The sequence below is a fragment of the Peromyscus maniculatus genome, chromosome X (genome assembly GCF_049852395.1).
Source record: "Peromyscus maniculatus bairdii isolate BWxNUB_F1_BW_parent chromosome X, HU_Pman_BW_mat_3.1, whole genome shotgun sequence".
Taxonomy (NCBI): domain Eukaryota; kingdom Metazoa; phylum Chordata; class Mammalia; order Rodentia; family Cricetidae; genus Peromyscus; species Peromyscus maniculatus.
Window position 1 is genome coordinate 102,651,797 of NC_134875.1, and position 72,089 is coordinate 102,723,885.

General features: G+C 38.3%; 1 pseudogene; it reads left to right on the top strand.

Annotated features, from left to right (window-relative positions):
* Nucleotides 1–9,542: 9,542 nt before the first annotated feature.
* On the top strand, nt 9,543–32,285 carry LOC102907526 (polynucleotide 5'-hydroxyl-kinase NOL9 pseudogene; annotated as a pseudogene).
* The last annotated feature ends 39,804 nt before the right edge of the window (nt 32,286–72,089 follow it).

Here is a 72,089-nt window from a genome sequence, read left to right on the forward strand (position 1 = left end):
CAGGTCACTTTTCCAGCTGTGCACTCTGCAGTACACACAGTCTTCTATGCTCTGACTGGGTCCACTCAACTGCTGCTACTGTTCTTGGTGGTCATCCCATGGTACTGGCATTTCCAAAACCCTGAGGTATTCTGCTGAAACTGTGCTGCAGTTTCACCAATAGCGTCTCAAGCTCTCCTCAGAGTGCCAAGCCTCAAATTCTTTGCAAGACTCTTTCAGTCCTGGGCCTTCAACTGTCACTGAGACTTCACCTTCACCAATATCCTTTCCTGGCCTCTCACAGTGCCAAGTCTTAGCTGCTCTCCATGACCTCCTTATGCTTTCCAAACCAGTATCACCTGGGTGATGTTTACATATTACCATGCCTGGCTGCCAACATCAGGTACAAACTTGGTTCTCTCTGGAACACAGTTTCTCTGTGCTCTCAGGATACACTTACCAGAAGATTCCACCTCAGTGATGCTGGTCTCTCTTTTTTTTTTTTTTTTTGGTTTTTTTTTTTTTTTCGAGACAGGGTTTCTCTGTGTAACTTTGCGCCTTTTCCTGGAACTCACTTGGTAGCCCAGGCTGGCCTCGAAATCACAGAGATCCGCCTGGCTCTGCCTCCCAAGTGCTGGGATTAAAGGCGTGCGCCACCACCGCCCGGCTTAGATGCTGGTCTCTTTTTAATCACTGCTAATTTCTTAGCTCCAGCTGACCAGCATCAAGTATCCCAACAAAGGAAAATTTTGTTTCAGTAGTTCTGGTATCTTGTTAATCACAGCTAATTCTTAAGCCAAAGCTAACCAGAACCACAGGATCTTATCTCCTTTCTTCTATCATTTTTTTTCTTTTTGGTTTTCTTTAGACAGGCAAGAAAACCTGTGTAGCTTTGGGGCCTGTCCTGAATCTCGCTCTTTATAACAGGCTGGCCTCAAATTAGCAAAGTCCCTGAGATCCACTTGGCTCTGCCTCCCAAGTGCTGGGATTAAAAGCATGTGCCACCACTGTCTGGCATTCCAACCTTAACTCTAAAGCCAGAACCACTTGACCAATGCTGCCATGTTTTGCAGCTTTCTGGAGCTGGAACGTGGGCACTTTGTTTAGTTACATCTTTATGATCTTTCTGTCTTTCACTGCCTATGCTTGGCTGTCCTGCAACTTACTCTGCAGATCAGGCTGGCCTTGAACTAAGAGAGATGTGTTTAACTCTGCTTTCCTCTGCATCTGGAGTGCTAAGACTGATTAAAGACATGTGCTACCATCACCTGAGGTCACCATTCCTTTGATTCCATTTCTTAATCCATTTATCTCCTTGAACAGATGATTTAACTTGATTCCACTTTCTGGTGCCATTTTTCTCCTCAAATGTTTTTTTTTTCTTTACTACCTCCTCTTTCCTCCCTGCTTCCATGAAAGCACCACTCCTCTCTTTCTATTCAGAAAAGGGCAGGCCTCCCATGGATATAAAAAATGGCATGATAAGTTGTAGTAAGACTAAGCACTTCCCCTTGTATCACAGCTGGATCAGACAACCCAGTATGAAGAGTAGGGTCCCAAAAGCCAGCAAAAGCATTAGGTCCAAGCCCTGCTCCCACCATGAGAAGTCCCACAAGTAGACCAGCTATACAACTGTCACACATAAGTAGAATATCTAGGTCAGTCCCATGTAGGTTCCCTGTTTGTCAGTTCAGTCTCTGTAAGCTCCCATGAGTCCATGTTAGCTGATTCTGTGGATTTTCTTATGGTATACTTGGCTCCTCTAGCTCCTACAATCCTTCCTCCCTCTCTTCAGCAGCATTCCCCAAATTCTGCCTAATTTTTGGCAGTGGGCCTCTGCATCTGACATCACTTCATGGAAGAGGCCTCTCTGACAACTGGGCTATGCACGAATCTATAAGTACAGCAGAATAGTATTAGGCATCTTTACATTGACTTTTCTTCTCCATTCATGCTTGGTTCTATCCTAGGATTCTGAAATCTCCAGCCTCTGGGTGTTGGCGCTCCAGGAAAAAACAGTGGTGGGCTCCTTCTAATGGCATGGGTTTCAGGCTGGACCAATCATTGCTTAGCCACTTCAACAAACTCTGCACCACCCTTACCTCAGTGTAGCCCATTGGAAGGACAGACTATAGGTAAAAGATTGGTGGCTGGGTTGGTGTTCCAAAGCCTCCACTGGAAGACTTGCCCGGTAACAGGAGATAGCCAGTTCAGGCTACCTATACCCTAATGCTAGGCATCTTAGCTGAGGTCATCCTTGTAGACTCCTAAGAGTTTCCCATGCATTAGGATTTTACCCGACCCCAAAATACCCCCCCCTTTTCCAGTTGTCTTTCAGTATTCACCACCTCCATTATCACCACCTGATCCCTCATGTTCCCATCCTCACCTTCCCTTAGTCCACCTGTGAAATCTCTTATATTTCAACTTCCTAGAGAAATCCAAATGGCCTGCCTTAAGCCCCTTTGTTATGCAGCCTCTCTGGGTCTGTGGTTTGTAGCATGGTTATCTTTTACTTTATAGCTAATATTCACTTATAAGTAAGTACATACCATGTTCGTCTTTCTGAGTCTAGATTACCTCACTTAGGATGATTTTTTCTAGTTCTATTTGCTTGTAAATTTCATGGTGTCATTGTTTTAACAGCTGAGTAATACCCCATTGTGTAAATGTATCATTTTCTTTATCCATTCTTCAGTTGAGGGCAATCTAGGTTGTTCAGAGGATCTGGCTGTTACTAATAAAGCTTCTATGAACATAGTTGAGGAAGTGATCTTGTGGAATGATTGAGCATTCTTTCAGTGTATGCTCAAGAGTGTTATAGCTGGGTCTTGAGGTAGAGCAATTCCCAGTTTTCTGAGAAACTGCCATACCAATTTCCAAAGTGGCTGTACAAGATTGCACTCCCACCAGCAGTGGAGGAATGTTCCCCTTACTCCACATCTTGGCCAGCATTATCTGTCATTTGCTTTTTGATTTTAAACAATCTGGCAGATGTAAGATGGAATCTCAAAGTCATTTTGATTTGCATTACCCTGATGGCTAAGCATGTTGAACAATTTTTGTTTTCAGGCCTTTGATATTCTTTTGTTGGAAACTTTCTGTTTATATCTGTATCCCATTTTTAATTGGATTATTTGGTTTATTGTTATCTAGTTACTTAAGTTCATTATAGACTTTGGATATCTGCCTTCCATCAGATGTGGGGTTGATGAAAATCTTTTCTCATTTTGTAGGCTGATATTTTTTCCTATTGACAGTGTCTTTTGCCTTACAGAGTTTTCATTTTCATGAGGTCACATTTATTAATTGTTGATCTTAGTGTCTCCATTATTGGTGTTCTGTTCAAGAAGTTGTCTCCTGTGCCAATATGTTCAAGGTTATTTCCTATTTACTCTTCTATCAGGTTCAATGTATCTGGATTCATGTGAAGTCTTTAATGCACTTTGGCTTGAGTTTTGTTCGGGGTGATAGATATAGATCTATTCAAATTATTTTACGTGCCAATATCCAGTTAAACAAACACAATTTGTTGAAGATGCTTTCTTTCTTCCATTGTATAATTTTAGCTTCTTTGCCAAAATTCAGGTGACCATAGGTGTGTGATTTTACATCTGTGAAATAGATTGGATTATATTGATCTACCTCTTTGTTTTTATGCCAATTCCATGCTGTTTTTATCTCTATAGCTCCATAGTAGAGCTTGAAATCAAGGATAGTGATACCTCTGGAAGTTTTTTCTTGCACAGGATTCTTTTAGCTATGCTGTGTTTTATCTTTTTCTATATGAAATTCCGTACTGTTATTTTAAGTTTGGTAAAGAATTTTATTTCAATTTTGATGGTAATTGCACTGACAATCTAGATTGCTTTTGGTAAAATGGCCATTTTATTATGTTAACCCTGCTGATCCATGACCATGGGAGTCCTTTCTATCTTCTGATACCTTCTTGGCTTTCTTTTTTCAACAACTTGAAGTTCTTGTCATACAGGTTTTTCATTTTCTTGGTTAGAGTCACTCCAACATATTATATATTATTTGTGGCTATTGTGAAGGGCTTTATTTCCCTGGTTAATTCCTCATCTAATTTGTTGTTTGTACAGAGGTGGGCTACTAATTTTTTGATTCAATCTTTTATCTAGTAAGTTTACTAAAAGTGTTTATCAGCTGTAGGATTTCCCTCATATAATTTTTGGATTCACTTATGTATACTATCATATAATCTGCAAAAAATAATACTTTGACTTCTTATTTTTCATTGTCTATCCCCTTTCTCTCTTTTAGTTGTCTTATTGCTCTATCTAAAACTTCAAGTACTTTGTTGAATAGATATGAAAAGAGTGGACAGCCTTGTCTAGTTCCTGACTTTAGTGGAATTGATTTGAGTTTCTCTCCATTTAATTTAATATTGGCTATCAGGTTGCTGTATATTTTTTAAATTATCTTTAGGTATGTTCCTTGTACCCCTGTTATCTCATGATTTTATCTCATGTAAAAGAATTTTATCATGAAGTGGTGATAGATTTTGTCAATGACTTTTTCAGCATCCATGAGATGGTCATGTGACTTTTTTATTCCAGTTTGTTTATATGGTGGATTATATTGACAGATTGTCTTATGATGAACAATGCCTGCATCTTTGTAATGGAGTTTACTTGACCACGGTTGATGGTCTTTGATGTGTTCTTAGACTCTGTTTCCAAGTGTTTTATTGAATTTTGTTACATCAATATCCATGAGAGTAATTGGTCTATAATTCTCTGTGTTGAATATTTGTGTGGTTAGGTTATCAGAGTGATTGTAAACTCACAAAATGAGTTTAGTAATGATCCTTCTGTTTTTCATTTGTTGAATAATTGGAGGAATATTGTTATAAGGGCTTCTTTGAAAGACTTGTAGCATCCTACAATAAAACTATACAGCCCTGTTTTGTTTTGTTTTGATTTGTTTTGTTTTGTTTTGTTTTTGGTTGGGTGGCTTTTAATGACTGCTTCTATTTTCTTATGGGTTATTGTGGGGATAAAAAGGAGCCAGCCAGGCTGGCAGGGCCTCAACTGCCTTGGCAGTGTGTATAAGCATGCATAATAACAACTTCCATAAGTCAACCTGGTTTCTGCTGCTGTACTCTGTGATTGGTGACCTACATACTTCAGATTGATGGGGCCAATGAGAAGAAGCCAACACAGTGAAAGAAATGGCTGACCACCAGTGGGGTGCCAGGAGGGGGTATTTAGGCTCACCCCATACCAGCAATAAAGGATTTTGGCAGTTGCTTCTCATCTGAATTCCAGTGTCTGTGTTATTGGCTCTGTACCTTCTTGCCCCCGCCCCCAAGAAGTGTTCAGGCAGTTCGGCCTGTAACAATGGGGTTCAGCTCATAACAGGTTATAGGTCTATTTGAAATGTTCTTCTGGTCTTGATTTAATGTTTTTAAGTGGTATCTATCAAGAAAATTAACCACTTCTTTTAGTATTTCCCATTTTTTACAGTACAGGTGTTGAAGTGTATCCTAATGATTCTCTTGATTTCCACAGTGCCTGTTGTTATGACACCTTTATCTTTTTTGGTCATATTAATTTTCATATTCTCTCTGCTTTTTAGTTGGTTTAGATAAAGGTTTGTCTTCATTGTCCACTAAACAATGATACATCTCAAATGAGTTCTGAAAGCTGCAGTAATCTATGGATATAGAGACAGAAATTTAGAGTGATTCTAGGAAATTTATATTAGTGATAAATATTTTTACTATCAATATTATATGCCTGAACACTAAACATAATTAAAATAATTATTTATTATTATTGGATATGTTTGATTTTTTTCTTACTATGGAGAGAGCACATATAACATATACATACCTACTCATAAATTTAACCTTAAGAAATAGTGATAATATAATGAATAAGATGCCACTCTGTATAATAACTCATATGTATAAGCCACCACTATATAGAATTTATAACAGAACAAAGCAAGCATACTTTGTTATTAAGAAGTTCATGATGCTACCATTATTAAAATGACTCAGGGCAAAATTCATTTAAGTATGTCAGTCTCTGCTATTTATAAGTTGTGTGATTCAAAGATGGAGAAACAACTTAAATGCCCATCAGTAAATCAGAAAAAAATAATATGGTAAACATATACAAAGTGATGATATTTGGCCTTGAAAAAGAAGAAAATTATGCAATATATGACAATATAAAGAAACTTTGAAGGGAATAAGAAAGTTAAAAAATATAATGACTTCATGATCCCACTTACATTAATTATCTGAAACAGTGAATTACTTAGAATCAAAGAATGAACTGGCACTTGCCAAGAGCTAAGGGGGGGATGGGAATTACCAATGCAGAGATAAAATAAAATTCAATTGAATAAATGGACAAAAATAGCCCTAGAGATGTATGCAAATTATATCTACTAGAAATAACAGTTTATGTTATATTCAAATTTGTGCTACGAGGTTAATTCCAATACCAAGTGTGTTTACCAAAATAACCTATTCAAAAAAATATTCACTTCAGCACATTATTTATTCTTTAGTTCATAACTTCATTTTATGAAAATACTGATGGCAGTAAAAGTTAATGTCAAAGACTTGGACCATTAAACTCATGAACTCACAGCAGCTGTGGTTGCCTGGAAAAAAATTTTCACAAGAGCAAGCTAATCAGTATTCCAGCACAGAAGAGTGAGAGGCACATGAGCCTTCATTCCAAAGGAACTTGGCTCTTCATGGCTGTTAGGGATAAGAGAGAGTCAGTTTTGCTCAGTTGTATGCTGTCTTGTGGATTGGCCACGATCCAAAGGATGGCTCCATATAAACATACATATAAGCAGCACTAATGAGATTCAGTGAATTATAAAAATGAAAAATGAGGATATGAAGCTGGAAAAGGGATATGGGGAAGTAATCCAAGAGGATTTGGAAGGAATAGGGAATGAATATGATCAAAATCCATTAAAAACATGTATAAGGCTCTCATCAGATAAGTTTAAAATTTATAGTAAAAGTTAGCTTAATGAATTTCTGTGCTAAGATAATGTAAAATGAATAAACTGGAGATAGTACTGATTTTAGATGCATCACTTTTAACTAATTTTACTAAATAATTATTTTATATAGTCATAGGTGTATATATATATATATATATATATATATATATGTGTGTGTGTGTGTGTACACATTTATACATACATTTACACTTAGAAATATACATATTGTGTGTGTCACTGTGCATGCAAAAACAAAGAAACATCCACTAATTATGGTTAGCCTTCTTATGACTATATCACTGATGTTCCTGTATATAAAACTTCTTAAGAAAAGAGAACATGTGAAATATTTAATAGATCTCATTTACAAAAAATTCAAATATGAAGACTTTATAGGAAAAAATGTTGATGCTTATAAAATACCTTACATAATATAAATGTGCTAAATAAATGAAAGAGCGTTAATCACTGAGAATCTGTTAATATTCAGTTTTATATTGGCCAATGCAGCAAAAAGAATGCCATACTTATATATTTATACATGCATATAATTTCTTCATTGAAATTTGAATATTTAACCCATTCTTATTTAGTGGTTTTACTTAGAAATATACATTTTAACGTTAATATCTCATTAATTATATCATATAATTAGAGTAAAATTTTATAGTTAAACTCTTCCTCAGAAGTTAAGTATGTATTAGCCGGGCGGTAGTGGTGCATGCCTTTAATCTCAGCACTCGAGAGGGAGAACCAGGCGGATCTCTGTGAGTTCGAGGCCAGCCTGGGCTACCAAGTGAGTTCCAGGAAAGGCGCAAAGCTACACAGGGAAACCCTGTCTCGAAAAAAGAAAAAAAAAAGAAGTTAAGTATGTATGTATGGGGGGGGGCTAATTATCTGACAAATATCATTATGAATTTTTAGCATACATATAAGCATAAAGGTATTAATTTAAATTTCTGAAAAGTAAAATCATAGTCACTGATAAAATATTAAAAAATTCAATATAAATTATAGTAAACATTATGAACCAATTATATATAGAAGGAACATACTTTAACCTAACTAAATTCATTCATATCAAGCTATCCATGGAATTTTTGAAGTAGGAAATGTTAACACATTTTTTTCAGGCCTAGAAGAAGGTAAGTATGACCATTTTTATCACTTTTATTCAACATAGTATTTGATGTCCTAGTCATCAAATGAGCACAAAATTAAGAATATCTGCATAGAAAAAAGAAGAAATCAAATTGTCATGACATACAGATGTCATGACCATATGTAAAGAAGAATGCCCCCTAATTTCATAAAATCATATTATACCTAATAACTAATCCATCAGCATTGTAGTATACAAAGACAGCATGAAATTTAAGAGCACTACTATGTGCCCGTAGTGGATTATTTTAAGTAGAAATCAGCAAATCAATCTATTTTTCAATAGCTACAAAGCATCTAGGAATACATTTAACCAAAGAGGCAATGAATATCTACAATGGTATTTATAAAACAAAACATTGATGAAAGAGATAATGGCATTAGTAAAACACTGATGAAAGAAATTAAAGATGTGTTAAAAGAATTGGAAAGTATCCTATCACAATTTCTATATAAATGCAAATAACATTCTTCACAGGAATAGGAAAAAATTGTGAAAACTATTAAAAAAAAAAAAGAAACACCAAATAGCCCAAGTTACTTTGGAAAAAAAATATGCTACTTAACTTCAAAGCAAACTACACAGGTGAAGTGATTAAAAATTCTCAAAAAATCACACATAGACAAGTAGCACAGAATAGAGAGCCTTGAAGTAAATATTTTCACCCATAGCTAATGGATTTTCCACAAAAATGCAAAGAACATTCATTAACTAAATGAGTGCCCACTTCCACAGCACATAAAATAAAAAGGGCAAATTTCAGTTTCTTCAAAGGTATTGGGTTATTTGCCAGAGTTGTTGATGGAACTGATGTTAATGGATCATCTGCACTCTAGCCTGCTTTAACCCTTTGCTTCTCCATCATGTGTCATAAGTACCAATATATGTAGTCATTGATGAGAACAGTCATTCAAATGACTGTTCATGTCAAAATCTTTGTGATATTAAATTGACTGGTCATCACAAATAACACTGTTTAATGAAATAATAGTTAGGCAATGTATAAATGAGTTACTTAAATAAAGGACTCAGGTAATTTATTTAAAATCTATGCACATGACTCATTCATATTATAACAACCAAGCTAGTCTGAATAGACTCTCCAGGTTTGCTTGTGGAAAACATCCTGATCCCCAACCCCTGAATACTGACTCTCTCAATGGATATCCCTATACAAACATCAATTAATTTCCACTTCCAGGCCTCCATTTTCTACTTCTCACAAGGCCTTCTTGGAGATTGTATAGCCTCCCTCTGGGCCATCTGGAGGACTCAACCTGAAGTTGATCCTATACCTGAAGCCTATACCTGAGCCTATACCTGAATCTGTTTATTCCTCCAAACCCAATACTGATATCATTTTAGTGATCATACTACCTACCTCATAGTGTTAGGAATCAGGATGGCTGATGCACCCTCTCAAGTGCAACATAATTACCACCAAGGCTATGAGTCAGCTGTCAAGAGTCACATCCAGCTGAAGCTGTATGCCTTATATAACTACCTGTCTGTGACCATCAGAAGGTTGCTTTGGGGCACTTCAATTTTTTTCTTGTGCAAATCACAGAAGTGGAAGGCATGCATCAAGATGTCTCTATTCTTACAGAATCAGTGAGGCGGCCACATCACCCTCCATGATAATCTCGATACCAACTGATGATGACTGGACTGGTGGCCTCCAGGTCATAGAGTGTGCTTTCCACTTGGAAAAAGAAGTCAACCAGAGCCTCTTGGACTTGCATGAACTGGTTACTGAAAAAGGCAACACCCATCTATGTGACTTCCTGAAGCACAACTTCTTGTACCTTCTGATGGAAATGGTCAATGAGAGCAGCAACTACATGACCCAGCTGTGCAGGATGGGGACCTCAAAAAACCACATGGATGAGTACCTAGTGGGCAAGCACAGTCTGGTCTACAGCACCAAGGAGTACTGAAAGTAGATGATAACACTGCAGTAGGCTATTCCATGAGTCATTAGGCCAGAAGCCCACATTTCAGCTGCAACTAGTTTAGCAATTTTTCTTTCTGGTTTGACTGTTTCATTAAATAAAATTATGTTGGTCTCAGCCAAATCAAAGCTTGATTTTGTTGTGCCCATTTCTCAAAACCCCCAGAGCCCACCAAGGATCTGGTTTCTGATACAAGCACATAAATTTACTTTTATTCAGATTCAACCTGGGCCACCACACAGCAGATGGAAGAAAATGTGGTAGCGCCCACGAGGCTAAGTGTAGACAGTTTTTATAGGGAAAAACCACAAGCTGGAAATTACATGCTTGGGATTCGATAGAAGGGATATAGGGTAAGGTGATTTTTTTGAAACTATTGGATTAGACTTTGGGCATGAAACCACATTTGAAACCATTGGGTTAGACTTTTAGCAGAGAACCACAACACTCTGAACAGGATTATCTGGACTGCTCAGAAGGATTATCTAGATATCCTCAAGGGTTATAAATTGCAGACAGGATGTCTGCAGGAGGATATTGCTCTGTAACTGTTGAAGTTGTTATGGCACATTCCTGAGGTCCTTCCTGGAACTGAGTATAGCAGGTGTTCTGAGATGGTGGCTCCTTCCATAGGATGGAGCCTGTAAAAGTCAAGTCTAGGCCTTCACAACTGCTGTGAGGATAATATTTACATTAAGCAATAGAGCCTTGTCTTCTGTCAGTCTAAGACGACCATGATTCTCTCCACATACCCTTGCCATCATCCTCTTGAAGCTCAATATCTCTGAAGGATGGAGAGGAAAAAGCTATTCAAAGTCTTTGGAAAATACCAAAACCTCCTTCTCTTATAAACAATTGGCATTGAGATGGGGTAGAAGATATGTGGGGCCTTAGGGTCTGTGCACAGTATAAAAACATGGTTGATTTGGAGAAAATGTAAAGAAAAACGAGGTAAGAACAATTTAAAATGAAGACATCTTTAATTTTATCTGTAAACTGTGGCTGTATTCCTACTGAGCTGCACCTGGCCTGGCTCCAGAGAGTAGCACCTAGCCCCAATCCATCTTTTGTTTAGCAGACAACTTTTGTTTCCCTTGTTGGCCTCTATGTGAATTTTGTCTCAGAGTCTCCCAAGGATACAAAGGCATATGCAAAACTTGGTTCAGAAAACCCAGAAAATCATGGTACCCGAGAAATAGAGGAATTTGCACTTGTCATTGTATTGTTAGGAGCTCCTTTATGGAAATTAACAGGCTAAACTGTAATAGGGAGAAATAAAATTTCCCTAGGTGAATGGATAGTGCTTCATTCCTTCGAGGCTGGACATCCCTGTAGCCATGAAAGGGTGTATTCATTCTTTTTTATTTCCATTTTTCTTTATTAAGAAATTTTTGGTTTTACTCAATTATTGAAAAAAATAGCCAAATGAATGGAAACACATGAACTATGAACCAAAGGCTGAGGGTCCCCCAGCTGGATCAGGCCCTCTGAATAGGTGAGACAGTTGATTGGCTTGATCAGTTTCGGAGGCAACTAGGCAGTGGGACCAAGTCCTGTGCTCATTGCATGAGTTGGCTGTTTGAAACCTGGAGCTTATGGAGGGACACTTGGCTCAGTCTGGGAAGAAGGGACTGGACCTGCCTGGACTGAGTCTACCAGGTTGATCGCAGTCCTCAGGGGAGGATTTGCCCTGGAGGAGGTGGGAATGAGGGGTGGGCTGGGAGTAAGGGGAGGGGGTGGGAGTGGGGAGAATAGGGGAACCTGTGGCTGATATGTAGAACTGAATGGTATTGTAAAATAAAATAAATAAAATTAAAAAAAAAAGAAATTTTCTACTCCTCATTCTATCCACAGACATCCCCACTTCCCTCCTCCCACCCCCCAGCCCTCTTTCCCAAGCCACCCTGCAACCCCACATACCCCATATCAGGGTCTCCCATGGGGAGTCAGCAGAATCCAGCACACTGTGCCTAGGCAGGTCCAAGCCCCTTCCCACTGCACCAAGGCTGTGCAAGGTGTCACACCACAGGCACTGGATGACAGAAGCCTTCCCATAAACCAGGGACAGATCCTGATCCCCCTGCCTTGGTGTCCCCGAAACAGCTTGAGCCAAACAACCGTCTTCAGTATCCAGAGGGCTTACTCCAGTCCCTTGGGGGCTCCACAGTCATCAGTGAAGAGTTCATGGGCTTCCACTAGTGTGGCCAGTCATCTCTGCACATCCTCCCATCATGATCTCGACGTCCCTCACCTGCAGTGTCTCTGCTCTTTCTCATCAATTGGATTCCCGGAGCTCAGTCTGGTGCCTGGCCATGCATCTCTGTATCTTCCACATCTGTCACTGTACAAAGGCTCTATGATAACAGCTAGGTTATTTGCTAGGCTGATCACCAGAGTAGACCAGTCCAGGCACCCTCTGGACGACTGCCAGCAGACCAAGGTGGGGTCAACCTTGTGGAATCCTGAGAGCCTCCCCAGCACCCTGCCTCTTCCTTTTCTCAAGATGTCCTCATCTATCATGATACCTTCCGCCCTGCCCTCCTACTCTGTCCCTGATCCAGCTTGACCCTCCCATTTCCCTATGTTCTCATCCCCCACTCCTCACCCTCTGCTACCCCCCACCAAGTTCACTCATGTAGATCTCATCCACTTCTCCTTCACAGGATCATCCATGTGTCCCTCCTAGGCTCTTTTCCTGTTAGCTAGCCTCTCTGGAGTTCTGGGTTGCAGTCTAGCCATCCCTTCTCTCCCATTTAGTATCCACTTATAACTGAGTACATACTATGTTTGTCCTTCTGAGTCTGGGTTACCTCACTCAAGATGATATTTTCTAGATCCATCCATTTGCCTGCAAATTTCATGATGTCATTTTTTTTACTGCTGAGTGGTACTCCATTGTGTATATGTGCCATTATTTTCTTTATCCATTCTTGAGTTGAGGGACATCTAGGTAGTTTCCAGGTTCTTGCTATTATGAATAATGCTGATATGAACACAGTTGAGCATGTGTCCTTGTGGTAAGATTGAGCATTCCTTGGGTATATGCCCAAGTGTGATATAGCTGGTTCTTGAGGAAGACTTATTCCCAATTTTCTGAGAAACCACCATATTGATTTCTAGAGTATCTGTACAAGTTTGCATTCCCACCAACAGTGAAGGAGAGTTCCCCTTTCTCCACATCCATTCCAACATAAGCTGTCTTCTGTGTTTTTGATCTTAGCCATTCTGATGGGTGTAAGATGGTATCTCAGAGTTGTTTTGATTTGCATTTCCCTGATGACTAAGGATGTTGAGCAATTACTTAAATACCTTTCAGCCATTTGAGATTATTCTGCTCAGAATTCTCTGTTAAGCTCTGTAGCCCATTTTTTAATTGGATTGTTCAGTATTTTGATGTCTAGCTTTTTGAGTTCTTTATATATTTTGGAGATCAGCCCTCTGTCAGATGTGTGATTGGTGAAGATCTTTTTCCATTCTGTAGGCTGTCCTTTGGTCTTATGTCCACAGTCCTTTGACTGTGTCCTTTGCTCTGCAAAAGCTTCTCAGTTTAAGCAGGTCCCATTGATGTATTGTTTTTCTCAGTGTCTGTGCTACTGGTGTTATATTTAGGAAGGGGTCTCCTGTGCCAATTCTTTCCAAACTACTTCCTACTTTCTCTTCTATCAAGTTCAGTGTTACTGGATTTATGTTGAGGTCTTTGATCCAATTGGACTTGAGTTTTGTGCATGGCAACATATAAGGATCTATTTGCAGTCTTCTGCATATTGGCATCCAGTTATGCCAGCACCATTTGCTGAAGATGTTTTTTTTTCCATTGTACAGTTTTGGTTTCTTTGTCAAAAATTATATGTTCATAGGTGTGTGGATTAATGTCAGGGTCTTCAATTCGATTCCATTGCTCCACATGTCGGTTTTATGCCAGCATCAAGCTGTTTTTATTACTGTAGCTCTATACTAGAGCTTGAAGTCAGAGATCATGATGCCTCTAGAGTTTGCTTTATTATACAGGATTGTTGTAGCTAGCCTAGGTTTTTTGTTTTTCCATATAAAGTTAAATATTGTTCTTTCCAAGTCTGTGAAGAATTGTGTTGGTATTTTGATGGGGATTGCATTGAATCTGTAAATTGCTTTTGGTAAGATTGCCATTTTTACTATGTTAACCCTGCCTATCCATGAGCATGGGAGATCTTTCCAATTTCTGATATCTTCTTCAATTTCTTTCTTTAGAGACTTAAACTTCTTATCATGCACATCTTTCACTTGCTTAATTAGAGTTACCCCAAAGTATTTTATATTATTTGTGGCTACTGTAAAGGGTGATGTTTCTATGATTTATTTCTCAACCCCTTTTTCATTTGTATATAAAAGGTCTACTGATTTTTTTTAGTTAATCTTGTATCCTGCCACTTTACTGAAGGAATTTGTCAGCTGTAGGAGTTCTCTGGTAGATTTTTTGTCACTTATGTGTACTATCATATTGTCTGCAAATAATGAATGTTTGAATTCTTCCTTTCCAATTTGTATCCCCTTGATCTCCTTTTGTTGCCTTATTGCTCTAGCTAGAACTTCAAGTACTATATTGAATAAGTATGGGGAAAGTGGACAGCCTTGTCTTGTTCCTGATTTTAGTGGAATTGCTTTGAGTTTCTCTCCATTTAATTTGATTTTCCTGTTGGCTTGTTGTGAATTGCCTTTATTATGTTTAGAAATGTTCCTTGTATTCCTGATCTCTCTAGAACCTTTATCATGAATAGATGTTAGATTTTGTCAAAGGCTTTTTCAGCATCCAATGAGATGATCATGTGTTTTTTTTCTTTCAGTTTGTTTATATGGTGTATTATATTGACAGATTTTCCTATGTTGAACCATCCATGCATCCCTGGGATGAAGCCTACTTGGTCATGGTGAATAATTTTTTGATGTGTTCCTGGATTTGGTTAGCCAGTATTTTATTGAGTATTTTTCCATCAATGTTCATGAGAGAGCTTGCTCTGTAATTTTCTTTCTTTGTTGCATCTTTGTGTGGTTTGGGTATCAGGGTAACTGTAGCCTCATAAAAAGAATTTGGTAATGTTCCTTCGGTTTCTATAGTGTAGAACAATTTGAAGAGTATTGGTTATTAGTGAAATTATTAAGGACACTCCATGTAGTTAAAAGGGAGGTTTATTTAGTGGCATAACATACAAATGAAGGGATAGGTAGGTTGTAGGTTCTGGGAAAGACATAGCACATTCTGGCAGTGTTCTCCGGAGAAGTCTGCTCAGTCTACCTCCAGAATCTTGGGTCCAGGAACCAAGAGAGTTGGTACATCCGGATCTCAGGTCTTTAGGGTCCTCACTTTTCCCCGCTTTGTAGGTGTGACAGTTACCAAAGCCTCAATGGGGTTTTGAACTTCCAGATCAAAGCTGGAATGGCTACCCACTACAACTGGTATTAGCTCTTCTTTGAAGAACTGGTAGAATTATGTGCTGAAACCATCTGATCCTGGGATTATTTTTGGTTGGGAGATTTTTAATGACCATTTCTATTTCTTTAGGGTTATTGATCTATTTAAATAGTTTTTTTTGGTCTTGATTTAACTTAGCTTTGGGGTACCTGTCCAGAAAATCGTCCATTTCTTTCAGATTTTCCAATTTTGTGGAGTACAGGTTTTTGAAATACAACCTGATGATTCTCTGGATTTCCTCATTGTCTGTTGTTATGTCCCTCTTTTCATTTCTAATTTTGTTGATTTGGACGCTCTTTCTCTGCTTTTTGTTTAATTTGGATAAGGGCTTATCTATCTGGTTGATTTTCTCAAAGAACCAACTCTTTGTTTCATTGATTCTTTGTATTGTTCTGTTTGTTTCTATTTTATTGATATCAGCCCTCAGTTTGATTATTTCCTGGCATCTGTTTCTCCTGGGTGAATTTGCTTCTTCTTGTTCTAGAGCTTTCAGTTGTGCTGTTAAGTCACTAGTGTGAGCTTTCTCCAACTTCTTTTTTTTTTTTTTTTTTTTTTTTTTGGTTTTTCGAGACAGGGTTTCTCTGCATAGTTTTGCGCCTTTCCTGGAGCTCACTTGGTAGCCCAGGCTGGCCTCGAACTCACAGCGATCCGCCTGGCTCTGCCTCCCGAGTGCTGGGATTAAAGGCCCGGCACTCCAACTTCTTTATGTGGGCATTTAGAGCTATGAATTTTCCTCTCAGCACTGCTTTCATGGTGTCCCATAAGTTTGGGTATGTTGTACATTTTTTTCATTGAATTCTAGGAAATTTTTAATTTCTTTTTCCATTTCTCCCTTGACCCATTAGTGATTCATTTGGGCCTTATTCAGTTTCCATGAGATTGTAGACTTTCTGTAATTTTTGTTGTTGTTGAAGTCTAACTTTAAGCCATAGCGGTCTGATAAGACACAGGAGGTTATTTCAATTTTTTGTATCTGTTGAGATTTGCTTTGTGACCAAGAATGTGGTCGATTTTGGAGAAGGTTCCATGGGTTGCTGAAAAGAAGTTATGTTCTTCTGTGTTAGGATGGAATATTCTGTAGATATCTATTAAGTCTATTTGAGTCATAATGTCTGTTAGTTCCCTTATTTCTCTGTTAAGTTTCAGTCTGTCAGACCTGTCCATTGGTGAGAGTGGGGTGTTGAAGTCTCCCACTACTAGTGTGTGGGGTTTGATGTGTGATTTAAGCTTTAGTAATGTTTCTTCTATGAATGTTGGTGCTCTTGTATTTGGGCATAAATATTCAGAATTGAGACTTCATCTTGTTGAATTCATCTTGTTGAATTTTCCCTGTGATAAACATGTAGTGTCCTTCCCAATCTCTTTCAATTGAATTTAGTTTGAAGTCTATTTTATTAGCTATTAGGATGGCTACACCAGCTTGCTTCTTAAATCCATTTGATTGGAATGTCTTTTCCCAGCCTTTTATTCTGAGGGGGTGTCTGTCTTTGAAGTTGAGGTGTGTTTCTTTTATGCAGCAAATAGATGGATCTTGTTTTTGTAACCATTCTCTTAGCCTGTGTCTTTTTATAGGTGAATTGAGACCATTGATATTGATGGATATTAATGACCAGTTGTTGTTAATTCCTGTTTTTTTTTTTTTTTTTTGGTGGTAATGCTGTATGTTTCCCTTCTTTGGTATTTGCTGGTTTGGGACTATCTATTGCCTGTGTTTTCATAGGTGTATCTAAATTCCTTAGTTTGGATTTTTCCTTCGAGTGCTTTCTGTAGGGCTGAATTTGTGGAGAGATATTGTTTAAATCTAGTTTTATCTGTCTATGTTGATTGAGAGTTTTGCTGGATATAGTAGTCTGGCTTGGCATCCATGGTCTCTCAGTATCTGCATAACATCTCTCCAGGACCTTCTGGCTTTTAGAGTCTCCATTGAGAAATCAGGTGTTATTCTTATGGTTCTGCTTTATATGTTACTTGGCCTTTTTCCTTTGTAGCTCTTAATAATTTTTTTCTTTATTCTGTTTGTTCAGTGGTTTGATTATTATGTGGAGAAGGGACTTTTTTGGGGTTCAGTCTATTTGGTGTTCTGTAACCTTCTTGCATTTTTTATATGTATTTGCTTGTTTAGGTTGGGAAATTTTTCTTCTATGATTTTGTTAAATATATTTTCTGTGCCATTCTCCTCTTTCTGCTATGCCTATTATTCTTAGGTTAGGTCTTTTCATGGTGTCCCAAATTTCCTAGACATTTTGGGTCATGACTTTTTTGGTTTTAGTGTTTTCTTTGACTGATGAATCTATTTCTTCTACTGTGTCTTCAATGCAAGAGATCCTCTCTTCTATCTCTTCCATTCTGTTGGTTATACTTGCATCTGTAGTTCCTGTTCATTTACTCAGATTTTCCACTTCCAGTATTCCCTCATTTTGTGTCTTCTTTATTGACTCCATTTCAGTTTTGAAATCTTGAACTGTTTCCCTTACTTGTTTAATTGCTTTCTCTTGGCTTTCAAGGGATTTACTGATTTCTTCCCATTTTTTTGTTTGACTTTTCCTTGATTTCTTTAAAGGAATTTTTCATTTCTTCTTTTAAAATCTCTAATATCTGCTTAAAGTCATTTTATGGTAGATATCTTCTGTTTCTTCTGTGTTGTTATGTTCAGGTCTTGTTGATGTAGGTTATAATGCAGCCATGTTGGTTTTTATGTTGTTGACTATATTTTTGCACTGGTGTTTACCCATCTCTTTCTCCACTTGGTGCAAGTGGTGTCTATGTCTGAGGGAGCCTCTCTTGGTCTGATTGATACTCTTGATCTAGTGGGAGCTCTTGGTCTAGTCGATGCTGATGGTTGTCTTAGAGAGCAGCTCTTAGTCCAACTGGTGCTAGTGGGCTCTGTTTCAGGGAGTAGTTGCAGTCTTACCGTGTGGTAGATGGTGGTAGTCTGACCTGTCTTCAGGATGTCTGCCGGCCAACTTGCCTCCTACTCCAGTTGGGTGCTGGCAGGCTCTGTCTCAAGGAACAGCTGTAGTCTTGGAGGATAGAGGATAGGTAGGATTTTGGGGAGGTGGGGCTTGGGTTACAGGGTCTGATGGGGGATGTCCTGTATAAAGGAGGTCTGCCGGCCAACTGGCCTGAAACTGGAACTGCAATGGGTTAGGGTGAAGGGATGCAGGGTTGTACCCCTGGGCCTGAAGCCTAGGGGCTGGTGTGTTCCAGTATGAGGATAAAGACTCACCTCTTAGTGCAGTCAGGTGCTGGCAGGCTCTGTCTCAGGGAACAGTTGCAGCCTCTATATTTATTCTTAAGATGCCTCTAAATCGCCTTTCCATGGACCCGTGTGAACCCACACACCCATGTCATGAAACACAGTGACAATAAATCTTCAAGAAATTATGGAAATATTAAAGTTTGTTGATTTTGAGAATAAAATACAGTCCTTAGAAGATGATAAACTGCATCTTTGGCTCCCTAACCCTGTGTAACAGTGGTAATAGAAAATCAGACTTATCCTCATTCCTTCATAAAGACTAAAATGAATTACTGTCATCATTAGTGTGGAGCATACATGAATTAAAAAATTGATGACTTTTTAGGATTTTACTATTTTTTATTTCTTTATCTAAGTAACTTTAGTATGTCTGCACATGTACACCTATACTTACAATTTCTTTTGTTTGCTTCATATTTATATAAATATATGAATTGACTCCTCCTGCAACTGCAACAGCTTTTATTTCTGAATCTAAAAACAGGATTCTGAACTTTTGCTTAGGAAAATAATTTTTGAAAGTAGTTCAGTGATTGTGTTATTGGAATTGATAAAGCATTTTTTTGCATGTTTCCTGAGCCTGGTTGCATTTCTTCCTTGAGGTTTATATCTCACACTTTGTTTTCTTTTTGCTATTTGCTACTAAGAGAATGCAAGCTAGTATGCATTATCATCACAGTACATTTCCAGGTAGTATTCTAATTACTTACAATAGCTATAGTAATAAGATATATATTTTTAATTTCTCCTTCATATAGAGTTTAAAGAAAGGAAAACAAAACTGAAATAATAAAACGTATAAAATAAAATAACTGCTTCTATTAAGATCAGAATCACAAATATTGCTACCCCAGCTCTCATTTCTTATTGGAAATATAGTTCCTTCATAATGTAAGAGCAGTTAGTTCCTCAGATAAGCTAAGTTTGTTTTCAAGCCATACCTACAAAACAATAATAATGGCTTCATGAACAACTGGATTTATGGTAATATTATTTTTGTATTTCTACTTGTGTGTGTAAAAATGATACAATTTGAATTGGCAGGGTTTTGTTTGTTTTACTCGGGGGATTTTCAGGTTTTACTATGAAAAGAAACACAATTCACTGGAGAATAAAATATTCTGCATTTTCAAAACTTTGAAATTATGGAATCTGTTTTTTAAAGAAGAGCACTCTAATGAAAATAATTCAAGAAATAGTATGAGAGTGTGGATTGTATCATATGTTGTTCCAGAAACACATTCCTGGCAATTATACATCTGTCTTTCTCTGAGAAGTCATGTAAACCTGTACTTTGCTGTGAAGATTACATTAAAATGAATTTCACAGCAGGAGGTGTAATGTAGGATAATCACCATGAGAGTGCATGGGAAAACACTCATTTTATTATTACTGGACCAATAATTCCTAATACTGTTTTTTTTATTCTACTATACTCTAATTTCAATTTCTAAATGAGTGATTACTGAGAGTAATGATATTAATATTTTTTTCAATACAGCTATGAAAGCTCAGAAAAAGTTCAAGTTCTCTATGTACATTCTTGCTTTTACTATATTCAAACACAGTCACTTCATTAACTTCAATGATGCTTTATTTTACATTTCTAGACTACATTATAGAATTTTTGGTCAATAAATTTGCCTTGATTAAATGCCATCAGTGCCCTATTATTTTGAAAGTTCTCTCACTCTATCTTTCTCTCTCCCTCTTTTCCTTACTCTCTCTCTCCCTCTTATCAAACATTCAAAAATCCCTGAAAACATAGACATTTTGTCATGGAGAAAATAAGGCAAATATATTATAGATGATATTCTAATGAAGCAAAATGTTGTTAAAAATAAATATATTGTGAGGAATATGTTCAATCCTAGCATTTTATACGTTCTTTTTCCTCCAGGCACCAACATTTTCTGCATTATTCAATTTGGAATGAATTTCCCATTGCAATGTATTCTTCCTTTGTTCAACAGAAGACATGCCATATTTCTCTGCATCCCTGACATACATGATATAATTCTATACATTGAATTGGATTTTCCTAAGCAACAGTGGGTGCATAGCAATACCTGTGTGTTGTTGGTTATTTTACTCTCTTGCTTTTTGAGGGGACTACCACTCAGCTTTCAAATAATCACATGGATTTTTATTCTTTCTTATAAATTTCTGATCTTAATGTGTCTTGTTTCTAGCCAGTATTTCTCAAGACAGTGTTTCTCTGAATAGCTTTGGGCCTTTCCTGGAACTCACTCTGTAGCCCAGGCTGGCCCCAAACTCACAGAGATCCACCTGCCTCTGTCTATCGAGTGCTAGGATTAAAGGCATGTACCACCACTGCCCGGCTTCTATTCAATTTTTCTTAAGTTGTACCATAAATCTTTTGCCTCTGGGCTTTTCCTTTACTATATACCTTTCTTTACTACTTAATTCAAGGACTGCTCTGCATCTTGGTGGCTAGCCCCTGGAGTCTTCCTCTCTTCCTTTCTTTCTCTAGCTTCTTGATAATCTCTTTCAAAATTTCTCCCCCTATTTATTCTCTCTGCCTGCCAGCCCTACCTACCCTTTCCCCTGCCTATCTATTAGCCATTAATCTCTGTATTAGACCAATCAGGTGTTTTAGAGCTTCACAGAGTTAAACAAATGCAACATGAAAGAAGGCAACACATCTTTCCATCATTAAATAAACATTCCACAGCATAAGTGAATGTAACATACCTTAAAATAATATTCTATAACACCTGTGAACTCTCAGAAAAATATTTTTTGTTTAAATGTGCTCCCATACATACTTTTAGGTACTTCCAATGAATTTATTATGTACTTACTTTATTCCAAGGCTGAAATCAACATAATACAAAATGTCTTCTAAATATAGAAAATATTCCACCATTTTAGAGACAAGAGAAGCTTATGACTCCCTGCCTGCCTCTCCCTGAGGATTTGTATGTAGTAAACTATTGCTAGGTGAAGGGGCTTATGAGACACAACTTCTCCTTAAGGATGCAGAAGCAGTTTATGATTGCTGGAGAGGCACATATATTTTGTTCAGTGGCTTAGCCCCTGTAAAGTTGTCCATGATCTTGTAAACTACCCCTCTTCCATGCTCTGGGCAATAAAGTAATAAAACCATGAAAGTTAGGAAGATGAAGAGCATCAACAATAATGAGATGAGAGAGAGCTAAGAAGAAACTATGACAGACATAATCTATATGCATTTATTCATATGTTGTAATAAAAATTTTTACAATGTATAATTAATATATGCAAGCAGGGGAAAAGAACAAAGAAAATATTCAATTGTTTTAATGAATGATTCTAATACACTACAAAAAAGTGTTATAAAAATGCTTCTTGATACAGGCACAGCGGCAGCCCACAGAGGTAGACAGGCCCAGCGGTGGAGACAAGCAGACACAGGTAGGCCTGTGGCAGCGGCCCGCAGAGGTAGATGGGCCCGGCGGCGGTGGCCAACAGGGACATTCAGGCTCCGCGGCAACCAGCAGAGACATACAGGCCCAGCGGCGGCACACAGAAGTAGACAGGCCACCAACAGCACAGACCCTGAGCACAACAATTAATAAATGGGACCTCTGGAAACTGAGAAGCTTTTGCAGGGCAAAAGACACAGTCAATAAGATAAAAAGACAACCAATAGAATGGGAAAAGATCTTCACCAACCCCACATCTGACAGAGGATTGATCTCCACAATATATAAAGAACTCAAGAAACTAGACATCAAAGTACTGAACAGTCCAATTAAAAAATGGGCTAAAGAGCTAAACAGAGAATTCACAAAACAAGAACTACAAATGGCTGAAAGACATTTAAAGAAATGCTCAACATCCTTAATCATCAGAGAAATGCAAATCAAAATGACTCTGAGATACCACCTTACACCTGTTAAAATGGCTACGATCAAAAACACCAAAGACAACCAATGTTAGAGAGGATGTGGAGCAAAGGGAACACTCCTCCACTGTTGGTGGGAATGTAAACTTGTACAACCACTGTGGAAATCAGTATGGCGGTTTCTCAGAAAATTAGGAATCGAACTACCTCAAGACCCAGCCATCCCACTCTTGGGCATATACCCAAGGAATGCTGATTCATACCATAAAGATACATGCTCAACTATGTTCAAAGCAGCACTATTTGTAATAGCCAGAACCTGGAAACAACCTAGATGCCCATCAACAGAAGAATGGATGAAAAAAATGTGGTACATATACACAATGGAGTACTACTCAGCAGAGAAAAACAATGAAAGCATGAAATTTGCAGGCAAATGGATGGAACTAGAAAAAAAATCATCCTGAGTGAGGTAACCCAAACCCAGAAAGACAGTCATGGTATGTACTCACTCATAGGTGGAGTCTAGATATAAAATAAAGAACAATCAGACCACAACCCATAGAACCATAGAGGCTATATATATATATAGCATGAAGGTCCCTAGGACAACTGTGGCTTATAATTAATTTCAGTTTTACTCAATTATTGAAAAAAATAGGCAAATGAATGGAAACACATGAACTATGAACCAAAGGTTGAGGGGCCCCAGCTGGATCAGGCCCTCTGAATAGGTGAGACAGTTGATTGGCTTGATCAGTTTCGGAGGCAACTAGGCAGTGGGACCAAGTCCTGTGCTCATTGCATGAGTTGGCTGTTTGAAACCTGGAGCTTATGCAGGAACACTTGGCTCAGTCTGGGAGGAAGGGACTAGACCTGCCTGGACTGAGTCTACCAGGTTAATTGCAGTCCTCAGGGGAGGACTTGTCCTGGAGGAGGTGGGAATGGGGGGTAGGCTGGGGGTAAGGGGAGGAGGTGGGAGGGGAAGAATAGGGGAAACTGTGGCTGATATGTAGAACTTAATGGTATTGTAAAATTATATATATATATAATATATATATATATATATATATATATATATATAGCATATATATATATGCTTCTTGAGGCTGGTGATAGGGCTCAGTGGTTAAGAAAGCTTAATAATCTTCCAGAGAAACTGAGTTTTATTCCTAGAACCCCAGTGAACTGTCTCACAACCTGCTTTACCTCTAGCTCCAGGGAATCTAATGCCCTGTTTTATCCTCCTCTGATGCCTGATCAACAGGTGGCATACAATGACTAGACCCCTCTACAAACATAAATAAAATTATATATTTAAAAATGATTCTCATTAAGAAATCATTTCAGTTTTGTGGTGAGGTCTCTGCAGGTATCACTGCTCACAAACAAACAAAAAAGAAACCTGTAAATAGTTAAGAATGAAAACTTGGTACAACCAGACTTGGTCATCAGACTGGATCAAAACTTCTAGAGAATCTGATACCATAGATTAATTCTCTCACACATTTAAAGACAGTCAACATTTAGGGGAAAAATTTCCACATGACAAATACCATAAAAAAAGCTTCAGTAATAGCCATGTCAAGATTCTCTTTCACAGTAACAAAGCATCTGTGATTTTTACAATAACAGTGAATTTTATTGGCTGATAAACAGAGCTCAGGGCTAGGGTTTAGAGGAAGGTTTTCTAATAAGCATAAAGATGAATTCTGTTGATGGAGGATGCACAGTGCACCGTGCTTCTTTCATAATGATGCTTTCTACTCACTGTGAGACAAAGTCCAGGATTAGCATCTAAGCCATTCTCAGGATTTGGGGGGAATTCAAGTGGAGGCTTGCTCCTAATAGAGTACCAAAGGATCATCAGGTTGTTTAGAACACTTTCACTCCATCATTCCAGATGACCAGACATTGTATTTCCTTTCTTTGAAGAAATCACAGGCCTCCATGCTTAACAGTCCTGATTTCTCCAATGAGTACTCTAAATTGCACTTGCTACACTGATTGGCTCATCTCACTAAGCACACCATTCAGTTTTCTCCTTTCTGGTTTCTTGAATCCAGTTAAATTCAACGAACATTTTTTCCAAGTAAATAAATAAGTTGGTATTAGTAATTCAAACTTAAAACTTAAAGTTGATTCAGTGAAACCAAATGCATTAGCTTTTTACCAAATTTCTATGATTAAAGTACAAATTCAATATGACATTATTTTAATAATTAATTAAAACAAGCATGTAGTATGGTGATATTTTATTTGTACTGAAATGTGATTTTAATTTTATGTTAATAAATAAAGTTGCCCTGGGGTCAGAGCTATTAGAGCCATAGCAAGAGTGTGGTGGTTAGAAGAGCTAGGTAGATTTCTGTGTGTTCAGGAATACAGCCAGTATTGGAGACATACGCCTTTAAGACCTGGAGGGCAGTACTTACAGGCAGTGATGAGGCAGTCATGTGGTTGGGTTTACAACCAATGAGAAGGCAGAACAGAAAGACTATTTAAACACAGACAAACAGGAAGAAGCTCTCTCTCAGGGAAGTTAGGAACACTGCAGGAGGTAAGATTTTATCTCTGAGCTCTGACCTCTCGGCTTTCTCTTTTACATTGGCTCTGTGTTTCTTATTTTAATAAGACGTTTGGTTACATCTACATCTGGCGCCCAACGTGACAAGAATCCATTAAAAACTGCTTGGGTCCGGCTCCCTAGCCCCTGCCCAGGTCTGCTTGGGCTCAGGCCGGACTGTGAACTGCTTGCTTAAAGCCAGTGCTACAAACAACTCAGGCCTGCCCAGCTAAACAGGGCCCTTGCCTGTAAAGCCAAGCCTTGACTCGGCTCAAGAGGGAACAAGTGGCTGGATTTAAGCTTTAGGCAGCTACGCTTTCACTCTCACTTTCACTTTTGCTTTTACTGTCTCTCTGTTTCTCTCTCTCTCTCTCTCTCTCTCTCTCTCTCTCTCTCTCTCTCGATTCACACCTAGGACACTAGGTGGCTCTTTTGAAATTCGCTCGGATTTCTACTGTTCTACGCAGATTTGGTAAGTCATAAAGGAAACTATTTAAAAGACAAATTTTTTCCACATTTAAAAAAATGGGGCCGGGCGGTGGTGGCGCACGCCTTTAATCCCAGCACTCGGGAGGCAGAGGCAGGCGGATCTTTGTGAGTTCGAGGCTAGCCTGGGCTACCAAGTGAGTTCCAGCAAAGGCGCAAAGCTACACAGAGAAACCCTGTCTAGAAAAACCCAAAAAAAAAAAAAAAATGGGTTTACTGTGTACATTGGAAGAAAATTGGGTTTTGTTTGAAATTTTAGGCAATCTGACAATGGAACAACTATATGAAAAGATTAGTATTATGGGAATTATGCAGTTTACCACCATGCTTATTCTCATTTTACTATTTAAAAAGATAGTCGATTTAAGTGCCAGGATAACAGCTTTAGAAAAACCTGTTAAACCTGTAAAAATTCAGACAGGAGAAATTAACAGTGAAGTTGGTTCAAGTTTGGATCATAAGGTTACAGAAAGAAAGCCTGTTTTCACACAGTCACCCTTAATTTATCCTGTAACCGTACAGCAGATGCCTGATCAAATGGCTACACAAAATATTTGGGCTCCAATTGAACTGATGGATTTTAAAAGGTTTAAGGAGGCAATAGTATCTTATGGCATGCATTCCCCATATGTAAAGCAAATGTTAAACTCTTGGTCAACATATAATAGGATTATACCACAGGACTGGTGGGACCTTGCACAAGCTGTTCTGGAACCCATCCAGAGACTTCAATTTCTAACGTGGTTTAAGGAGGAAGCTAGAAACGTAGAAAAACAATGGAGGGATAAAGGAATACAAGTTTGTCAGGATCATCTTATTGGAGAAGGCCAATATGCTTCAATACAAACACAATGTTTATATGATGTTCAAACCCTAATTTTATGTCGAATGGCAGCATTGAATGCATGGGACAGAGTTGAGGAATCAGGAAAAAAACCTGAGTCATTCACAAAGGTTATGCAAGGCCCAAAAGAATCTTTCACAGATTTTTTAGAAAGACTGGCTTCAGCAGTAAACAGAATGGTCTCAGGATCAGAAGCTAGTAAGGCAATAATTGAATCTTTGGCCTTTGAGAATGCGAATGCAGCATGTAAAAGAATAATCAGGCCGTTAAAGGCAAGATCTGCACCTTTGGAAGATTGGATTAGAGAAACAATTAATGTTGAGGTTGATGAGCATGATGATACGTGGGTAGGAGAAGTAATTTCAAAAGGTTTGAGGAGTGTTAGATGTTTTGGGTGTGGAAAGCAAGGACATTTTAAAGGGACTGTAAACAGGTCATTCCTAGAAGCAATGTTTCTTCAAGGAACAATGGCAACAGAATGTCCCTTCCTTCTGGAGTATGCAGAAGGTGTGGTAAAGGAAAACACTGGACCAACGAATGTAGATCAACAAAGGACAGACAGGATAATCCTTTGCCTCAGTATTCGGGAAACTCCCGGAGGGGCCTCAGGCAGGCCCCCATAGCAAAACCAGTTCAAACCTTTCCTGCAGCTGTAGAGGAAATCCCTCCTCTGAGCGATTAAATAACCAAATGACTATTGGAATAAATCATGCTGGTCAGGATGATGAAACAGAGAGAATAGAAAATTCAGGAGAAAACATAAAGAAAATTTTTTGGCAAACTTCTATTAATGAATAGAGACCAAAATTAACGATAAAAATAAATGGTGTTTTGTTGTCTGGTCTGGTAGACACGGGTGCGGACATTACCATAATTGCACCAGAATTTTGGCATCCAGCTTGGCCTCTTCAGGAGATAAACGTTCAAATGTTAGGAATTGGGACATTATCTCAGGTGAAACAGAGTGCAAGATGGCTGGAATGTATAGGTCCAGAAGGACAGAGAGGAAAATTAAAACCATATGTGGCTAACATAGCTATGAACCTGTGGGGTCAAGACTTGTTGCAACAATGGAATACTCAGATTAACATCCCTCCAATCTCAGAAACAAATCATAAACTAGCACATATTTCTGAGAGAAATATTAGAAGGCATTATTTTGAGTGGTCACCAGCCATCCATATTATACAAGAACAGGGCATAACAATTGATAATCTTCCAAAAATACCAACAGCTCTACCTTTAAAATGGTCAACAGACAAGCCTGTATGGGTTCAGCAATGGCCTTTAACAACAGAGAAACTCCAGGCTTTAGAAGAGCTGGTAGAAGAACAGCTAAATTCTCAGCATATTGAACAGTCAACCAGCCCTTGGAATTCTCCTGTATTTGTTATTAAAAAGAAATCTGGTAAATGGAAAATGGTAACAGACCTTAGAGCAATTAACAAAGTAATTCAGCCGATGGGCTCTCTACAATCTGGGATGCCTTTGCCTACTCTGTTACCAAAAGGATGGCCTCTCATAGTTATTGATTTAAAAGACTGTTTCTTTTCAATACCCTTACAAGAAAAAGACAGAGAAAGATTTGCTTTCACAGCGCCTACTTATAATAATTCTCAACCGGTTAAAAGATTTTAATGGAGGGTCCTCCCACAGGGAATGTTAAATAGCCCAACTCTGTGCCAATATTTTGTACAACAGCCATTGGAAGTGATACGTTAAAAATTTCCTAAATCTATAATTTATCATTATATGGATGATATTTTACTAGCTGACTCAAATGCAGATACTTTAGAAAGAATGTTTGAAGAAGTAAAGAAAATTTTGCCTTGCTGGGGATTACAAATTGCTCCTGAAAAGATACAAAGAGGAGATTCTATTAATTATTTAGGATATAAAATAGAGCTACAAAAAATTAGACCCCAAAAGGTGTAAATTAGGAGAGATAGACTACAGACTCTTAATGACTTTCAAAGATTATTTGGAGACATTTCTCATCTACGAACTATTGTTGGGGTAAAAAATGATGAACTCACTAATTTGTTCAAAACCTTTAAGGTGACAAGGACTTAAATAGTCCAAGAGAATTATGACCTGAAGCTGAGAAAGAATTGGCCTTGGTAGAAAAGAAAGTACATGAAGGGCATGTGGATCGTATTGATACAAAGCTGGATTGCATTTTGGTTATTTTACCTTCCAGGTGTTCTCCTACTGGAATATTAATGCAGAGGGAAGATATTATATTGGAATGTATATTTTACAAAATAAACCAAATAAAAAATTAAAAACTTATGGGGAAAAAATCTCTGACTTGATTTGGAAAGGAAAATTGAGACTTCGTCAATTAGCAGGAATAGACCCAGCAGAAATTGTTGTACCTTTAACTAAGGAGGACATTGAAAAATTATGGACAGAAAGTGAACCTTGGCAAAGAGCTTGCAGTAATTTTTTGGGAGAAATTAACAGCAAATATCCCAAAAGCAATAGAATTGATTTTATAAAGAGAGCTGATTGGATCTTGCCTCGAATTGTACGGCAAAAACCCATATCTGGAGTTCGTACATTTTATACAGATGCTAACAAACAAGGAAAGGCAGGTTACAAATCAGAAAATTTAAGTAAAGTGGTACAAAGTCCTTATAATTCAGTGCAAAAATCAGAATTGTATGCTATTCTGTTGGTATTAATGGATTTTTCAGAACCTCTCAACATAGTAACTGACTCTCAGTATGCTGAAAGAGTGGTATTACATATTGAGACTGCAGAATTTTTCCCTGATGCTTCAGAATTAACTTCACTATTTATTCAATTACAAGATACAATCAGGAAAAGGACTCATCCTTTATATATAACTCACATCCGATCTCATACTGGTCTGCCAGGCCCTTTAGCACAAGGCAATGATGAGATTGATAAATTATTGATAGGAAATGTGCTGGAGGCCTCAGAATTTCATAAAAAACATCATGTCAATAGCAAAGGTTTAAAAAAGGATTTTTCCATAACCTTGCAACAAGCCAAAGAAATAGTAAAGAAATGTCCTACTTGTTCCTTCTATAATCAAACGCCATTGCCAGCAGGATGTAACCCAAAGGGTACTCAGAGGAATGAATTCTGGCAGATGGATGTGTTTCACTTTGCAGAATTTGGAAAATTGAAATATGTACACCACACTATTGATACTTATTCAGGATTTCAATGGGCAACTGCTTTGAGTTCTGAAAAAGCTGATTCTGTAATCACTCATTTGCTAGAAGTTATGGCCATCATGGGTATACCTGCACAAATCAAAACTGACAATGCTCCATCATATGTCTCTGTTAAAATGAAACAGTTTTTTGCTTATTACAAAATAAAACATATTACAGGTATACCACATAATCCTACAGGTCAAGCAGTTATAGAAAGTTCAAACAGAACTCTAAAGGATATGCTAAATAAACAGAAAGGAGTAACAAAAACCCCCAGAAATAGACTGTATAATGCTCTATTAACTTTGAATTTTCTGAATGCCAATGAGAAAGGAACAACAGCTGCAGAGAGACATTGGATAATAGAAAAAACTACAGAATAAAATCAGCCTATATACTTTAAGGATGTGCTGACCTCAGAATTGAAACCAGGGTATGTATTACGTTGGGGACGAGGTTTTGCTTTTGTTTCTACAGGAGAAGATAAGCTGTGGGTACCATCAAAATTGATAAAGGTTCGATTTGAATAAGAGAAACCTCTTAATTAGAGGAGATGATAGTTCATCAACCAGCATGAACATCCAATTTAAACTAACTTGTACCAGTAACATGTCTTCTCATTTAATCAGATAATAACTTGCCAAAAGGAATATCCCCAAAATTAGTCTTGGGGAAAGGTTTTTGTTTTTGTCTTTTAGGAGAATGAAGGTTAAGGAATCTGAAGAACACAGGACAAATGAGACAACTGAAGAAAAGGGACAAATCATCTGTCCCAGGAAACAGAGTGAAACGGCGTATGGGTATATATAATCTAAAAAATTTTATGTCTTCCTAAATGTTTGTTTCTGCTTTTCTCTAAAGATTTAACACTATTGGTCTTCTAATAGTCCCAGTTCAATTAAAATTTAAAGCTGACTTTGGAGTTGGAGAATGGCTCTCTCCTTCTTTAAACTCAAGCATGTTGTTAAAATGAAAATACAAACTCCCTGTATCATGCCAGAATAAAAGAGCCATTTTCTGCTATGGGACAGGACAAAAGCCAAATTAATTAAGGGACTATTCTATTACTAATCTCAACTCTTTGATTATATTCTGATTCTTTAAACTTTTCTTAAAGTATAAATTTTATATCAAAATTTACAAGATTAATATATACATATACATTTTAAACTTTGTTAAGATATGAATGGTCGGGGCGAGTTCCGAGCTGCTCCTCTTGGCTGCGGGTTCGCAAGGCCCGGCCCCACCTCCTCCTCAGTCGTCGGGGCCGTCGCCGGTTTGGGGTCCTGACCCGGGCGAGCTGCGGCGCCTGCGATGGCGGCTGCTGCGGGCCCATGCCTTGGGCGGGGACTGGAAGGTGGGTGTCACCGCGGGCTCGCACGTGGCCGGAAAGTGCAGGGTCCGGACCCGCAGCCGGCCCGCGCCGGGCAGTGTGCCCGCGCCCCGCAGCCAGCCCGCGCCCCGCAACCAGCCCGCGCCCCGCAACCAGCCTGCGCCCCGCAACCAGTCCGCGCCCCGCAACCAGCCCGCGCCCCGCAACCAGCCCGCGCGCCATGTCCAAACGCTGTCATCGAACGTCACCCAAACCACGCGGGACTTAGGCTCGGGCCGTGTGTTGTTGCTGCTGCCAGCCGGGGAGGGCTTTACTTTTAGTGGGATCTGCCGGGTGACTTGCATCTATGGCCAGGTGGAAATATACGGCCATATCGTCAAACAGGGCCAGCCTGCCCGAGATGTCTTCTCTGCCTATACCCACTCTTACCTGACCATCGGCGGGGTTCGCTACTCAGAGCCTGAGAAGAGTGAGAAGGAGATGAGAAGGGAGCTGCGGGCCCTGCTCAGGCCTCACATGAAGCTGGACGACAGAAACTGGGTAGTCCAGTATTTCCCTCCCCTGGGCTCCATTCTGCTGCTGGAGCAGCTGAGGACCCCCGCTGTGGACTTCATGAGCTCCTATAAGTGCGCATCTTATGTCTTCCTGCAGGAGAATACTCCTGTGCGGATAAATTCTGAGTATATAACTTTGAAAACAATTGGTATCAGAAGACAGAGGAAGAAGAAAGGCATCTGCCTGAATGAGAGCGGCCTTTGTGCCCTAGAAGAGCTAGTCAGCGCGTCCTATGATGGCTGCCCTGTCATCCTGTTGTGTGGCGCTTGTGACACTGGAAAGTCAACGTTCAGTAGAATACTGATTAACCAGTTATTGAATAGCCTTCCTGGAGTTGACTATCTGGAATGTGACCTGGGGCAGACGGAGTTCACCCCTCCTGGCTGCATTGCCTTACTTAACATTACAGAACCACTGCTGGGACCACCTTACACCCACCCGAGGAGGCCACAGAGGATGGTGTACTACGGGAAGACGAATTGTCATAATGACTATGAGAATTACATCGAAATAATAAAATACGTGTTCCGAGATTACAAGAGAGAGTCCCCACTTATCATCAACACAATGGGCTGGGTGAAAGACGACGGACTGCTGCTGCTGGTCGACCTGATCCGACTGTTGTCTCCCAACTATGTTGTCCAGTTGTCTACTGCCCGCTGAGTGTTCCTGGTCTTGTCTGCTTGGCCCCATCTTTGGGACACTGCTGGGTGCCCTCGGCATTTGAAAAACCCATTAGGAGACAGAACTGCAGCGGCCAGCCACTTAACTCGCTGTCCCTTATTTATTTCTAACGTTAGCTTGTGTCTTTCTGTGTGGTGGGGAGGGGGCTCTTACTATGTTGCCCAAGCAGGTCTCTGGCTCCGTTGCTCTCCCTCTTCCGAATGCTGAGGTCACAGGTGCAGTTAGCCTAGCATCACCCCTCTTCCTGTGTTCCCCGGGTCTTCCTGTCTTCACAAGAATAAAGATCCTGAAATGCGGGTTAAAAAAAAAAAAAAAAGATATGAATGGTCATATAGAGTACTAATTCTAGAAAAAAGGCTTCAATTAGCTGCATATATATGTCTTTGTGTTCGAGTCTCTTATCAGTTTTCTGCAGGAAATCACAGCCAGGCCTAACATCAACTGAAGTCTCCAGGAAGAAGATGGGGCCCCACAACAACAACAACAACAATTCCACGTGGACAATAATAATATCAATAAGCTGACAAACATCATCTACAGATCAGCTTTAAACTACAAGGTGCTCAGAGCAATTTTGAGATGACTAGCTGAGATGATCCAGTCTCAAAGACTACTTGAATAAGGACTTGAGATAAACCCTGAACTTTGGCATTATACACAGACTGGATAATAATGAAGGATATAGTTACCTTTCCTAGAATTTGACAATTAACCTAAATTTTTCTTTCAGGATAAAGATAACTTCGCCCATGCCTAGCAGGAAGCAATTTTAAGAATATGACGCCCACATTCCCAAAGAGGTGGTGTGGGACGGGTGGTTTTTTGGTTCTTTTAATGGTTTTTGGGTCTGGGATAATTTTCATTGTTTAGGGGTTTTGGTTACAAGTTATTGTCAAGGGTTTCAGAAAAGGCTAAGCAAAGGAGATTAGATTTAAGGTTCTTGTTAAAAAAAAGAAAGAAAAGAAAAGAAAAAGACAGTTACTAGTTTTAAATACTTTACATTATTACCAACTATTAGGATATAAAGAAATGAAAGTTAGTAGTTAGACATTACAATAGAAATTGCAGTCATATTAGATATGTTTTAAAAATTGAGCAGATATATTTTAGACAGGTCATCTTCAAACCCTTCAGAGATCTACCGAATATGACATTTAAAATGTTTTAATAACTTAGAAATTTTTCTTATTTGAGACATGTCGGCTCCTGGCAGTACCAATCTACTTCAGAGAAAATATGGGCATTGAAGAAACTGCATATGGAGTTAATTTTCATTGTGGCAAAAGTTAGCCACTGGACAACAAAGTGTCCTCGAATCAACAGGACAAAATGGACAGACAGAACACGAAACAAAGGACTACCGATTCCTGCCAAAACAAGTGTGGTTATTGCTTTATCAGAAGGCATCTTCTCAGGCCAGGTCAATATGGCACCATCCCTGAAGTGGCCTTCACAATCTGGAAAAGGTACAGTACCCTTTTCTTAGAAGGCAGCTGAACAGGCAGTGGGCCGATGGTTTCTGTTGTGCAATGGAACAGCAACTGAAAGCTCACGCCTCTCAATAGTAGACTGGCATTTAATAGAGGGATGTGGAGAAGAAGGGGATGCTGAGATGAAGCCATATATACACAGCCAAGAAGAATGGACAGCTGAATTCAAAAACCATCAACAATTTCCAGAATTTAAAATCCTGAATCATGACATGACACTAGTGGAATTCAGTTGTTTCTGGTACATAGACTGCTCTCACCTAATGTGAGGTTGAACTGTTGACCTTGTTTACAACCTACTTCACAAATGAGTCTGTCAGATACGCTAAGCCTATAGGCTGAAGATGATGCCCCAACACTGCAGAGAAACCTCAGGTGAGTGTCCAGGCAGCTAGCTGTTTCTGTCAACTCACAAAATTTTTGGAAATTGCTTTTGTGCACTTCCTGTTTTTATTTTTGTTAGCTAATATTATTTCCTTCTTGGGTCTCTGAGGGAGTTGAAGATTAGTTAGTTATAGTTGAAGATTAATTAGGATATAAAGTGAATTAGATACATTTTGGACTTAGTAAAATAGGATAGATAAGGGAATTATTTTCTCTGATTTGTCAAATACAAATGGACTAGACATCGTTTAGGTATTTGTTACTTGTATATATTGTATATAGTTATTGTACTTTTGTATATAGTTTTTCTTTTGTTAGTTATAACCTTTTGCCTTTTTTCTTTTTATTAAAATAGAAAAGGGGAAATATGGTGATATTTTATTTGTACTGAAATGTGATTTTAATTTTATGTTAATAAATAAAGTTGCCCTGGGGTCAGAGCTATTAGAGCCATAGCAAGAGTGTGGTGGTTAGAAGAGCTAGGTAGATTTCTGTGTGTTCAGGAATACAGCCAGTATTGGAGACATGCGCCTTTAAGACCTGGAGGGCGGTACTTACAGGAAGTGATGAGGCAGTCATGTGGTTGGGTTTACAACCAATGAGAAGGCAGAACAGAAAGACTATTTAAACACAGACAAACAGGAAGAAGCTCTCTCTAGGGGAAGTTAGGAGCACTGAAGGAAGTAAGATTTTATCTCTGAGCTCTGACCTCTCGACTTTCTCTTTTACATTGGCTCTGTGTTTCTTATTTTAATAAGACGATTGGTTACATCTACAATGTAGTTAGGGAATGTTTCACTTATCATGGTCTCATTTAACAACATTTCACATAAAGTATTGTTACTTTGTTCAATAATATTTTATAAGTTCTGGATAAAACTATAGAGTGAGGGCCGAAGAGTTCGCTCAGTGGTTAGGAGTACTTGTTGCTCTTGCAGAAGACCTGAGTTCTAGTTCCAGTACCCACTTGGCAACTCACAACTCTCTGTAACTCCTGTCCCAGGGGATTAAATGCCCTCTCTGAACTCTGTGATCACAAGATACACATGTCCTGCACATACATGCATGCAAGAAAAACACTAATACACATGAAAAAAGAAATAAACTAGAACACTTAAATACAACTGATTATCATAGTAAGTTATCTCAGTAAACTATACTATAGATTTAACATCGTATGGAACCTCTTACTACTTTAATGAGATTTGCTACCCAAGTGACTAGAGCTTGAGGACAACTCAGCTCAAATATATTTGAGGCAAATATTTATATATAAGGAGATACAATTTCTACATTACATTTTGTGAAAGTTTTGTTTCTTCTCTTGCTTTCTTATTTTGTAGTTAAGACATTCATCTTTAGAAAATGATTTGGTGTCTTTTTTATCCTTTTTAATATCCATTTTAAGTCTTTGCTTTGTCCTTAGCAAGAGGAATATTACAAAACTCTTTTAACAAGTTATGTTGAGCTGATAACAACTTAACTTTAATAAGCACAAATACACTACTACTCTACTACCTTAATGTGGTGATAGTATTTCCCCAATATACTGTGCACCCTAATAAACTTGTCTGGGGTCAGAGAACAGAACAGCCACTAGATAGACATAGAAGCCAGAAAATGGTGGCACACACACTTTTAATCCTATCACTTGGGAGGCAGAGATTTGTGTGGATCTCTGTGAGTTCAAGGACACACTAGGAACAGAGCCAGGTGTGGTGGCACACACCTTTAATCCCAGCACTTGAAATCTCATGTCTTTGCTTGGGAAAGACACATGTCTTAATCCCATAAATTGATGGCAGGAAGCAGAAAGGTACATAAGGCATGAAGACCAGAAACTAGAGGCTTTTTAAGCTTTTAGGCTTTTAGCAGCAGTTCAGCTGAGATCCATTTGGATGAGGACTCAGAAGCTTCCAGATTGAGGGAACTGGATCAGTTGATAAGTTGGTGAGGGGAGGTTATCCATGGCTTGTTCTGCTTCTCTGATCTTCCAGCATTCATCCCAATAACTGGCACCAGTTTTGTTTGCATTAATAAGACCTTAGAAATTCAGCTACACCTTACCTATTTTGTATGTTCCTTGGGTACACAGGATTGATCCCTAATCCTAAATCCATTGCATATTGGGGCATTTTATAGTTATGTCAGCACGGAGACAAGTTCAGCTTGAGGACTTAGAAACTAATTACTATTTTATATCTTAGTGAGCAACTGAGACATTTGCAAGCCATGTATTTAGGCTGATGTGGCATTGTCTGCTGTGAAAAGGTAATAGAGAAATCTTACAAGATCAGTTAAACAGAAATTCCACATGATTAAGATACCCGTATAATGCAATTAATCAATCATAAAATGGTTGGCATAATTATTTATCTGAAAAGTCAAATGATTGCTTGGATCCTTTTTAAAGAACACTAAGGTTGAAACTAGAGAAAAGGAATGCAAATATCTTCTATGATTAAGTAATTACACAAGCAAAAACCCTGGGCAAAATCATTGGCTGAGATTCTTAAAGAAAGTTGTTGGAGGGAGTCAATAACAAAAACATAAAGATAAAATAAAAACAGGAAGGGATGTCTTGAAACAGCTAATCAAATGAGCATATTGTAGCCACTCATTATAGTACTTATTAAGAAATGAAAATTTCATGAGTAAGCAATGATTTTCTTATCCTTTCTGTGATTTGTAATGGATGATAATTACCATATTATTACCAATATAAAGTTCATACTGTTGTACCTCTTCAATTTCTTTCATTCCTCTAGAAACCACTATTAGAGAAAGAAGAAAATAAAATATTTGGCTACATTTCTGCCAAATACAGTAAGCTCTTTCTTAATATAAGAAAAAGAAGAATGTCACAGTCCAGAAATCATTGTTTGGCAATCTTACTAGAAGGAATGAATTTATACTAGAATATATTGGTCCATATTGTTGGCCTTGCTTTTCTAATAACTTGCACCAAAAGTTTTGTTTTCTATCAGATGAAACAAAATCTTCAACATTCACTCAGGGAATAAATTCATTGTAGTAGTACAGGCCCATGGAGTCAAGAAAATTGGCTCAAACCAATGTACCTCCTTATAAGCCAATCTGGAGTCTACCTGGGGGCCTAGCAACAGGCATTGTCAGTGCTTCTGATCATACTAAGTCTGCTTGAGAGCCTAGTAACAGGTGCTATCAGTTTCTGATAGTGCCCAGCCAATGAGGGATGACCACACAATACCACTAGATTGGGACAAAGCCTGTGTGCTGGGAGGAGGGTATATAAGGCCTTCCCCATTCTTGAATAAACAAGTTTGCTGTTTACCTTCAACTGACTCCTTGTGTCTGTGTCATTGATGTTTTACCTTCTCACCCCCTCCTCCTAGGGAGGTGTTGGGATCAAGCAACACTGGGCACCTGAACTTGGGGTTTCTGTTACTTTCTTTTTCCAGGTTCAGGTTCTGATTGTCTCCCTCCCTTCATTTGCTGCACTGGACAATGACCCCAAGATGGTGCGTTTTCATGAAAAGACCCCTCAATGTTGTATTCTTTCTATACCTTTATCAGGTAATTGTTAGGACCCCCATTTCTTTCCTTCTTTTGTGTTGTCTGTCATGTTTGTCTGTCCATCCCATTAAGAAGGCATTTTTTTTTATGTTTTAGTTCACCCAGCATCTCCACAAAAGGACTGACCCCCTTCAGGAGGTAGAGCCAAGGCTCTGCTTCTGGATGCCATCCTTTGTCTAGAGACACCATGTTGGCATATGGCCATGAGCTAAAAAAACATAGAAGTCCCACACTAAGCACAAGACATAAGGGTCTGATAAAATTTCCACTCCTGATCACTGTCATCTTCTCTCTGACTGTTGCTTGCTTGCTGGTTTTCTCTAAAAGATGGGTAATCTTTTCATAACCCCTACTTCTTCCATGCTGGATATCTCTATGATATCTGATGAGGAGGAGACAGACAGTTTGGGCCCCCCATGAAATCTGTCAAGGAGAACACAGCTGTCATTAAGTCATGTGCTGATCCCCCCTCTGTTCCACTTCCCCCACAGGTAGCTACATCTCTGATGTAGTATTCTTAGACTGATCAAACCTACCTGCCTCAGGAGGTGGCTATTCTTACAAAGTGCCAGGTATCTTACAAACCTTACAACCTGTGTCACTGTCAGTCTGTAGGCTCATAGAAGCCTTCTGAGTCAATGTGATAAAAAAATGCAGATGCCTACCTCTGCTTTCTTACCTCCATAGCTGGACTCTCCCTCATTTGGAAGGCGGCCAATGAGTTAGGCCCAGATTCCCACTACTTTCATCAGGTCCTTGCTCAACGGTCCATGCAGTTACAAACTTGTTTTGATTGGTACCATTTGCTTAAAGATGTATTGGAGCCTGTGGTGTTCTTCAGTTGGAGATAGGCCTATGATGATCAGGTAGAATCCCAAGCCTGGACGTACATCTTACTTAATGTCCCAGTGACCCATGATATGCTTACAGGGTGCAGGTAATATGTCTGTCCTTTGCACCAGGCACAGATTGGTTTGGATCCTTATTTTTCAACAGGTCTTGGACTTGGCCCTCAAGGCCTTCAGAGTCTGTACTCCATGGGGCCCCTCTATTTACTTTTGCAATCTTATATACAATAGCCAAGGAAGCTCTTCACTGACTTCCTGTCCTGTGTCAATGAAGCAGTAGCATGCAGAATGGATGCAGGCCTAACTAGAGATATGTTGAGTAAATAGTTAACTTGGGTAGGGCTCAACATCCAAACTCTTAATGTGGTTGCAGCAGTGCAAAATAACAATGTTTATAAATGGGTGCAGGCCACCAGAGATCTCTACCCCAGCACCAATCCCATCTCATCACCACTCTTATCGCCTCCTTGGACTCTCTCTTTGCTGATAGGCAGCGTGGTAATGTCACTCCCAAGGGCCCCCAGGTAGATAGAACTTGCTGGGGATGTGGCAAACCAGGCCATTTGTGGTGTGATTGCCCTTGGGCAATACCAAGGCTCTGATGCTCCAGATGCAATAAGAAATTTCATTGGGCAAAAAAGATTGCAGGTCACAGCCTGCTGAAACACCAGTCCCTTTAAACCTGAGGCAGGGCATTCCTCAGCCCTGCCAATAAGAGAGGCTCTGATAATCCAAAAATGTATTGGAAAATGCCAATTTTCCACACTGCTCAATGCTGACTATCTATCTTGAGAGACAAGATGTTAAAGGCTTGTTTGCTACAGGTGCAGATGCCAATATTTTAACCAAGACTGAGGTGATTCGCTTCCCTCTTTAGAAGTTTAAACGTGGGGCACTTATCTGTGGTGTGGTAGGCCAGCAAGATTCTAAGATGACCACCCGTCTGGTCCATTGGAAGGATCTTGATGACACTGGGGGAGCCATTCACCCTAACATTTCCACAAGTACCTAGAAACTTGTGGGACAGAGATATTTTGGAGGATATGGGTACTGTCCTAACTGTAGATGACAGGGCTTTTAATGACACTGAGATCCATAAAAAGTGGGTCTTGTAGTCTGCAACCCTGCATGAGATTCACACTCTAATTCTAAGGGCCACTATCCCCATAAGATCCACCGTGACTGAGCCCCCTAACTCTATTCCACCAACATGTCCCTCAGGTCAAGAAGTGAGGGTGGAACAGTGGCCTATAATTGAACCCAAGCTGTCAATCTTAAAGGAATTAATTGCAGAACAGCTAAAGATGGCCACATAGAACCATCCACAAGTAAACATAATACCCCCACATATGTTATGCCCTAGAAATCAGGACACTGCCACCTCCTGCATGACCTTCATGTAGTTAATGGTCTAATGGAAAAAAATGGGGTCTACATAGCCAGGCACTATTCCTTCATCTTATTATGTACTAGTTTTATATATTGAGGATTGCTTTTTTCAAATTCCTCTGGTACCACAGGATTGAGATCATTTTGTCTTTACTGTGTGAGAACCTAATATACATAAACCAGCTAAGATATATCATTGGACTGCTTTGCCCTGAGGAATGAAGAATAGCCCCACTATTTGCAAGTTATATGTTTCTCAAGCTTTGGTCAATGTTCCCAGGGATATTCTTTTCATCCATTATATAGATGATCTCTTCCTGGCAAACTCAGATGCAGTGTATGTGCAAAAGGCTGCCAAGGGAGTATTAGAAGATCTCACATCCTTACATCTGTTGGCAGCTCCAGATAAGGTCCAAATGGTACCCTGCCCTTTGCCTTATTAGGCTTTTACATTGATAAGGAAATTTTTCTTTAAATTGGAAATGAAGGAATTGTACTTATTCCCATAATTCACTAATTACGTTGCATAGTTAATTGGCTTAAACCTTTCTTACCCATGCCTGACCAAGAGATGAAACATCTCTTTTCATTGTTGGAGGGCTTCACCTGTCCTTCCACTAAGGTTAGGCTTACACAAGAAGCTAAAAATTTGCTACAAAAGGTTTTAGCCATTCTAGCTACTTCCAGTCTGCAAAGCATGGTCCCCAAAGACCCCTACTGGCAATGGTCCTCTGGACACTCAGCAGATTTTGGGGATTATAGTGGCAATCTGATCTCCTTCTATGGATACATAAAGCACATTCTGACCTACACAAGGTCACCTCTAGATTTGACCAGTCCTTCCAACTTGGCCTTAAGGCAGGATGCTTGCATGGAGAACATGTGGTGATAATCTAATTGTACTGAATTATTATTTTGATTGTATGTTAATAAATAAAGTTGTCTGGGAGTCAGAGCTATTAGAGCCATAGCAAGAGTGTGGCGGTGGTGGCACACGCCTTTAATCCCATAGATATCTGTGCGTTCAGGGTCAGAGCTATTACAGCCATAGCAAGAGTGTGGCGGTGGTGGCACACGCCTTTAATCCCATAAGATCTCTGTGTGTTCAGGGATACAGCCAGCATTGGAGACATGCCTTTAAGACCTAGGGGGCTGTACATTCAGACAGTGACGAGGCAGTCATGTGTTTGGGTTTACAACCAATGAGAAGGCAGAACAACATACTTTAAAAAAAACGAACCGACAGGAAGTAGCTCTCTTTTCGCGAAGCTGGGACAGCAGGAGGAAGGGTGAGATTTTAGCTTTGAGCTCTGACTTCTCGGCTTTCTCTTTTACATTGTTTCTGTGTTTCTTATTTAATAAGACGGTTGGTTACATCTACATCTGGCGCCCAACGTGACAAGAATCCATTAAAAACCGCTTGGCTTGACGGCAGGTCCGCTTTCCCGCAAGGGCGGCAGGCGGTGGCAGAAGGCGGAGGAAGCGGCAGGAAGCGACCGGCGTCTTAGTCCGAGCTGCCGGCGTCCTAGTCCGAGCTGCCGGCTTCCTAGTCTGAGCTGCCAGCTTCCTAGTCCGGGTAGCAACTTCTAGCCCGGGCCTAGGTCTGTGAGCAGCTTGCCTAAAGCCGGTGCTACAAACAACTCAGACCTGCCCTGCCAAACAGGGCCCTGCCTGTAAAGCCAACGCACGTGGTCAGAGCTTAAGGAAGCCAGACCCAAGCCTTGACTCGGCACAAGAGGGAACACGTGGCTGCATTTAAGCTTTAGCCGGCTACGCTTTCTTGTGCGTTCTCTCTTTCCTCTCTCTCTCTCTCTCTCTCTCTCTCTCTCTCTCTCTCTCTCTCTCTCTCTCCGGATTTACACCTGGGACACTAGGTGGCTGCTTTGAAAATCCCCTCGGATTTCTACTGTTCTACGCAGATTTGGTAAGTCATAATATATCAGATATTTTAAAGGAAACTATCTAAAAGAGAATTTTTTTCCACATTAAAAAACAAATGGGTTTTATGTGTACATTGGAAGAAAATTGGTTTTTGTTCGAAATTTTAGGCAGTCTGGCAATGGAACAACTATATAATATTAGTATTGGTGGAATTATGCACCTTATCACTATAATAATCCACATTTTAATATTTAAAAAGATAGTCGATTTAAGTGCCAGGATAACAGCTTTAGAAGAACTTGTTAAACCTGTAAAAATTCAGACAGAAGAAATTAACAGTGAAGTTGTTTCAAGTCGGGATCATAAGGTTGCAGAAAGAAAGCCTGTTTTCACACAGTCACCCTTAATTTATCCTGTAACCATACAGCAGATGCCTGATCAAATGGCTACACAAAATACTTGGGCTCCAATTGAAATGTTGGATTTAAAAAGGTTTAAGGAGGCAATAGTATCTTATGGCATGCATTCCCCATATGTAAAGCAAATGTTAAACACTTGGTCAACATATAATAGGATAGTACCACAGGACTGGCGGGACCTCGCACAAGGTGTTCTGGAACCCAGCCAGAGACTTCAATTTCTGACTTGGTTTAAGGAGGAGGCTAAAAACATAGAAAAACAATGGAGGGATAAAGGAGTACAAGTTTGCCAGGATCAGCTTATGGGCGAAGGCCAATATGCTTCAGCACAAGCACAATGTTTATATGATGTCCAAACCCTAATTTTATGTCGAACGGCAGCCTTCAATGCATGGGACAAAGTTGAGGAACAAGGAAAAAAATCTGAGTCATTTACAAAGGTGAAGCAAGGCCCAAAAGAGTCTTTTACAGATTTTTTACAAAGACTGGCTTCAGCAGTAAAGAGAATGGTCTCGGATTCAGAAGCTGGTAAGGCAATAATTGAATCTTTGGCCTTTGAGAATGCGAATGCAGCATGCAAAAGAATAATCAGGCCATTAAGGGCAAGATCTGCACCTATGGAAGATTGGATTAGAGAAACAATTAATGTTGAAGCTGATGAGCATGATGATACGTGGGTAGGAGAAGTAATTTCAAAAGGTTTGAGGAGTGTTAGATGTTTTGGATGTGGAAAGCAAGGACATTTGAAAAGGGACTGTACACAGGTCATTTCCAGAAACAATGTTTCTTCAAGGAACAATGGCAACAGAATGCCCCTTCCTTCTGGAGTATGCAGAAGGTGTGGTAAGGGAAAACACTGGACCAACGAATGTAGATCAACAAAGGACAGACAGGGTAATCCTTTGCCTCAGTCTTCGGGAAACTCCCAGAGGGGCCTCAGGCAGGCCCCCAGTGCAAATCCAGTTCAAACCTTTCCGGCAGCCATAGAGGAAATGCCTGCTCTGGAGAGCGATTAAATAACCAAATGCCTATTGGAATAAATCATGCTGGTCAGGATGATGAAACAGAGAGAATAGAAAATTCAGGAGAAAACATAAAGAAATTTTTTTGGCAAACTTCTATTAATGAACAAAGACCAAAATTAACAATAAAAATAAATGGTGTTTTGTTGTCTGGTCTGGTAGACACAGGTGCGGACGTTACCATAATTGCACCAGAATTTTGGCATCCAACTTGGCCTCTTCAGGAGGTAAACGTTCAACTGTTAGGAATTGGGACATTATCTCAGGTGAAACAGAGTGCAAGATGGCTCGAATGTATAGGTCCAGAAGGACAGAGAGGAAAATTAAAACCATATGTGGCTAACATAACTATGAACCTGTGGGGTCGAGACTTGTTGCAACAATGGAATACTCAGATTAACATCCCTCCAATCTCAGAAACAAATCATAAACTAGCACATGTTACTGAGAGAAATATTAGAAGATATTGTTCTAATGAGTGGTCACCAGCCATCCATATTATAAAAGAACAGGGCACAATAACTGATGATCTTCCAAAGACACCAACAGCTCTACCTTTAAAATGGTTAACAGACAAGCCTGTATGGGTCCAGCAATGGCCTTTAACAACAGAGAAACTCCAGGCTTTAGAAGAGATGGTAGAAGAACAGTTAAATGCTCAGCATATTGAAGAATCAACCAGCCCTTGGAATTCTCCTGTATTTGTTATTAAAAAGAAATCTGGGCCGGGCGGTGGTGGCGCACGCCTTTAATCCCAGCACTTGGAAGGCAGAGCCAGGCGGATCTCTGTGAGTTTGAGGCCAGCCTGGGCTACCAAGTGAGCTCCAGGAAAGGCGCAAAGCTACTCAGAGAAACCCTGTCTCGAAAAACCAAAAAAAAAAAAAAAAAAAAAAAAAAAAAGAAATCTGGTAAATGGAGAATGGTAACAGACCTTAGAGCAATTAACAAAGTAATTCAGCCAATGGGCTCTCTACAATCTGGGATGCCTTTGCCTACTCTGTTACCAAAAGGATGGCCTCTCATAGTTATTGATTTAAAAGACTGTTTCTTTTCAATACCCTTACAAGAAAAAGACAGAGAAAGATTTGCTTTTACAGTGCCTACTTATAATAATTCTCAACCGGTTAAAAGATTTCAATGGAGGGTCCTCCCACAGGGAATGTTGAATAGCCCAACTCTGTGCCAATATTTTGTACAACAGCCATTGGAAGTGATACGTAAAAAATTTCCTAAATCTATAATTTATCATTATATGGACGATATTTTACTAGCTGACTCAAATGCAAATACTTTAGAAATAATGTTTGAAGAAGTAAAGAAAATTTTGCCTCGCTGGGGATTACAAATTGCTCCTGAAAAGATACAAAGAGGAGATTCTATTAATTATTTAGGATATAAAATAGAGCTACAAAAAATTAGACCCCAAAAGGTGCAAATTCGGAGAGATAGACTACAGACTCTTAATGACTTTCAAAGATTATTTGGAGATATTTCTCATCTACGAACTATTGTTGGGGTAAAAAATGATGAACTGACTAATTTGTTCAAAACCTTAGAAGGTGACAAGGACTTAAATAGTCCAAGAGAATTATCACCTGAAGCTGAGAAAGAATTAGCCTTGGTAGAAAAGAAAGTGCATGAAGGACACGTGAATCGTATTGATCCAAAGCTGGATTGGATTTTGGTTATCTTACCTTCTAGGCGTTCTCCTACTGGAATATTAATGCAGAGGGAAGATATTATATTGGAATGGATATTTTTACCAAATAAACCAAATAAAAAATTAAAAACTTATGTGGAAAAAATCTCTGACTTGATTTACAAAGGAAAAATGAGACTTCGTCAATTAGCAGGCATAGACCCAGCAGAAATTGTCGTACCATTAACTAAGGAGGACATTGAAAAATTATGGACAGAAAGTGAACCTTGGCAAAGAGCTTGCAGTAATTTTTTGGGAGAAATTAACAGCAAATATCCCAAAAGCAATAGAATTGATCTTATAAAGAGAGCTGATTGGATCTTGCCTCGAATTGTACGGCAAAAACCCATATCTGGAGTTCGTACATTTTATACAGATGCCAACAAAGAAGGAAAGGCAGGTTACAAATCAGAAAATTTAAGTAAAGTGGTTCAAAGTCTGTATAATTCAGTTCAAAAATCAGAATTGTATGCTATTCTGTTGGTATTAATGGATTTTTCAGAAATTCTCAACATAGTAACTGACTCTCAGTATGCTGAAAGAGTGGTGTTACATATTGAGACTGCAGAATTTATCCCTGATGCTTCAGAATTAACTTCACTATTTATTCAATTACAAGATACAATCAGGAAAAGGAATCATCCTTTATATATAACTCACATTCGATCCCATACTGGTCTGCCAGGCCCTCTAGCACAAGGCAATGATGAGATTGATAAATTATTGATAGGAAATGTGCTGGAGGCCTCAGAATTTCATAAAAAACATCACGTCAAGAGTAAAGGTTTAAAAAAGGATTTTTCCATAACCTGGCAACAAGCCAAAGAAATAGTAAAGAAATGTCCTACTTGTTCCTTCTACAATCAAACGCCATTACCAGCAGGATGTAACCCAAAGGGTACTCAGAGAAATGAAATCTGGCAGATGGATGTGTTTCACTTTGCAGAATTTGGAAAATTGAAATATGTACATCACACTATTGATACTTATTCAGGATTTCAATGGGCAACTGCTTTGAGTTCTGAAAAAGCTGATTCTGTAATCACTCATTTGCTAGAAGTTATGGCCATCATGGGTATACCTGCACAAATCAAAACTGACAATGCTCCATCATATGTCTCTGTTAAAATGAAACAGTTTTTTGCTTATTACAATATAAAGCATATTACAGGCATACCACATAATCCTACAGGTCAAGCAGTTATAGAAAGATCAAACAGAACTCTAAAGGATATGCTAAATAAACAGAAAGGGATAACAAAAACCCCCAGAAATAGACTGCATAATGCTCTTCTCACTTTGAATTTTCTGAATGCCAATGAGAAAGGAACAACAGCTGCAGAGAGACATTGGATAATAGAAAAAACTACAGAATTAAATCAGCCTATATACTTTAAGGATGTGCTGACCTCAGAATGGAAACCAGGGTATGTATTACATTGGGGACGAGGTTTTGCTTTTGTTTCTACAGGAGAAGATAAGCTGTGGGTACCGTCAAAATTGATAAAGGTTCGATTTGAACAAGAGAGACCTCTTAATTGAGGAGGTGATAGTTCATCAACCAGCATGAACATCCAATTTAAACTAACTTGTATCAATAACACATGCCTTTTCATTTAATCAGATAATAACTTTTCAAAAGGAAACATCCCCAAAATTAGTCTTGGGGAAAGGTTTTTGTTTTTGTCTTTTAGGAGAATGAAGGTTAAGGAATCTGAAGAACACTGGACAAATGAGACAACTGAAGAAAAGGGACAAATCATCTATCCCAAGAAACAGAGTGAAACGGTGTATGGGTATATATTATCTAAAAAAATTTTATGTCTTCCTAAATGTTTGTTTCTGCTTTTCTCTAAAGATTTAACACTATTGGTCTTCTAACAGTCCCAGTTCAATTAAAATTTAAAGCTGACTTTGGAGTTGGAGAATGGCTCTCTCCTTCTTTAAAATCAAGCATGTTGTTAAAAGGTAAATGCAAACTCCCTGTATCATGCCAGAATAAGAGCCATCTTCTGCTATGGTATAGGACAAAAGCAAAATTAATTAAGGGACGATTCTATTACTAATCTCAACTCTTTGATTCTATTCTGATTCTTTAAACTTTTCTCAAATTATAAATTTTATATCAAAATTTACAAGATTAATATATATATACATTTTAAAATTTGTTAAGATATGAATGGTCACATAGAGTACTAATTCTAGAAAAAAGCCTAGCTGCATATATATGTTTTTGTGTTCGAGTCTCTTATCAGTTTTCTGCAGGAAATCATGGCCAGGCCTAACATCAACTGAAGTCTCCAGAAAGAAGATGGGGCCCCACAACAACAACAATTCCACGTGGACAATAATAATATCATTAAGCTGACAAACATCATCCATAGATCAGCTTTGAACTACAAGGTGCTCAGAGCAATTTTGAGATGACTAGCTGAGATGATCCAGTCTCAAAGACTACTTGAATAAGGACTTGAGATAAACCCTGAACTTTGGCATTATACACAGACCGGATAATGAAGGATATAGTTACCTTTCCTAGAATTTGACAATAAACCTAAAATTTTTCTTTCAGGATAAAGAAAACTTCGCCCATACCCAGCAGGAAGCAATTTTAAGAATACAACGCCCACATTCCCAAAGAGGTGGTGTGGGGCGGGTGGTTTTTTGGTCTTTTTAATGGGTTTTGGGTCTGGGATAATTTTCAGTATTTAGGGGGGTTGGTTACAAGTTACTGTCAAGGGTTAGGAAAAAGGCTAAGCAAAGGAGATTAGATTTAAGGTTCTTGTTTAAAAAAAAAAGAAGAAAGAAAGAAAAGAAAAAGACAATTACTAGTTTTAAATACTTTACATTGGATTGGATTGTGTTATATTGTATACAAATTTGAAACTGATATTGTTAGAAAATGCTATATGTATATTTCTAATTGTATTTATTCCATCCATTTAACAATGTAATGCAAATTTCTGATCCTTGAATGTTATTATTATCAACTATTAGGATATAAAGAAATGAAAGCTAGTAGTTAGACATTATCATAGAACTTGTAGTCATATTAGATATGTTTTAAAAATTGAGCAGAGATGTTTTAGACAGGTCATCTTCAAACCCTTCAGAGATCTACAGAATATAGCATTTAAAATGTTTTAATAACTTAGAAAATTTTTCTTTTTTGAGACATGTCGGCTCCTGGCAGTACTAATCTACTTCAGAGAAAATATGGGCATTGAAGAAACTGCATATGGAGTCAACTTTCATTTTGGCAAAAGTTAGCCACTGGACAACAAAGTATCCTCGAATAAACAGGACAAAATGGACAGACAGATCATGAAACAAGGGACTACTGATTCTTGCCAAAACAAGTGTGGTTATGGCTTTATCAAAAGGCATCTTCTGAGGCCAGGACAATATGGCCCCATCCCTGAAGTGGCCTTCGCATCTGGAAAAGGTACAGTGCCCTTTTCTTCGAAGGCAGCTTAACAGGCAGAGGGCCGATGGATTCTGTTGTACAATGGAACAGCAGCTGAAAGCTCATGCCTCTCAAAAGTAGACTGGCATTTAATAGAGGGATGTGGAGAAGAAGGGGATGCTGAGATGAAGCCATATATACACAGCCAAGAAGAATGGACAGCTGAATTAAAAAACTGTCAAAAATTTCCAGAATTTAAAATCCTGAATCATGACAGGACACTAGTGGAATTCAGGTGTTTCTGGTACGTGGACTGCTCTCACCCAATGTGAGGTTGAACTGTTGACCTTGTGTACATCCTACTTCACAAATGAGTCTGTCAGATACACTAAGCCTATAGGCTGAAGATGATGCCCCAACACTGCGGAGAAACCTCAGGTCACTGCCCAGGCAGCTGGCTGTTTCTGTCAACTCACAAAATTTTTTGGAAGTTGCTTGCATGCACTTCCTGCTTTTATTTTTGTTAGCTACTATTATTCCCTTCTTGGGTCTCTGAGGGAGTTGAAGATTAGTTAGTTATGGTTGAAGATTAGTTAGTTATAGTTGAAAATTAATTAGGATAGAAAGTGCATTAGATACATCTTGGATTTACCAAAATAGGATAGATAATGGAATTGTTTTCTCTGATTTGTCAAATACCTGTTTAGGTATTTATTACTTGTATATATCGTATATAGTTATTGTACTTTTGTATATAGTTTTTCTTTTGTTAGTTATAACCTTTTGCTTTCTTTTTCTTTTTATTAAAATAGAAAAGGGGAAATGTGGTGATAATCTAATTGTACTGAATTATTATTTTGATTGTATGTTAATAAATAAAGTTGTCTGGGAGTCAGAGCTATTAGAGCCATAGCAAGAGTGTGGCGGTGGTGGCACACGCCTTTAATCCCATAGATATCTGTGCGTTCAGGGTCAGAGCTATTACAGCCATAGCAAGAGTGTGGCGGTGGTGGCACACGCCTTTAATCCCATAAGATCTCTGTGTGTTCAGGGATACAGCCAGCATTGGAGACATGCCTTTAAGACCTAGGGGGCTGTACATTCAGACAGTGACGAGGCAGTCATGTGTTTGGGTTTACAACCAATGAGAAGGCAGAACAACATACTTTAAAAAAAACGAACCGACAGGAAGTAGCTCTCTTTTCGCGAAGCTGGGACAGCAGGAGGAAGGGTGAGATTTTAGCTCTGAGCTCTGACTTCTCAGCTCTCTCTTTTACATTGTTTCTGTGTTTCTTATTTAATAAGACAGTTGGTTACATCTACAAGAACATATGGACAAGAGCCAGATAAACTCATCTTCTCCTTTTCTTTAAAGAATATCCAGTCCCTCTGGGCAGATTCTATCTCTTTCCAGGAAATGGTTGCATGATTCACAGGAACTATTGATAATCATTTGCCAAAGTAGAAAATCTTAGCAGAACTTCCCATACTTCCAATAAAGATACAACCTCAATGCAGTCCCCTCCTCCACTCCCAACCCCCATGCCACCATGGCCTTTTCAGATTCCAATAATCAGATATGGTTTTCTTATCCAGCATCCTGACTCCAAATATGTAACATATGTTATCCCTAACCCTGATTATGTTCAATTGAATGAGCTATTGACTCTCCTCAAGGTTCTATTGCAGTGCCAGTCTGAGTCCATTAATATTTTTTTTCCTGACAGCCAGTGCATTGTACAGGCAGTTCATGTTCTGGCCCTTTCTTGAGTCAAAGGCTCACTGACCTGCATCAGCAGCACCATGTTGCTCATATAAGATGTTCTAAATCAGAGGACTAAGCATTGGTACCTGTAATATAACATATCATTCCAAATTACCCTGAATATGGACTTGAGGAAATGAGGTCACAGACACCATCATATTAATTAACAGTCAGTATGTGTCTCCTAGAGCAACCCAAGGCTCTTCACCAACAATTCCATCTGTTTCCAAAGAATTTGCCTAGCCTTCTTCCAGAAGTAATGGTTTCCCAATGTAAACATTTGTCCCAGGCATGTGTAAATTGCACTCCTCTTCTCCCCTTAGTAATGCTTCAATGCAGAGGGTTCCTCCCATGATTTATTGCCAAATACCATTTGGAAAATGAACATTACACACTTTACTCCTTTTTGGTAATTTTAAATATGTTCACATGATAATACATACCTGTTTCTTCTTTGTTTATGCCCCACCCTTTCTGGAGAGAAGTACGTCAATACAAGGCCCTTAAGTTGGCCATGGTAGTTATGGGGTATCTTGGCACTTAAGACTGACAATGGCCCTGCCTGTACATCTCAACAATTCAATGGCTTTCTTGGGTCCTGGAAGATTTTCCATACCACTGGAATCCTCTACAATGCACAAGGACAAGCCATTGGGGAGAGGACCAACTGAGATCTTAAGGAGATGCTGACCAGGACTATCTCACCAGAGGCTAGGAGAGATCCTCATTTGGCCTTAATAGAAGTCCTTTTCCATATGAACTTTCTCAGTTATGATGACAAGGATATCAGCCTGGCCTACAAGGACTAAGTGTCTCTATCAAGGAACATACCCCTGTCCCTGGTGAGATGGAGAGATTCTATCTCTTTTCAATGACAGAAGCCAGCCCCCTTGCTAATCTGTAGATGTAACCAACCATCTTATTAAATAAAAACACAAAAGCAATGCAAAGAAGAAAGCCAAGAGATCAGAGCTAAGAGCCTTACCCATCTGCTGCAGCTAGCCTCTTCAACCAAGAGACCTACTTCCTGTGTTTTTGTCTTTATATAGACTTTCTGTTCTGCCATCCAATTGGTTGTAAACCCAACCACATGACTGCCTCATTACTGACTGTCTGTACAGACCTCCAGGTCTTCTATTGTTGGTATTGAGATTAAAGGCTTGTGTCTCCAATGCTGGCTGTATCCTTGAACACACAGAGATCTACCTAGCTCTGCCTACCAAGTGCTGGAATTAAAGGCGTGCATCACCACCACCCAGCTTGTGCTATGGCTCTAATAGCTCTGACCCCCAGGCAACTTTATTTATTAACACACAAATCACATTTTAGTACAAATAAAATATCACTATATGTCCCCTTTTCTACTATAATAAAAAGAAAAAAAGGAAAAAGGTTATAACTAACATAAGAAAAACTATATACAAAAGTACAATAACTATATACAATATATACAAGTAATAAATACCTAAACAATGTCTAGTCCATTTGTATTTGACAAATTCAGAGAAAATAATTCCATTATCTATCCTATTTTGGTAAGTCCAAAATGTATCTAATTCACTTTCTATCCTAATTAATCTTCAACTATAACTAACTAATCTTCAACTCCCTCGGAGATCCAAGGAGGAAAATAATATTACCTAATAAAAAATATCCTTCATTATCCAGGCTGTGTATAATGCCAAAGTTCAAGGTTTATCTCAAGTCCTTATTCAAGTAGTCTTGAGACTGGAACATCTCAGCTAGCCCTCTCAAAATTTCTCTGAGCACCTTGTAGTTCAAAGGTGATCTGTAGATAATGTTTGTCAGCTTAGTGATATTATTATTGTCCATGTGGAATTGTTGTTGTTGTGGGGCCCCATCTTCTTCCTGGAGACTTCAGTTGATGTTAGGCCTGGCCGTAAATTCCTGAAGAAAACTGATAAGGAACTCAAACACAAAGATATATATATGCAGCTAATTGAAGCCTTTTTTCTTTCTAGAGTTAGTTCGTACTCTATATGACCGTTCATCATACTTTAACAAAGTTTAATATATATATATATATATATATATATATATATATATATATATATATATATATATATATCTTGTAACTTTTGAAATAAAATTCATAATTTAATAAAAGTTTAAAGAATCAGAATAGAATCAAAGAGTTGAGTTTAGTAATAGAATAGTCCCTTAATTAATTTTGCTTTTGTCCTGTACCATAGCAGAAGATGGCTCTTTTCTTCTGGCATGATACAGGGAGTTTGCATTTTCCTTTTAACAACATCTTTGAGTTTAAAGAAGGAGAGAGCAATTCTCCAACTCCATAGTCAGCTTTAAATTTTAATTGCACTGGGACTATTAGAAGACCAATAGTGTTAAATTTCTTTCATTTTTTTTTTACTTATTAATGGTATGGCCTTGGCAGGCATCTTCTTATCTGTTCTTATATTTTAAAATAACCCATTTTTATTAAACTATAAGTTGCCACATAGCTAGTGGCTTACCAGTATCTTAACATCTGCTTTTCATCATGGCGGCTGGCAGCATCACTCTCTCTCTCAGCCTTCCTGTTCTCAGAATTCTCTTCTCTGTTTGTCCTGCCTATACTTCCTGCCTGGCTACTGGGCAATGAGTGTTTTATTTATCAACCAATCATCCACATCACTTCCCCTGCCACCCTTTTTTTTTTCAAAAATGAAGGTTTTAAATTTTCACATAATAAAAATACATATAACAAAACAATTATCAAGCAAGAATTACAGTTACAATATCTAGTCTATTTGTACTTGACAAAATTAAAGAAGATATCCTATCTATCCTATATTTGTGTGTCTAAGGTTTTATATCTAACTTATCTTTTATTATAACTAAGGATAATTATAACTAACTAGTCTTTAACTACATCAAAGACCTCAGTAGGGTATAATATTACCTGAGAAATGGGAGAAGAATGTAAGCAACTTTCTGGAATCTGACAAGAGTAGACAGAGACAGCTGGCAACCTAGACAGTCACCTAATGTTTCTTTGTAAAGTTGGGGCATCTGTCTTTAGCCCACAGGCCTAGATTCCCTCAGTTACTTTTCTCTGTGTCCTGTAGAATGTCTGGCATTTTCCTCTCCAAAGCAGGAACCTGAAGAACCATTTTGTCAAGCAAAGATCAGTGGTCACCCTCCTATGGGTCCTGTATGTCCAGTTGATATATTTTTTTCAGTATTTTTTTACAGTATTTTTTAAATTTTATTCTACAATAATACTCAGTTCTACATAACAGCCATAGATTCCCTTGTTTTTTCCCTTCCTGCTCCCCTCCCCTTTCCCCCAGCACATCCCCCATTTCCATATCCTCCAGATCAAGGTCTCCCATGAGGAAAGGGATAAACCTGATAGACTCAGTCCAGGCAGGTAAAGGCCCCCCTCCCAGATTGAGGCAAGCATCCCTGCATAAGTTCCAGGTTTCAAACATCTACCTCATGCAATGAGCCCGGGACCTGGTGTCACTGCCTAGATGCCTCCCAAACAGATCAAGTCAATCAACTGTCTCACATATTCAGAGGACCTGATCCAGTTGGGGGCCCCTCAGCCTTTGGTTCATGGTTCATGTGTCTCTAGTCTTTTGGTTATTTGTCCCTGTGCTTTATCCAACCTTGGTTTCAACAATTCTTGCTCATATAAACCCTCCTCTTTCTCACTAATTAGACTCCCAGCGCTCCACCAGGGGCCTAGCCGTGGATGTCTGCATCCAGATTCCTCAGTCCTTGCATGGGGTTTCTGGCACAACTATTAGGGTGTTTGGCCATCCCATCAACAGAGTAGGTCAGTCCCAGCTGTCTCTTTACCATTGCCAGCAGTCTTTTGTAGGGGTATTTGTGGATTTCTGTGGGCCTCTTTAGCTCTTTGTTTCTTCCTTTTCTCATGTGGTCTTCATTTACCATGGTCTCCTATTCCTTGTTCTCCTTCTCTTTTCTTGATCCAGCTAGGATCTCCCACTCTCTTTCCCTCGAACCTTGCCCTTCATTGCTCCTACTCATGTCCAGGCTGTTCATGTAGATCTCATCCACTTCTCTGTGTCTTTCTTGGGGTCCTGTATTCCAGGTAGCCTCACTGGTGATGTGAGTAGGAGTCCAGTCATCCTTTTTGCACATCTAGTATCCTCCTATGAGTGAGTACATACCATATTTGTCTTTCTGAGTCTGGGTTACCTCACTCAGGATGATTTTTTCTAGATCTATTCATTTGCCTGCAAACCTCATGATTTCATTGTCTTTCTCTGCTGAGTAGTATCCCATTGTGTATATGTACCACAATTTATTTATCCATTCTTCAGTTGAAGGGCATCTAGGTTGTTTCCAGGTTTTGGCTATTACAAACAATGCTGATATGAACATAGCTGAGCAAGTGCTCTTATGCTATGATTGAGCATTTCTTGGGTATATGCCCAAGACTGGTATAGCTGGATCTTGGGGGAGATTGATTCCCAATTTTCTAAGAAAGTGCCATATTGATTTCCAAAGTGGTTGTACAAGCTTGCATTCCCACCAGCAGTGGAGGAGAATTCCCCTAGTTCCACATCCTCTCTAGCATAAAGTGTCTTCAGTGTTTTTGATCTTAGCCATTCTGACAGGCATAAGATGGTATCTCAGAGTTGTTTTGATTTGCATTTCCCTGATGATTAGGGATGTTGAGCAATTCCTTAAATGTCTTTCAGCCATTTGGGTTTCCTCTGTTGAGAATTCTCTGTTTAGTTCTAAAGCCCATTTCTCAATTGGACAGTTGGTCGTTTTGATGTCTAATTTCTTGAGTTCCTTATATATTCTGGATATCAGTCCTCTGTCAGATGTGGGGATGGTGAAGATCTTTTCCCATTCTGTAGGCTGTCGCTTTGCCTTGTTGACTGTATCCTTTGCTCTACAAAAGAGTCTCAGTTTTAAGAGGTCCCATTGATTGATTGTTTCTCTCAGTGCCTGTGCTACTGGTATTATATTTAGGAAGTGATCTCCTATGCCAATGCGTTCAAGAGTACTTCCTACTTTCTCTTCTAGCTGGTTCAGAGTAGCTGGATTTATGTTGAGGTCCTTGATCCACTTGGACTTAAGTTTTGTGCTCGTTGACAGATATGGAAAAAATGGTGCTGGCATAACTGGATATCAACATGTAGAAGGCTGCAAATAGATCCATATCTGTCACTGTCCAACACAAATAGCACACACACTGAGTGTTAAATTTCTTTAGAGAAGAGCAGAAACAAACATTTAGGAAGACATAATATTTTTTATAGATGATGTATCTATAGGCCATTTTACTCTGTTTCCTGGGATAGATGATTTGTCCTTTTTCTTCAGTTGTCTCATTTGTCCCGTGTTCTTCAGATTCCTCAGCCTTCATTCTCCTAAAAGATAACAAACAAACAAACAAACAAAAAAAAAAACCTTTCACCAAGACTAATTTTGGGGATGTTCCTTTTTAAAAAGTTTTTATCTGACTAAATGAAAAGGCATGTGTTACTGATACAAGTTAGTTTAAATTGGATGCTCATGCTGGTTCATGAACTATCACCTCCTCTAATTAAGAGGTCTCTGTTGTTTCAAATTGAACCTTTATCAATTTTGATGGTACCCACAGCTTATCTTCTCCTGTAGAAACAAAAGCAAAACCTCGTCCCCAATGTAACACATATCCTGGCTTCCATTCTGAGGGTAGCACATCTTTAAAGTATATAGGCTGACTTAATTTGGTAGTTTTTTCTATTATCCAATGTCTCTCTGCAGCTATTGTTCCTATCTCATTGGCATTGAGAAAATTCAAATTTAGCTGAGCATTATGCAGTCTATTTCTGGGGGGTTTTGTTATCCCTTTCTGTTTATTTAGCATATCCTTTAGAGTTCTGTTTGATCTTTCTATAACTGTTTGTCCTGTAAAATGAGGTAGTATACCTGTAATATGCTTTATATTGTAATAAGCAAAACACTGTTTCATTTTAACAGAGACATATGATGGAGCATTTTAAGTTTTGATTTGTGCAGGTATACCCATGATGAACATGACTTCTAGCAAATGAGTAATTACAGAATAAGCTTTTTCAGAACTCAAAGCAGTTGCCCATTGAAATCCTGAATAAGTATCAATTGTATGGTGTACATATTTCAAATTTCCAAATTCTGCAAAGTGAAACACATCCATCTGCTAGATATCATTCTTCTGAGTACCCTTTGGGTTATATCGTGCTGGTATTGGCATTTGATTGTAGAAGGAACAAGTAGGACATTTCTTTACTATTTCTTTTGCTTGTTGCCATGTTATAGAAAAATCCTTTTTTAAACCTTTACTATTGACATAATGTTTTTTATGAAATTCTGAGGCCTCCAGCACATTTCCTAACAATAATTTATCCATCTCATCATTTCCTTGTGCTAGAGGGCCTGGCAGACCAGCATGGGATTAAATGTGAGTTATATATAAAGGATGACTCCTTTTCCTTATTGTATCTTGTAATTGAATAAATAGTGAAGCTAATTCTGAAGCATCAGGGATAAATTCAGCAGTCTCAATATGTAATACTACTCTTTCAGCATACTGAGAGTCAGTTACTATGTTGAGAATTTCTGAAAAATCCATTAATACCAACAGATTAGTACACAATCCTGATTTTTGAACTGAATTATAAGGACTTTGAACCACTTTACTTAATTTTTCTGATTTGTAACCTGCCTTTCCTTGTTTGTTGGCATCTGTACAAAATGTACAAACTCCAGATATGGGTTTTTCCCATACAATTCGAGGCAAGATCCAATCAGCTCTCTTTATAAGATCAATTATCTCGCTTTTGGGATATTTGCTGTTAATTTCTCCCAAAAATTTACTGCAAGCTCTTTGCCAAGGTTCACTTTCTGTCCATAATTTTTCAATGTCCTCTGTAGTTAAAGGTACGACAATTTCTGCTGGGTCTATTCCTGCTAATAGTTGAAGTCTCAATTTTCCTTTCCAAATCAAGTCAGAGATTTTTTTGCACATAAGTTTTTAATTTTTTATTTGGTTTATTTGTTAAAAAATATCCATTCCTGTATAATATCTTCCCTCTGCATTAATATTCCTTTAAGAGAATGCCTAGAAGTTAAAATAACCAAAATGCAATCCAGCTTTGGATCAATATGATCCACATGTCCTTCATGTACTTTCTTTTTTACCAAAGCCAGTTCTTTCTCAGCTTCAGGTGATAATTCCCTTGGACTATTTAAGTCCTTGTCACCTTCTAAGATCTTGAACAAATTATTGAGTTCATCATTTTTTACCCCAACAATAGGGTGTAGATGAGAGATGTCTCCAAATAATCTTTTAAAGTCATTAAGTGTCTATAGTCGCTCTCTCCTAATTTGCACTTTTGGGGGTCTAATTTTTTGTAGCTCTATTTTATATCCTAAATAATTGATAGAATCTCCTCCTTGTATCTTTTCAGAAGCAATTTGCCCAGCAAGGAAAAATTTTCTTTACTTCTTCAAACATTCTTTCTAAAGTATCTGCATTTGAGTCAGCTAGTGAAATACCATCCATATAATGATAAATTATTGATTTAGGAAATTTTTTACGTATCACTTCCAATGGCTGTTGGACAAAATATTGGCACAGAGTTGGGCTATTCAACATTCCCTGTGGGAGGACCTGTGGTGGTATTCTAATTGTACTGAAATGTGATTTTGATTGTATGTTAATAAATAAAGATGCCCAGGGGTCAGAGCTATTAGAGCCATAGCAAGAGTGTGGTGGTGGTGGCACATTCGTTTAATCCCAGCACTTGGTAGAAGAGCTAGGTAGATCTCTGTGTGTTCAGGGATACAGCCAGCATTGGAGACATATGCCTTTAAGACTTGGGGGGCTGTACATACAGACAGTGACAAGGCAGTCACGTGTTTGGGTTTACAATCAATGAGAAGGCAGAACAAAAAGACTATGAAAAGACATAAACACAGGAAGTAGCTCTCTTTTCATAAGGCTAGGACCACTGCAGGAGGAAGGGTGAGATTTTAGCTCTGAGCTCTGACCTCTTGGCTTTCTCTTTTACATTGGTTCTGTGTTTCTTATTTAATAAGACGGTTGGTTACATCTACAAGAACCCTCCATTGATATCTTTTAACCAGTTGAGAATTATTATAAGTAGGTGCTGTGAAAGCAAATCTTTCTCTGTCTTTTTCTTGTAAGGGTATTGAAAAGAAACAGTCTTTTAAATCAATAACTATGAGAGGCCATCCTATTGGTAACAGAGTAGGCAAATGAATTCCAGAATGTAGAGAGCCCATTGGCTTAATTACTTTGTTAATTGCTCTATGGTCTGTTACCATTCTCCATTTACCAGATTTCTTTTTAATAACAAATACAGGAGAATTCCAAGGGCTGGTTGATTCTTCAATATGCTGAGCATTTAACTGTTCTTCTACCAGCTCTTCTAAAGTCTGGAGTTTCTCTGTTATTAAAGGCCATTGCTGAACCCATACCATTTTAAATATAGAGCTGTTGGTGTCTTTGGGAGATCATCAGTTTTTGTGACCTGTTCTTGTATAATATGGATGGCTGGTGATCACTCATTAGAATAATATCTTCTAATATTTCTTTCAGAAAAATGTGCTAGTTTATGATTTGCTTCTGAGATTGGAAGGATGTTAATCTGTGTATTTATTCCCTTGTTGCAACAAGTCTCGACCCCATAGGTTCATAGCTATGTTAGCCACATATGGTTTTAATTTTCCTCTCTGTCCTTCTGGACCTATACATTTGAACCATCTTGCACTCTGTTTCACTCAAGATAATGTCCAAATTCCTAACAGTTGAAATGTTTAACTCCTGAAGAGGCCAAGTTAGATGCCAAAATTCTGGTGCAATTATGGTAACGTCCACACCTGTGTCTACCAGACCAGACAACAAAACACCACTTATTTCTATTGTTAATTTTGGTCTTTGTTCATTAATAGAAGTTTGCCAAAAAGTTTTCTTTATGTTTTTTCCCTGAATATTCTATTCTCTCTGTTTCATCATACTGATCAGCATGATTTATTCCAATAAGCATTTGGGTATTTAATTGCTGTGAGTAGGGTTTTCCTCTACAACTGCAGGAAAGGTTTGAACTGGATTTGCTATGGGGGCCTGCCTGAGGCTCCTCTGGGAGGTTCCCGAAGACTGAGGCAAAGGATTACCTTGCCTTTCCCTTTCTGATCTACATTTGTTGGTCCAGTGTTTCCCCTTACCACACCTTCTGCATACTCCAGAAAGAATGGGCATTCTGCTGCCATTGTTCCTTGAATAAACATTGTTTCTAGGAATGACCTGTTTACAGTTCCTTTTCAAGTGTTCTTGCTGTCCACATCTAAAACATCTAACATTTCTCAAACCTTTTGAAATTGCTTCTCCTACCCACATATTGTCCTGTTCATGAGCCTCAACATTAACTGTGTCTCTAATCCAATCTTCCAAGGGTGCAGATCTTGGCTTTAACAGCCTGATTATTCTCTTGCACTCTGCATTTGCGTTCTCAAAAGCTGAAATTCTATTATTATCTGACTGGCTTCTGAATTCAGGACCATTCTCTTTAATGCTAGTCAATCTTTGTAAGAAATCTGTGAAAGATTCTTTTTGGGCCTGGTACAACCTTTGTATATGACTCAGTTTTTTTTCCTGGTTCCTCAACTCTGTCCCATTCATTGAAGCCTGCCATTCAACACAGAATTAGGATTTGGACATCATATAAACATTGTGTTTGTAGTGAAGCATATTTGCCTTCTCTAATAAGCTGATCCTGGCAGACTTGTGTTCCTTTATCCCTCCATTTTTTTCTATGTTTTTAGCCACCTCCTTGACCCACATTTGCCACTGAAGCTTTTGTCCGGGTTCCAGAACAGCCTGTGCCAGCTGCTGCTAGTTCTGTGGTAGAATCCTATTAAAAGTTGGCCAGGTGTTTAACATTTGCTTTACATATGGGTAATGCATGCCATATGTTGCTATTGCCTTCTTAAGTCTTCGTAAGTCTAACATTTCAGTTGGAATCTAAGTATTTTGTCCTTTCTCTTCAACAGCTATCTGCTTTACAGCTACTGGATAAATTAAGGGTGATTGTGTGAAAACAGGCTTTCTTTCTGTAACCTTATGATCCAATTTTGAAACAACTTTCACTGTTAATTTTTCTGTCTGAATTTGAATTTCTCTATAATTTATTTTTACAGGTTTAACAGGTTTTTCTAAAACTCTTATCCTGGCACTTAAATTGACTATCTTTTTAAACAGTAAAATGAGGATAAGAAAAGTAATAAAGTGCATAATTCGATCAATATTAATCTTCTTATATAGTTGTTCCATTGTCAGACTACCTAAATTTTCAAACAAAGCCCAATTTTCTTCCAATGTACACATAAACCCATTTTTTTTAATGTGGAAAAAATTCTCTTTTAAATAGTTTCCTTTAAAATATTTGATATCTTAATTGACTTACCAAGTCTGTGTAGAACAGTAGAAATCCAAGGGAATTTCAAAACAGCCACCTAGTGTCCAATGTGTGAATCCAGAGAGAGAAAGAGAGAAAGAGAGAGAGAGAAAGCATAAATTTGTCTAAAAGCTTAAATCCAGCCACGTGTTTCTGCTTGATCTGAGTCAAGCCTGGGATCTGGCTTCCTTAAGCTCCAATCAAGTATGTTGGGTTTACAGGCAGGGGCCCTGTTCAGCAGGGCAGGCCTGAGTTGTTTGTAGCACTGGCTTTAAGCAAATAGCAACAGCTGCATGTAACCGCTTGGGGCTATGGTCAGTCCGTCCTGAGACCAAGCTGACCTGGGCCCAAGCTAGGGCGCTGGGCTACCCAGGTCAGAAACCTGTCCTGCTGCCAAGCCAAGCCAAGTGGTTTTTTTTTTTTTTTGGATTCTTGTCACATTGGTTGCCGAATGTAGATGTAACCAACTGTCTTATTAAATAAGAAACACAAAACCAGTGCAAAGAAGAAAGCCAAGAGATCAGAGCTAAGAGCCTTACCCGTCTACTGCAGCTAGCCTCTTCAACCAAGAGACCTACTTCCTGTGTTTTTGTCTTTATATAGACTTTCTGTTCTACCTTCTCATTGGTTGTAAACCCAACCACATGACTGCTGCATCACTGCCTGTCTGTACAGACCTCCAGGTCTTCTATGGTTTGTATTGAGGTTAAAGGCATCTGTCTCCAATGCTGATTGTATCCTTGAACACACAGAGATCTACCTAGCTCTGCCTACCAAGTGCTGGGATTAAAGGCATGCATCACCACCACCCAGCTTTTGCTATGGCTCTAATAGCTCTGACCCCTGGGCAAATTTATTTATTAACATACAAATCACATTTTAGTACAAATAAATATCACTATACTAATCCATGGGAAAGGCTATGCTTGTGTTTTTCCTCAGAGTGTCACTATGCCAATATGGGACACAGGAATTGGTGTGTGCCTTCTTCCACAAAGGAGGAAACAACTCAGGATGGGTAATGTCTATTCCCCTCTTTTTTGCTCTCATTGCCCCTCTAAAAGCTTAATACTTGTGGATCCTTGCTTTTCCTCATTTTGTATGATGCCCTTTGAGATGATGAATGTTAGTTTAGCAGGCCAGGAGATAGCATAATATATTAACAGCCCATGGTAACCTAAGTTTCTATATTATTCATTACAGCTAACACATAAAATTATCCAACTAAATCAGACAATGACAGAGGTTATGGCCATTGGCATTTTTTTTTGAAAAGGTTTAGTATAATATAAAAAGGCTGTTTGATCCCTCCTGGATTCTCATATTTTGTTTGGCAAGTAGTACTTTTAATCTTTCTCTTTTTTAAGTGTTTCTTACAGCACATCTGGCAACAATGTACAATCACTCTACAGGTGTTAATGGCTCTTAGACATCCAACTTGTAGCCCTCTGTAGAAGGAAATGCATACCTGGCTTTCTGAAATTCAAAAAGCTACTGCCTGGCCCTCTCTACCTGGGGTGACTCCCCTGGGATGGACACTCTTTGAGGGCTGATAGTCAATGGTGGGTAAGAGCTTGTTTGGCAAGCCAACCTAATATAGGCACAGTCCAGTTGCTCAACTCCCTGAGGTTGGGTCCACAAGGCAGGAGCAAAGAAATCTGACTCCCTCTGAGTGCCCACATAATAAAATATAAGGGTGCATATATAATATGCCAGGTCTATAGGGTCGAGGAAATAGTTTCAAACCAATTACCAAGGCAGGCACTTAACATAATTCCTTATGAGCCAACCTGAAGTCTGCCTGAGAGGCTAGCAACAGGTGCTGTCAGATTTCCTGAATTGTGCCCAGCCAATGAAGGATGTCATTATATTGGGACACAGCCTGAGTGGTAAGGGGAGGATATATAAGGCCTTCCCCATTATTGAAAAAAAAAAAAAAAAACGAGTCTGCTGTTTTCCTTCAACTGACTCCCAGTGTCTATGTCATTGACACCATGCATTCTCAACCCCTCCCCCGAGGGAATTATTAGGATCCAGCAACAATTCATTTTCTAAATAAACATGATAAAAAATTAGGAACTTATAGGAAATCTTTGGAATTGTACTTTTTGTGTGTGTGTGTGGTGGTTCTCTCTTGTAACCTCATTATGGTAGTTTGAATGCAATTGGCCCCATAATCTCATAGGGAGTGGCATTATCTAAAGTTGTGGTTTTGTTAAAGTGGTTATGACATTGTTGGAAGAAGTGTGTCACTACGGGGGCAGACTTTGAGGTCTCTTTTGCTTAAGGTTGGCTTAATGTGACACTCATTTGAGTTCCTGTTGTCTTTAAGATATAGGATCTCAGGCACTTCTCCAGCACCATGTTTGCCTACATGTATCCATGCTCCCAGCCATGTTGATAATAGTCTGAATTTCTTTAACCATAAATGAATCACCCCAGTTAAGTGTTTTTGTTTGTAAGAGTTGCCATGGTCATGGTGTCTCTTCACAACAATAGAAACCCTAGGTAAGACAGAAGTTGGTACCAGGGACTAGGGTTCAGCGGTGATAAGCTGGGCCATGTTTCTGCTTGGAATAATATGGACTTTGGTACTTGGTGTTAGGAATTCAGTATAACACTTTGAGTGTTGCTTAATTTATCATACTAGTAGGAGCATAGGAGATAGTGATGCTGAATATTATTTGATGAATTGCGGGGGACTTGAAAAGAGGTTTGAAACATCTGAAAAGAGGTTTCAAATGAAAATATTAACCTCTGGCCTGGAGATCATTCTTGTGATATTTTAGTGAAGAATGTGGCTTCCTTTTGCACTTGTCTGAAGAGTCTGCCTGAAGTTAAAGTGAGGAATTTTTTTAACAAAGGAGATTAGATTTAAAGTTCTTATTTAAAAAAGAAAAAGAAAAAAGAGGATATGGATAAGAAGTAGATTATTGAGTCTACTCTGAAAAAAATATAGAAATGATAGAATAAAGGGTAGATTATTGAATCAAATCTGAAAAGAAAAGAAAGGATATAGTTATGATATAGATAAAAAGGTAGATTATTGAATGTACTTTTAAAAAGACTACTAGTTTTAAATATTTTACATTGGATTGGAGTTTTGTATATTGTATATAAATTGTATATATTGCTATAAATTTGAGATTGATTTATATAGATATGATAAGATAAAAAGGTAGATTATTGAATCTACTTTTAGAAAGCAACTACTAGTTTTAAATATTTTACATTGGATTGGATTTTTGTATATTGTATACAAATTATATATATTGATACAACTTTGAGATTGATCTTGTTAGAAAATATTGTACATATATTTCTGATCTTGTTCAATGTATTGTACCTATACAGTTCATTTAACAATGTAATACAATTTGCTAATCCTTGAAAGTTATTATTACCAACTATTAGGATATAAAGAAATGAAAGTTAGTAGTTAGACATTACAATTGAACTTGTATTGTAAAACATATTACGTATGTTTTCAAAATCAAGCAGAGATATATTTTAGATTGACAGGTCATCTTCAAACCCTTCAGAGATCTACAGAATATGGTATTTAAGATGTTTTAATAATATATTTTTTTATGACTATGAGACATGTCTGCTCTTGGAAGCACCACTCTACTTCAGAGAGAATATGGGTATTAAAGAAACTCCACATGGAGTTTGTTTTCATTGTGGCATAAGTTAAACACTGGGCAAGAAATTGCCCTCACATCGACTGCTGATAGTGGGCTCTACAAAATGGACAAGTGAAATACAAAACAAAGGACTGCCAATCCTTGCCAAAGTAGGTGTGGTTGCAGCTTTGGCAAAAGGCATCCTCTGAGGCCAGAACAATATGGCACCATTGGTGAAGTGGCTTTGCAATCCAGAAAAGGTACAGTGCCCCTTCCTTTGAAGTCAGCTGAACAGACAGTGGGCCAATGGCTTCTGGTGTGCAGTGGAACAGTAGCTGGAACAGATATACTTTGAAGAGTAACTAGGCTGGCAGAGTCTGGCCTCTCAATAGTAGATTGACATTTAATAAAAGAGACGAAGCCAACCACAAGCTGAGAAGAATAGGAAGCTAAATTCCAAAAACACCAGCAGTTTCCAGAATTTGAAATCCTGAATAATGACAGCACACTGGTGGAATTCAAGTTTATCTGGTACATGGGATACTCGAACTGAATGTGAGGTTGAGTTGTTGCCCTTGCATACATCCTGCTTCACAAGTGAATCTCTCAGATATACTAAGCCTGTAGGCCAAAGATTATACCCCAATGCTGCAGAGAAACCTTGGGTGACTGTCCAGGAAGATGGTTATTCCTATAGTAACACACATTTTTTGGAAGTTACTTGTTTGCACATTCTGTTTTACTCAGTATTATTATTTCCTTCTCAGGTCTTCAAGGGAGTTGAAAATTAGATAGTTATATATTTCCTTTTTAAGAAATTTCAGAAAAGAAACTTATTAAAAGGTATTAAGTATATAAATTGAAAGACATGATAAGTTTCTGTTTGTAATACAAGATAGGATAGAAAGTGAATTAGGTACATTTTGGACTCACCAAAATAGGATAGATAATGCAATATTTTCACTGAATTTGTCAAATGCAAATGGACTACATATTGTTGATGTATTTATTGATTATATATTGTATATAGTTATTGTACTTATTGTATATAGTTTTTCTTACATTAATTATATTTTTATGTTTTTATTAGACAAAAAAGGGAAATGTGGTGATATTTTATCTGTCTGGATCTCTGTGAGTTCAAGGCCACACTCGGAACAGAGCTAGGCATGGTGGCACATGCCTTAAGTTTCAACACTAGTTAATTATAAACGTTTGGAGGTCTGTACATATAGACAGGAAGTGACAGGGCTGGGAAGAAAGAGGAAGAGATATAGCTGGACAGAGAGAGCAAATGAGATAGCAGAACAGAAAGACATATAGGTGTGGGTATACAGGAATTAGGTCTCTTTTGGAAGCTGAAGGTCGGTAAGGTGAGGTTGGCTTGTCGATTTTCCTGTAGATATGATCTCTCAGGTTTTAACTCTGAAATCTCTCCCTGGCTTTTATTTAATAAGACCATTTAGCATCTTATTTACAGGAGGGTATGATATAGAAGTGATGAGATTAAAAGGTAGAATATTTAATCCACTTTAATTCAAAAACAACTATTAATCTCAAAATATTTTACTTTGGCATGGATTTCAGTTTATTGATACAAATTTAAAGTTAATTTTGCTATACTGCGTTATGATTCTACTCTTCCTTAGGGTATTGTATTTCTGCAACTGTTTTTAAATATGATATATAATTAAGAAATACAGATAAGTAGTTAATAATCTATAATAGTCAAACTTATAAACATGTTAGCTATGGTTTCAAGGTCATACACAGATATATTTAGATAGATATATGGTCTTCAAACACTTCAAAGACCTACAAATTATGACATTTAATATGTTTACTTACCTAAGACTGTTCATGACAGAGGGACATATCTGTTCCTGACAATACCAATTTGCTTCAAAAGAGGATAATGGGAACTGAAGAAACTGTTTAGAGTTTGTTTTCTTTATGGCAAAAGCTAGCCATTTGGGCAAAGAAACTGCTCTTGCCTCAATTGCTGACAGTATACTGTCCAAACTGGACCACCATCATGCAAAATAAGTGACCGCGAACTTTGCCAAGAGAAGGTAGGACAGTCCTTCAAAATTCCTTGATTCTCAGAATTGCCTGTCAGATATACCAGACCTGTAAGCCAAAGTTGGATGTTTGAATGTTACAGAAGAAATCAGGGTGACTATCCAGGCAGCCCGATGTCCCTGTCCTTATGTAACATTTCACCTTTCTGGTGTCTTTAATGGAGTAAAAAACTAAATAATTAGACTTAAAGTTTTCCTTAATTATGATAAATGTTAAATTAGGTATAACACTTTAGAATCACAAAGATAAGATAGAAAACAATATTTTCTCTAAATTTGCCAAATATAAAGGAACTGGATATTGCAACTGTAATTCTCACGTAATAACTATTTTATTGCATATAACTTTACTATATTAAAGTTGAAACCTTATTTCATTGTTTTTGGTTGTTGTTTTATTTCCTTTGGATCTCAGGACCAAACACAGGGCCTTGTGCTTACTAGGTAAGCACTCTACCACTGAGCTAAATCCTGAACCCCATACCTTACTTCTATTTGCAAGGAAAGGGTAAATGCTGTGGAACAATCCTGTACACTGTGAAAATGTGTTGCTCTCATTCTTGATAAAAAGTTAATTTGCTGCTAGCTAGGCCAGATTTTGAGTGGAGAAAGAATGTTGGGAAGAAGGGCAGAGTCTGAGGAATTTCAAGCCATATTGAGAAAAGGCAACATGGGAAGTTCACAGATGAGGTAAAGGAGCCTCAGGGCACCTCATAGATTAATAGATACAGGTTAATTTAAGTTATAAGAACTAGAAAAAAACAAGTCTAAGCTATAGGCAAAGCATTTATAACAAATATTAACTCTTTCTGTGGTTATTTGGAAGCAGCTTCTGGGACACAGACAAATTCCTCCTACTCTTAGCAGTAGAACTTGGCAGCTTTAGCCACATGATTCTGGCTTTAGAATTAAGGAATAAAAATTGGCCTAGAGAGACCATTGCACGAAGCTGTGAATTTGAAGCCTAGATTGCTTTGGAGATCCCAAAATATTAGAGATGCCAGAGTCCTAGGATACCTGCCAAGGAGAGCTGCTCACAGGGAATGGAACCAGCCCATAAGACAGAAATGTGTTGTAGTTAACAAAGCTGGACAAATCTGGAGATCTGAAGAGTGTTTTGACAATAGATGTGGAGATGTAGAGTTTGGAGTCTGCTAATGTAGTTTTTGGACTTGCTTTGGTCCAATGTTTCCTTGCTATGATCTCTTTCCTGTGTTTTGGAATGGAAATGTATTTTTTTGTCATTATATGTTAGAAGTATGTGGTTTGATTTTGATTCATTTTATTTATTTATTTATTTATTTATTTATTTATTTATTTATTTTGGTTTTTCAAGACAGGGTTTTTCTGTGTAGCTTTGGAGCCTGTCCTGGAAATAGCTCTGTAGACCAGGCTGGCCTCAAACTCACAGAAATCTGCTGCCTTTCTCTGCCTCTTGAGTACTGGGATTAAAAGCATTCGCCACCAATACCTGAACTTGGAACTTTAAAACATCATTGAGACTGTGATAGACTATGGCGAGTTTGGAAGTTGTACTAAATGCATTTTGCATTATGATATTATTATAAGTGTATGAGGGCCAGGGACAGGAATGTGGTATTTTGACTGTAATTGGCTTACATGACCTCAAAGGAAGTAGCACCATTAGAAGGTGTGGCTTTGTTGGAGTGGATATGGCCTTGTAGGAGGAAGTGTGTTATTGTGTGGCATGCTTTGAGTTTTCCTACACTGGGGATACCACCCAGTGTCTCAGTCAACTTTCTGTTGCCTGAAACATGTAGGACTCTCAACTACTTCTCCAGCACCAAATTTATCTGTATGCTGCCATGTTCCCTATGATGATTAGGGACTGAACCTCTAAATTGTAAGCTGCTACACTAATTAAATATTTTCATTTGTAAAAGTTACTATGGCTATGGTGTCTCTTCATAGGAAAAGAAACCCTACCTAAAACACCCATCATTTAAAGAGCTGATGCAAAAAGGCTGTCATGAGTTCATTCCAGCCTGGGATATGTATTGAGATATATACCATACATTGGTATAGAGCAAAAACCTACCTGTATCAAAGAACAAAACAACAAAAAAATTGGACAAAATAAAGAGGAAGAAAAATAAGTTATGGAGATGACATAAAATAGAAAGGATAACTCTAATATTTTGTTGATATGTTTAGAAGAGCCTAGAGAGACTGATGTGTGAAAAATAATTCTGGAAAGAGAAAATGGTGGAAAGATTCATGGATAATTATTGAAAATATTTTTGTTGTCAGATAAATGTATAAAAGGTGGATTATTGGATGCAATAAAGTTTAAGAACTCACTGAATAATCATTAACATTTTCCCTTGTGATTCCATGTGTGTGTGCATGCATGTATGCAAGTATATGTGTGTGCGTGCATGTATGCAAGTATATGTGTATATGTGTGTGTATGGTGAATAAAATAAAGGATCGTAGAGATTGTGACTCACTTGTGTTCCAATTGTTACCCCAATTTAACCTATACATGGGTGTCTTTGATGATGAATTCCACAAAAGAACATATGCCAGTATGTAAAATGATTGTGTTGTCATGGCTAATCAACATTTCATTGACTGTGAGTGGTGAAAGGAAAGACACCAGCGTACATCTGTGGAGGATGATTCTAGCACCACATCCTCAATGCTATGTCAGCATTTCACTCAGCACTTGCCACTTTCTTAATCCAGTATGATTTCTGATTGCCTTCTAAATCTTTATTCTTATATCCACAGATAAATGTAGAACTCACTTCTCATCATAGAAGCTTCATTTTGCAGCACATAAAGACTATTTCAGGAATATACAGCTGGTCAAAATGCAGAGATCAGAAAAAGAGCAGCATCTGTCTCCAACAAGTACATTTATAATACAACTTCTACATCTGAGGTTCCAGAAACATCCTGGAAGTCTGACAAGGATGTAGTAGCCAGAAGATTGCAACATCTCTTGAGAAGCAGTCTCTTCTCAAGAAAAAGGAAAAGAAAATACATAAAATGGTAGGGATTAGGGAGGGGCAAGAAAAATGTGTAGAGCTTGGAGGAGTTGGGGGCAGGAATAGAGGGAGAATAAAATCAAAATAAGTTGTATGAAATTCTCAAAGAATTAATACAAATATATTATTTAATAAAAACATCAAAAAGCTTACTATCAAAAATATAAAATGATAATAATGTACCCACTTACTTATGTTATTTAGAATTAATTATTAATATATTTAATATAAAATAAAATGAATTAGAATTGAAAGGCATTAATCAAATATTAAGGACTATTAAGAGAATGGAGTGATATTTATGAAGCAGTATATTTGAATGGGATTTATGTTTGAAGGTGTTCTGGCTGATACTGATTATAAGGTTTCCATGTGAGTATGTCTGAAAGTTAGTTGTGTGATTAGAATTTGAAGGAGTTTTTCTTTTCCATTTTTGAACTAGCATGCTATTTTCAAAGTCTACTTCTGTTAGTAAATATGTATTATTACATTAATTTTATTTAAATAGGAAATTACATTCATATTCCTAAGAAATAAAATTTATTTTACTTGTTTAGGAAAGAGTAACTCAATGACCCAAACAATTCTTATATGTAGGGAATGGACAAATCTAAAATAAATGTAAAATGTACCTTACCCTAGTCAAGTTCCTAAGTACAGTACTGACAAAATTTTCCTCAAGGCAGCAAAGTATAAAGCTGGTTAAATAAATACTTTCATGAGTTAAAAAATGTTTTCTGAAAGATTTTTTTTTTATGATCTTAAAGACTGTCTTGTACATTTTCCATTATAGTTCTTTAAATTTGGTTTGACACACCATAGCTCTTTCTAACTATGCTTTGCTTCCATTGTGAAGGTGCTTCTAAAATTAAACAAACAAGTAAAAATAAAGTAAATCTCCTTGAGACAGACTCAGTTAAAACCAAATCAAAGGGAACATGGGGTGGGGCCCAGAGAAGGCTGTACTGCCATTTTCTATTTGAGAGGTCAGGATGAGAATGGTAGATTGGATCTATGGGAGGAGAAGGAGGGGAGAAAATGTGCAGGCAGACTAACCTGGTTTTCAGGTATGGCTTTGTGTTTGCTTGATGTAGCTGTGGGCCAGAATAGAACAACAAGTTGAGGGAGGGAGAAGGGAAAGGGAAGATCAGGGGGATTGACAGGACATGGGATGGTGGTGGCAGGTAAGACTGAAATAGGCACTCTGCTAAAGAGCTGGGGATGAGACTGAGCAGCTGGATCTTGGGGAAGAGAGGGTGAAGAGAAGATCTGCAGTCAACCTACACAGTTGTGTGTGTGTGTGTGTGTGTGTGTGTGTGTGTGTGTGTGTGTATTTGTGGCATGTCATTTGGGATAGCAGGAGATGGCTCCTGGAGCTGGGACTTGGTAAAATCATACACTACTAATCTAAAAAGTGTACTAATACAATGACTACTAATGATATTCTGCTATACTTATAGATCAGTGCCTTATTCAGTCATCCTGAGAGAAGCTTCCTGCTCCAGCAGAAGTGAACAGATACCATGATCCACAGCCAGATGTTTCACTGAGAGAGTCCTTGGAACACACAGCGCTAAATGGGAAAGACCAAACCTAAAGAAAATAGAAATAAGTGAAGGAGGAGAGTCCCAGGTAAAAAGTCCCAGAAAAGTTTTTTGACAAAATCATCAGATAAAATTATCCCAACCTAAAAAAGTAGAAGCCTACAAAGGTATGGAAAGCATGCATAAGGCCACATAGATGGTACGAGAAAAACCTCCCCTTGGCAAATAATAATCAAAACACTAAACATACAGAGTAGTGAAAAATATTAAAGTCTGGAAGTGAAAATGACCAAGTAACATATAATGGCAGAGATATAATTACACTTGTCTTCTCAATGGAGATTTTAAAACCCAGGAGGGTCTGGAAATATGCATTGCACACACAGAGGTCAGCTCACATTAACATACCCAGAAAAAAAACACAGATCAAGAAAATAAGATACTTCATGATGAATTCAGAAGCCAAATTTAAACAATATCTATCTACAAATCCAGCCCAACACTAGGAGCTACAAGGAAAACTCCAACCTCAGAAGGTTAACTACAATCATGAAAACACAGATAATAAATAATCTTAGATGAACAGTAGACAGACAGACAGACATACAGACACACACACACACACCACCACCACCACCACCACCACCACCACCATCAACAAAAACAACAGCAGCAACCACAACAGGGAAAAAAGTAACAGGAAAAAAAGCAATCATTTATGACTGATACCTCTCAGTGACAGTGGTATCAATTCCCCAATAAAAAGATAAAGACTAAAAAAGTGGATGTGAAAACAAGATCCATCTTTCTGCTGCATACAAGAAACGTAACTCAAAATTAAGGACTGGCAATACCTTAGCATAAAGGGTTGAGAAAAGATACTCCAAGCAAATAGACCTAAGAAACAAGGTGGCGTAACCATTTTAATATGTAACAATATAAACTTCAAAACCAAACAAATTAAAAGCAATAGGGAAATGTACTCATGAAAGACAGAATCCACCAAGATAACATTTCAATTCTTAGCATCTATGCCCCAAACAAAATAGCATAGATATAGAAACACTACAAAAGCTTAAATTATATACTGACTCTTACACATTGAGAGTGGGGATTTCTATACCACACTCTTACCAATGGAAAAGTCATCTAGACAAAAAAATAAGTAGAGAAATGTGTGAACTAACAAATGTTATTAACTAAATGGAC